At 40.9% G+C, this 72,089-nt stretch overlaps 2 protein-coding genes and 1 non-coding gene across 3 annotated transcripts in view; 1 reads left to right on the top strand and 2 right to left on the bottom strand.

Annotated features, from left to right (window-relative positions):
* Nucleotides 1-25,625, bottom strand: part of CERS3 (ceramide synthase 3) — an 88,778-nt gene extending 63,153 nt beyond the window's left edge. The window contains exons 1-4 of the mRNA XM_038747148.1: nucleotides 25,573-25,625; nucleotides 9,345-9,518; nucleotides 5,439-5,556; nucleotides 457-575 (exon numbers count right to left, since the gene is read on the bottom strand). Coding sequence (XP_038603076.1) covers nucleotides 457-575; nucleotides 5,439-5,556; nucleotides 9,345-9,517 — 410 coding nt within the window. The 5' untranslated portion in view covers nucleotide 9,518; nucleotides 25,573-25,625. The remainder of the gene's footprint in view (nucleotides 1-456; nucleotides 576-5,438; nucleotides 5,557-9,344; nucleotides 9,519-25,572) is intronic.
* Nucleotides 25,626-44,196: 18,571 nt separating this feature from the next.
* LOC119929282 lies at nucleotides 44,197-44,336 on the top strand. Its single transcript, XR_005451414.1, has one exon. It is a non-coding gene; the product is annotated as a small nucleolar RNA SNORA7 (small nucleolar RNA).
* Nucleotides 44,337-44,980: 644 nt separating this feature from the next.
* Nucleotides 44,981-63,317, bottom strand: LINS1 (lines homolog 1). The gene is given in 9 exon segments (XM_038746708.1): nucleotides 44,981-46,125; nucleotides 46,128-46,170; nucleotides 46,173-46,530; nucleotides 47,972-48,146; nucleotides 51,683-52,267; nucleotides 52,685-52,826; nucleotides 53,541-53,630; nucleotides 53,715-54,201; nucleotides 63,244-63,317. Coding segments are annotated over 8 exon segments (2,289 nt in total). The 5' UTR covers nucleotides 54,111-54,201; nucleotides 63,244-63,317; the 3' UTR covers nucleotides 44,981-45,625.
* Nucleotides 63,318-72,089: the final 8,772 nt, after the last annotated feature.

Below are 72,089 nucleotides of genomic sequence, written 5' to 3'. Positions count from 1 at the left end.
GGGTGGATCTAATCTAGATGAAGACAACAGTTTGTACTTCAAGTGAAGATTTCTTATTTACAGTTTACACTTACAATTGCAAATGAAATATGATCAACATTCTCTTATCTACTTAAGTATAGCCAGAACAGTGCCAAGCACTCCAGGCACTAGAGAAATACCTGGTGACTATCCAGTTTATGCTTTAAGGAGGCTGGGAAAACATGACAGGGCCAAGTCATACAATGATCAATCAATCATATTTATTGAGAGCTTACTGTGTGCAGAGCACTGTACTAAGCGCTTGGGAAGTACAAGTTGGCAACATATAGAGACAGTCCCTACCCAACAGTGGGCTCACAGTCTAAAATGATGGATAGAGTCATAACCTACCCAAGGAAGTGTGAATTCTGGCTGAAATAGTCCTTTGAATTTTCATGGTGCTTTAGATTTGAAAACACTGTGATGATTTCTTACCATGCTTCCTGGAATTTCTTCAGTCTACAAGGCCTCTCAAGATTACGCCGCCTCCTAAACCAATTTTCCACCTGTCGCATGGACCAGTTGCACTTCTTTGCCAAGCCATATAGATCGGTCTGAAACAAATATCAAAAAGAAACTTAGGTGGTGGTAGGGGTATCAGAGAGTCAATAGTACAGTCGTGGACTGAAACTCAGGATTCTAATTCTAAGCTCCTAGTGGATAGGGAATGTGTCAACCTCTTCTACTGTATTGTACTCTCACAAGCTCTTAGTGCAGTGCTCTACACAGAGTTAGTGTTCAATAAATGAGATTGAGTGAAGGCATATGCTCTCTAATATTTCCATCATGGACTCTGGTAAGTAGAAGCCCCACAAACTAAGAATCTTTAACAAAATTCACAAAGTCCTTGAAACTAAAAAAAAAAAGAGGACTTCATCAAAACCAGACATCCAAAAACTTGTACCCACATTTTAATGGTCCATACAATTGAGTTTTCAAAGTTTTTAAATCCATGAAACATACATCCACTAGTCACAGGGCTAGTGCAATTTTTTTTTAGCAATTTACAGTTTTCATGTTCCTGAAAATAGTCTAATGAAAAATAAAGGGCCCATGTCTCGCTACCAAGTGAACACCATTCTTGCTCTGTGTACCACGGGTCTTAGAGATCTCAGGAAATCAACATTTTTTTCCTTTGCCTCCATAAGTCAAAAAAAAAAAATGAGAGTGGAAATTGAAGGAATCGGAAAATTAAACAACATAATTGATATCCTGGAGCTCCCACAGTAACCATAACAATCAATAATAAATCTAGAAATAACCTCTCAACCAGAACAAGTGTTGCCCATCTCAAGTTTTTTCTCTAGTAATTTATCAATATATATTTATTCTACTATTTCCCCTAGGCTTAATCTAGTTTATTGTCTGTTTCCTCCTGTAAACTGTAGGTTCCTTGTAGGCAGGGATCTCATCTACCTACTCTATTGTATTGTATTCTCCCAAGTGCTTAGAACAGGGCTCTGCACACAGTAAGCTCTCAAAAATACCACTGTTGGATTAATTGATTGATTAAACAACTAAAATTTTTCCAACTGTGAAAATCAGCATGACCTCTCATTTTCCTTTTGGAAAAGTGAAGCAATGATTCTTACCATCTGGAGGACCAAGACATAAAAATCTGGAGCAACACGATAGCATCACCCATCATTCTGTTCTACTTACAAATGTGAATACTCGATAAACCAGAGATAAGAGGCTGTAAGGAGAGATCAACACTCTAAACATAAGATCCACTAAGGGTGAATCCTTGTTCCTAAGGCCTTACAGACTGAAGACCTGCTTTCTTAAAGATTTTGTCTTCTTAAAGAAAGCAAGTTACTCTTCTACTTTCACATGCCCTCACTCCAGGCTCAGAGTTGTAAACAGGTTCTCAATATCAAGGAAAGGTATAGTAGCGGGTGACGGGGAGAGCAGAAATCAAACTGCAACAGAATTAACTGCCCAAACCTTTGGCAATGAATATGAATAGCAGGCTGAAATGGATTGGCTGTAGGTGGCAGAGTGGACTTGATTTTTCAGAACATAAGAATATTTTAAACTACTATTACCAAATCTGGCGGAGACATCTTCAGCTCAGCCTTCTGTCTTGAACAGGGGCAACAGAATGCTTGGAAGAAATGTATGATAACTGCCCTCTTTACAAGCTGAGAGGGCATTAGCAGTGGATGGATAACTTGTCTTTAGAGTGTCTTATGTTGTCATATAAATACTTAAGATTTGAAGTATTTGTAATTTATTTATATTAATATCTGTATACCCCTCTAGACTGTAAACTGTTTATAGGTAGAGTACCTATCTACCACCTCTGTTACACTGTACTCCTCTAAGCACTTAATTCAGTGTTCTGCACACAGTAAGTGCTCACTATATACAAAGGATTGATTGACTATTTGAGGAAGCTGATATTATATGCTATTATTTATATCAATGGGCAAATGTATAATAAGGCCTTCATACATTGAGAGCAAGTAAATCACTTCAGGCTTCAGAGAATCGTAGTTGGGTATTCATCACAATCCTATAATGATGGCCTACTTATCTCAACAACAAACAGAAACTACTCACTACTGACTCTCTCTCCCCACTACTTATTTTCACTACTCTCCTATTACATTCCAGTTCTCACGCTTTACTACTCTCAAGCCAGCCTACTCAATGAACCTTGTTCTTGTCTCTAACACCACTGAACTGCTGTTCATACCCTCTTTCCTGCCTAGAGCTTCCTCCCACTTCACATGTAGCAGACCACTGCTGATCTCCATATTCTAAATCTTTTAAAAATATCACATTTCCTCCATGGGGTCTTCCTTAATAAAAATGATTGTATTTCTTAAGTGCTTACTAAGTGCCAGGCACTGTAGAACCCATGACTTTCTGATTCCCAGGCCCATACACTATCCACTACACCATTCCTTGATTAACTTCTCATTTCCCAAAACTGTTTACTGTCCTATTGCCACTCCAGAACTTCCCCATTATCTAATCAATCAATGGAATTTACTGAGTGCTTACTATGTGCAGAGAACTGTAAGCACTTGGGGGAGTACAATAAAACAGAATTAACCAACATGTTCCCTGCACAAGACAAGTTTACAAGCTAGAGGGGGAGACAGAGATAGAAATTAATATAAATAAATGTATAACATATTATATGAAGATATGTACTCAAGTGCTGTAGGGTTGAGGGTCAGGTGCATAGAGAAGCAGCATTGCCTAGTAGACACAGCAAAGGCCTGGGAGTGTCAGAAGGACCTGAATTCTAATCCCAGCTCCCCTACTTGTCTGCTATGTGATGTCGGGCAAGACACTTAACTTCTCTGTGCCTCAGTTACCTCATCTGTAAAATGGGGATGAAGACTGTGAGCCCCATGTGGAACAGGGACTATGTAGAACCTGATTAGCTTGTCTCTACCCCAGGACTTAGAAGAGTGCTTGGCACATAGTAAGAGTTCAACAAACATTACCACTATTATTGTATCAAAAACCTAAAGGTAAGCACTTGGATACTCATCCCACTCTCCTTCCATAGCACTTATGTACATATCTTTAAATTCTGTTGCTTTCCCCTACTTGTAATTTATTTTGATGTTTTGTCTCCCCGTTGAGGCTTTAAATTTAAACTGAGGGCACGGGTTGTGCCTATTAACTCTACAGTACTCTCCCAAGTACTAAATACAGTGCTAAGCACAGTTTAAGCACTTGACAAATACCACTGATTGACTGAAAGCAGTGACAACAGAATTCAGCATTTCACCCCTATTTTTAGATTCAGACTATCCTCTGGCTTTTTGAAAATCATGGACTAGGAGTTATACCTTTTTGCGATTATCATTATAACATCACCATTCTGAGAGATCTTCATGGTTTAATTATGTCACTTTTAGCCGAGGTAATTATGAAGTTTCGGAGTATGTTTTCTGAGTCTAACCAGTTCTATTTGACTAGTAACAGATTCAAAACTAACAACAAAATTTCATCAAGTGTTTAAACAGGCATTTACAAGTCAATAGGCATAATTTGCAGTTATATGAAATCCTTTCTGGGCTCTTGTTTAAGTAATAATCCCCTTTAAAAATTACAGCCATGCTTCTAAGAGCAGGACCAACTTCATGTGTTGGGAGTGCCAGGGCAAAACAAAAAGATGAGTACTTCTGCCTGCTAGGAAACCTATGTGTGCCCTAGCTGAGTCAGGGATGGGTATGAAGGCAGAATAGAAACTCTTCAAAGTCTGGCAGTGAGACTACTAGGCTGTTTCCATTCATTTATTCATTCAATCATATTTATTGAGCACTTACTGTGTGCAGAGCACTGTACTAAGCGTTTGGGAGAGTACAATACAACAATAAACAAACACATTCCTTGCTCACAGTGAGCTTACAGTCTAGTCTTTCTTTCACCTTAAGCAGATATAATATGTCTTGACTTCTGTGGCAGATAACACCCTGAACATTAATTTCTTGGTTTCTGCAGTAATTACTGGTAGTAATGAAAAGCAGCATGGCCTAGGGGATACAGCATGGGCCTGGGAGTATGAAGGACCTGGGTTCTGATCCCAGCTCCACCACTTGTCTACTGTGTGACCTTGGGCAAGTCATTTAACTTCTCTGAGCTTCATTTACCCCATCTGTAAAATGAGGATTAAGACTGTGAGCCCCATGTGGGACAGGAACTGTGTCCAATATAATTAGTTTGTATCTACTCCAGCGCTTAGTGCCGTACTTAGTATATTTGCTATTATAATAGTAGTAATAATTATGGTATTTATTAAGTGCTTACTATGTGCCAAACACTCTTCTAAGCTGTGGGGTAGATACAAGGTAAGTACTTAGTACATAGTAAGTGCTTAACAAATACCATTGAAAACAAATGATTTCCTTCCTCAAAGCTTAGTATGGTGCTTCTCACTAAATAAATGTTCAATAAATGTAGGAGTGATAGTAATAATAATTTGTGCCTTGTCTGCTGTGCAATGAGAAGCCACCTCAAATTTTAATTTTCTAGATCAGCTTTAAACTATACATAAATAATAATAATTATTATTATAGTACTTGTTAAGCACTTGTTTTGTGCCAAGCACTGTTCTAAGTGGTGGGGTAGATACAAGCTAATCAGGTTGGATATAGGCCCTGTACCCCATGGGCCTCACACGCTTAATACTCATTTGACAGATGAGCAAATTGAGGCCCAGAGAAGTTAAGTGACATAAACACTTTCATATGTATATTTTACATTACATTTTTGAAGGCAAATATCCTGTCACCAGTAAAGCAAAAAAGTCCAAATGAATGATAGCATTCACAGATCAACTGGAACAGTTGATCTCTTGAAAAGATGAGGTAACTATGTGTTACTGATTAAAACATTAAGGCTAAGGATTTCCAATCCAGATGCTATATGCAAATAATTAGTAGTCTTACTTGGGATGGTTGCCTTGAGCTTTGGATGAAAAAATTCTCTAGGATGGGATTGGGAGGAATCTTTTTGCGTACTACCGCCTGTATTCCGAAAGCCTTTGCTAGAGGAAATGCAACAAACCTGTAAAACATGAAAGAAAAGTAAATGAAGAGTCTGAGAATCAGTCCTCAAAGACACTGAAAGAGAGGATCAGAAGCTTTAGAAACCCATTACTGGCGTGGCCGGTGTCAAACATCTGTCTATCAGAAGTTCAGAGAAAGCGACTTTATAGGCCTGTACAAATGCAGTAGCTCAAAAAGATCTTCAAACAACAACAAAAACTTACTATCAGAAAAATCACTAACAACAGTTTTGAAATTAAATAAATGAAAATTGAAATAGGATTATGTACAGCTACAAAATTGGAATAGATGGTTCAGTTCCATCCTTCAATCAGTTCTCTCCCTCCTACTTTTCCTTTCTGGTCTACTACCACAACCCAAACTGCACACTCTGCTCCTCTAACATCAACCTACTCCCTGTACCTCAATCTCATCTATCTCGCTGCCTTTGCTTGGAATTTCCTCACCCTTCAGACCCAGTAGATTACCACTCTCTCTACTCTCAAAGCCTTCCTAAAAGCACATCTCCTCTAAGATAATTTCCCTGATTAAGTCCTTATTTCCCCTAGTAGCACATCCCTCTGTATTTACTCTGTACTTAGCTGCGTATCCTCTAAGCACTTTGATACTCACCTCAGCTCCACAGCACTTAGGTACACATCTTTATGCTCTACTATTTCCCTTATCTATAATTTAATGTCTGTCTCCTTCTAGAGACCTTAAGCTCATGCCTACCAACTCTGCTGTATTTTACTTTCCCAAGCACTTAGTACAGTGCTCTGCACACAGTAAGCATTGAATAAAACCAATGACTGAAAGACCATTGGCTGATTTCCATTTCAGTAATTCCAATGATTAAAGTGCATAGAACTTATTTTCCTAGAAAATAATACCTTACATTGCAATGAATGCAGAGTATGGTATGCTACTGTCTTAAATAGGGTATGAATGTGGCCTAGAGAAAATGAGGCTACTGATCACTAATCCAAATTCTGAATGTCAACATCCAGATCAGGGTAATTACAACTGCTTTTTGGTTTTAAGAAGAGTTTACCTGTTTGGTTGAAGGTTTGGAAATATGATAATAATACAATTTGGTCACTCTAATAATAATATTTGGTTATTCTGTTTAGAAACTTGAATCTATGCCTCTGGGACCTGCCAAACAATTTTGAAACTAGAAATCCCTTGTGAGAGGCTTCCACATTTCTACTGAGGATTTATATTTGTAGTTAGAAGGAGGAAATGTAGCAGTAAATGAAAACAGAGCAGAACACACTTGAAGCTTACTAACCTCAGAGGAAGATTTGGTGAGAGTTTGGGGCAAAGGTTTAAGTTGGTTCTTCTAAACTTGATTCATTCATCCAGTCTCAGTAGGAAAAAAAATTATTTAGGGTTGTGAAATAGGCATCTTATAGAATTCTGGACTCTACCAGTATAGTGATAAGCTGTACTGATGTACAGAACAGACCCACTGCTCTCCTTTATCCAAACAGGAGCAGTTCAGAGCAAAAGTGTCATTAATAGGTACCTTTCAGAGAGTTAGATTCAATGAGAAGTAATGCTTGGTGTATTAAAACCAAAGGCATTTGAACCTGCTCCTATATAAAGTGGTATTTGAAAAGGTAGTCCAGCTTAGTTCTGAATTACTGATACAAGACAACAATTTAAGGAAGGGATCACTGGAAAGAATAAAATTTACACTATGTTCTTTTGTTGGTGTTTTCAACATTAAGCAAAATTCACATCGTATGAGAAAAATTCTAAAAAATACTTCTCTACTTCAATCATCTGCCTATAAAATTAGTATATTTAGAATATCATAAACTTCATTTTGAAATTTACCTTCTTATCTGGAGAATTAGCTGTATAATAATGTGTGTGTGCATGGCATAGCGTAATTCAAGAAGGAATAGGTTTGAAATAAAAATTTATCTATACTCCATAATTTATTTGGGGTAATATTGAAGAAAGTAGGGGTAGTGGTTGGGGTAATAGAAAGTGCTATGTAAGTACAGAACAGAAGAAAAAGTCTCCACTATAATGTTATATTTGGGGTAATAGAAAGTGCTATGTAAGTACAGAACAGAAAAAAAAATCTCCTCTATAATGTTATAGGTAACACAAGTAAAAGTCATTTTAGATTGGTTTAAGCAAATGAGCACCGATTAAAAATAGAAAATATGCTACCTATCTTATACATTAGAATACTTTATGATGTACTTCAATATCTACCTCTGGAAAACAGATATGAGATTAGTGATAGTAACAAATGGCTTTATGGAATATCACAGCTGAAGAGAGTTGAATATGAGTTATTGCACACCATAGTGTCTGAATTAGGAAAGAGAGAGTGTAAAGGGGATATATACTATCTGAAATCTCTTGAGAAAATACAAGAATGTTACTTGAAGTTAAAAGAAATTTAGAACCACTTCTGTCTGTTGCTGAAGAGTTCCTGAGAAAGACTTAAGGTGTTGACCCTTCATCATTGGACTGATTTAGCAATTACATATAAAGTAGCTATCCTACTTCTAAGAAACAATATTGTGAAATATGGGTAATGTAGCCACACAGCACTCATGGAATCCAGACACCCCTTTGCCACTCCTCTCCTCTCCCCAATTCCCCACACAATCATAATATAGGGGACAGAGATAAACTGACAACTGGACTACCCAGTATAAAACCACACGAATGGCCCCTCCACCATAAACATGGATTATCATTCAAACGAGGAGATACATGGACTTAGGTTTCAGGTGGTAAGGAGACTACTTTTAAATCACTTCTCTACTTGAAAAGAAATAAAAACAATAACATAGTTTTCTACCTCTGACAATAACTGGTTCGGCTGAAAACAGAAACAGGAGAAAAGAAAGGGTGTATTTTGAAACTGATGTCCTCCTCTCAGGATTAAGCAAAACATTGGGGTAAGGGACCATTTTTTCTTCTAAAGGGCATTTATGGCCAAATAAGGCTGATTGGATGTAATTTTCATAAGGAAAATTTAGAGTATCTAAAAATTCAGTTAGGCAAATAATCAGAAAATCAGGACACCACAAATGGTTATATACATATGATCTGCATTATTTTACATCTTGGATTTTTTTAATGGTATGATGTTAAGTGCTTATTATGTGCCAAGCACTCTTTCAAGCACTGAGGTAGATACAGGCTAATCAGGTTGGACACACTCTCTGACCCACATGGGGCACACAGTCTTAATCTCCACTTTATAGATGAGGAAACAGAGGTTCAGAGAAGTTAAATGTCTTGCCCAAGGTCACTTAGCAGACAAGTGGTGAAACTAGCAGTAGAATGCAGTTTGTTTGACTCCCAGGCCAGTATTCTATCCACTAAGCCACGCTGAATATGATCGTAGAGTTTTCTTTAAAATTTTTCCAACTCCAAATATCCTCAAAAAAAAGATTACAATTGAACTTTAATCTCATTACCATAAAAATGTTGTTTACAAAGTCAGGTAAAATACCGATTTCACTTTCAAGAACAGTGTGAGTTACCAATTATACATTATTTTATATATTTCTCCTGATTTTCTTATAATGAGGAAAAATCATATTATTAAAAATAGCAAGACTACACTGGGCTTTTAGTAAATATTTTGACATGAATCTTGCAAAATTGCATATCAATTTCTCTTTGATTTATTTTTTGCCATGTTTGGAAATTCTATTAGATTTTGACCCATTTTTCCTCAAACATTTGCTTCAAGGTTTATCAAAAGCATATATCTCTGAGTCTGTGAGAACCAAGTAGAAAGAGATGAAGGATGGATATACTTACTTTTCAAAAAAGTATCTTATTATCAGCAAGCCAAAAGCATAGGGTATCATGGCATATAAATGAGAAGGTTTTACAAAAACTAGTCCATCATGATCTTCAAGGTCTGACCATTTTATAGTGGTAGGAAGCCAAAATTTTTCTGACCAGAAGCAGTCTTTAACTGTTTGAAACATTCTAAAATGGAAAAAGAAAGATGAGTTAATGCCATTTAAGAAAGAAGCTCATGTCAAGCAAAACAATGAATATTGAACAAAAAACATAAAACTCCAAGACCCTTGGAAAAAATGTGTAGAAAAAGCTGAATAAACTTAATAATCCAAAATAACAATAGAGTTGAGAGCTTATTATACTTGGAACTCAGAAATTTCCAGCCTGGGATACATCAGATTGCACTTGCAAATCACTGCATCCTTGTTCAGAAGCAGGACTCTTTCTCCCATGGAAAACATGATGAATTGCTTTACTATGAGCTTTTACTAGACAATTACACATTTCGTAATGCTAATCTCCGACTTGCTCCAAGTACCACAGAGCTATCTAATTTATCCTCCCAGATACTTTATTAAAGGATGGATAGGAATAACACGTTCAAAATGTATATAATACAGTATATTTTAAAAGGAAAAAAATGTGTCTGTACATCTCCCATATACACTAAGTTGTTCACTTATATTCAAATATTTCATTTGAATAAATAGCAGTCTATCCAAAGATCAAACTGTTCATTCACCCTCAATTATGCATTTCCTTTTTTTACTATTTCTATCCAGTTTTGAACTACTCCATATTTCTTCCATCCCACAGTTCTAATAACAATTGCATTTATCGCTTGCAGACTTTCACTACCCTATAAAATTTACACAACCATTCCTTATTGCCTTAGCTCCCCTGTGTTTGGACTACCCACTTGATGGGCCAGTTACGCCCAACATATTTTGGCTACTGGGCAATCCATAATGAAGTAGTGCTCCTATGTGTTTTCATTATTTCTGAATGCTGCTTTGAATTTTATATTACCTTAAACAAGGAACCTCTCATGCTTCAACACCCATATAATGCATTTACCCTTACAAGGCTTTTTTTTTAAAGGGTTTTTTAAACGGCTTCTCCTTTTACCCTCCTAGAAATCATTTTCTGTTTGTATCTAAACTTTAAAAATCAAAATCATATAAATTCTTCAAGATGTTTAGCTCTAAATCTTTTCCTCACTCTCTATTTGGTAAATCTTCAAAATTCTTCTTTCTTGCAAGTGGAGTCTGTCCATGCTCTTATCCTCTTTATTTTTAGGGAGTAAGATCTTCAACCTTATTTTAAACAACACAAGGAGCTGGTTTCAGAAGTTAAGTGACTTGATCAAGTTCCCTCAGTGAATCTGTGGCACAGACAGTGACTGAATCCTGGACCACTTATATGAGGTTCTGTCCCTTCATTGGACCATCTAGACAGTAATACATTGTGGGAGTACTGTGCATGTTGAATGATATAAATCAATCATGAAAAAGAAAGGAGACAGATGTCCAGGGCTAATGCTGTCAGCAGCTGGTTTCCCCCTGCCCTTATATTCCTTATGCTGACACTATCAATCTGACAGGAAGAATAAGTTGCAGTTTCCTCACTGCTCCCTTACAGTCTATTTAATTGTCTTACAGTACGGCCAATGGACACAAAGGGTTGCCTCAGTTCTCCTCTGCAGAAATGCCAGCACAACCCCAAGAGTATGAGTATATGCTGGAGTACAACCAGGAACTAGATTGGGTCCAAATCATTCCCTTCTCTCTGATCTCCCATCCTCGTGTTACTGCATCAGCCTTCTCTCTGATCTCCCATCCTAGTGTCTCTCCCCACTTCAATCCATACTTCATGCTGCTGCCTGGATTGTCTTTGTCCAGAAACGCTCTGGGCATGCTACTCCCCTCCTCAAAAATCTCCAGTGGCTACCAATCAATCTACGCATCAGGCAGAAACTCCTCACCCTCGGCTTCAAGGCTGTCCATCACCTCGCCCCCTCCTACCTCCCTTCTCTCCTTCTATAGCCCAGCCCACACCCTCTGCTCCTCTGCCGCTAATCTCCTCACCGTGACTTGTTCTCGCCTATCCCGCCGTCAACCCCCGGCCCATGTCATCCCCCTGGCCTGGAACGCCCTCCCTCCCAACATCCGCCAAGCTAGCTCTCTTCCTCCCTTCAAGGCCCTACTGAGAGCTCACCTCCTCCAGGAGGCCTTCCCAGACTGAGCCCCCTCCTTCCTCTCCCCCTCGTCCCCCTCTCCATCCCATCTTACCTCCTTCCCTTCCCCACAGCACCTGTATATATGCATATATGTTTGTACATATTTATTACTCTATTTATGTATTTATTTTACTTGTACATATCTATTCTATTTATTTTATTTTGTTAATATGTTTGGTTTTGTTCTCTGTCTCCCCCTTCTAGACTATGAGCCCACTGTTGGGTAGGAACTGTATATGTTGCCAACTTGTACTTCCCAAGTGCTTAGTACAGTGCTCTGCACACAGTAAGCGCTCAATAAATATGATTGATTGATTGATTGATTCCCAGTGCAGATGATCTCCAGCAGAACAGTCATTTTCTGGGGCTGATGTGCATGTTTGGCTAAATCCCCCTTGGCTAAATCTGGACATCCTTGGGACTGGAAAAGAGTGGGCTTCTAGTCTTAATTGGTCACTTGCCTTTTTTCAAGGAAAAGAGGAGTGCTTAATTATTTCCTGGATACATTCTCCTCTGCTTCCAATTTTAAGGCCATGATGATCAATCAATCAATCATATTTCTTGAGTGCCTACTGGGTGCAGAGCGCTGTACTAAGCACTTGGGAGAATATAACACAATTGGCAGACATGTCCCCTACCCACAAGAAGCTTAAATTCTAGAGGTGGAGGCAGACATTAAAATTATGGATATGTATATAAGTAGTGTGGGGATGGGGGTGGTTGTGAAAAATAAGTGCTAAAAGGATTCAAATCCAGATGCATGGGTGACAGAGAAGGGAGAGCAAGTAGGGGAAATGAAGCTTTAGTTGGGGAAGGCCTCTTGGATGAGATATGATTTTAATAAGGCTGTCAAGGTAGGGATAGTGATGGTATGTTCGATATGAAGGGGGAGAGAGTTCCAGGCCAGAGACAGAATGTGGGCAAAGGGTCATTGGAGAGATAGACAAGATAGAGGTACAGTGAGTGGGTTGACGTTAGTGGAATGAAGGGAGCATGCTGTGTTGTAGGATGAGTGAATGAATGGGAGGAGTAAGGAGCTTTTAATTTTTTTAAGTTATATACACTAATATAATCAACATGCAAACATAAATGACTTTCTTCCTAAAGCCCAACTTTTGGTAAGGAAGAACATGCCAACTCAACATTGGCCACCCAGATGTTTCTTACAAGGATTTGCAGGGGAATCAGTAAGCCAGATCTTTTATATCATTGATGGGTTCTTAAGAATTCTCTCCGCATGTGTTGCTGATGTTAATGATTCCCTGAACACATATACACAGCAGTCACAATCTACAGTAGTTGGATGAAATGTCTACACAGCCATTTTATTTTTTTAATGCCAAGAAGGCAGCATTAAAAAATATAAACTAGTTTTCTCCTGGAAATGTATAAAGGAACAATTATTCCTGTTCTGAGTCATTTTACATCAAATTTCTGCCTAAAGCAAAATTTTACGGTGAGTCATAAACTCCTGGAAGCCCATGTTTACAATGGAGCTGCTCACAGACCACGAGTACAGTAGCAATAGCAGGCGCCATTATAATGAACTTTTAAATATTACAGTTTGGGCCCAATACAAAGTATTGCTTATAATTCAGCCTACAAAGGCAAGTGCTTAGTCTATTGCCCTGATTTGGTTGTTTGCTTTTTCTACCCTACCAGTGAGTGAAATGTGTAGAAATGCAAAGGATTTTTAATAAATGACAACAAAAGTTGCAGTTAACAGTACTACCAAATGAAAAGAAATTGGACATTCAGAATGGCTTCTCTGATGAATGTAATTCAAATCCCCATTCCCCATTAACACCTCAAATGTTAAATCAGAAGATTGGAAGGACATTCATCAACAGTATCGCCTTGAAACTTACCCTTTCTCAGTACTACATGGCTGTTATTTTCCCCCAAGAGATTGCACAGTGTTTCTTTCCCTCTTTGGAAGGTCCTTTCCTTTCTCTCATCACTGCTATGTTTCACCTAATACAATTTTCCATGATAACTGCTCAAGTGGGAGAGGTTCATGTCCACAGTCCCAGAATCATGCTGGCAAAAAATGAAGAGAGCCTCCTATTCCTGACCCAGCTGCAGTCTACATTCATACAATGAAGTATAAGGGATTTCCGGCCAGTCCTTGTTATCAACTGTCCAAGAATATAAAGTTTGGGTGTTGGGTGGTGTCCTAAAAGAGAATTTTCCCTGAAATTATCAAAACATACTAAAATCAAGAGGGTTTAATAAATGAATAAGAAGAATTCCAAAGTCAGAACTGCATTCCAGTGAATTGTAGAGAAGCTATGAGTTTAATTATTCTAAGCCACCCTCCTCTAGAACCTTCTTTTGCCTCTCCTGACCACTTTTTCTCCCTTCCTTCAATATCTTCTTCTGTCAAAATAAGATTTGGTAGCTCCATTTCCCCAAAAAACAGAGGAGCAGTCCTGGAATCTTTAATGTTTCTGCTCCTCTGCTCTCTTCCGCTTCAATGCTTTCAGTGAGAGGATGGTCACCACAACTTTCTACTTTTGGCATTAATCACAATCTTTAACTTGTCATCTCTCAGTGGCTTTATCACATCTCCTCCACCCTCAGGACCACAACAAATGGTTGGACATAAGCAATTTGAATCTTTAAATTTGTTCACTGCCAGGGTAAGCAGCTCTCTCCAGGTTTTTCAAGCAAATAGGCCACTGAAAAAGTGACTTCAAAGTGTGCCCTAAAAAAACACAAAGCAAATGACAAAATCCCTTTGTATTACTAATACGGGAAGAAGCATGACAAATTGACATCATTTAGAGGAAACTGTATGAAGTCAAAATGGACATTTTACATAATCTTTCAATGCTGCAATGGTGAAAGGCTTTAACACTATCTGGATGGAAAGATGAACAGCTAAGAAATATCTAGTTGGATAGATACTGCTTTTACAAATATTTCTAAGATGAGAATTCACTAAAAGTAATGGCTTCAGCTGTTCTATCCACCTGGTGCCATAAACCATTCACTTCCTGTAACATTGTCCCCACAAGCCCATTACAATTCCAATGTAATCTAGTCACTACTCTCCTATTATGTGCAGGTACAATTTTGAAGCTTTTTGGCTGTAAACTCCATAACCAACCATGACCTTCTTTTTACTTTATTTTTTGGATTCAGACACATTTGATTTTCTCCCCAGTCATCAGGTGCCAGCCTTTTCTCTCCAGCTATTTAAGATTTCTCTGGTGGTACATTCTGCTAAGTTCTACACACTAACTGCAGCTGCTCTTTAAATAGAAACAAGTCAGTCTAATGGCTTATCTTCAGATAATTTATGTTTCCTTTGGGGAAAATTGCAATAGTGGTGGTGGCATCAAATGCACAGCTGTGTTTGCCCAACTGCTAACTCAGCTGAATTTCTAAGTCTCATTTTCTCAAGTACCAACTGCCATTAGCTTGCAGGAAGAAATAACTAATACCTAACTAATGTGAATTTTTTCTTGCTCATGGCTTTACGACTTAATAGGAGCAGAACTCAGAATTGTTGGTAAAGGACCTACCATTTAGGTCCTTAGAGCCACTTCTTAATGCAAATGAAGTCCTATTTGATTGTAAGAAATGAATAAGTCATCTGGGATGGAAGCTTAGCAACCATTAAAAATCAACACCTTTGGAAAAGAATTTGTTTCTGCACAAAAACAAGGAAAGAAGGAACCGCCACCTCACTGGGAACCTAAATCAGGCGGTACCTGGGAAGTCAGTTTAATTGTGCATTTGTATAGGAGTGGGGTGTACCTAGCCACCAGTAGCATGATATCCACATGTAATCTTCTCAGGAAATACCTTTAAAGGAGTAGGTATTTTGCTACAGAATTCTTGAGGGGCCTAATGGGACAATTGAAATGATCTAGGTGTTGGAGTAGGTTCAGAGAAGCCTAACTGGCAGAAGTGAAAAGCAAAACAGCAGCATGTTTTAGTGGAAAGAGCCCGGATTTGGGAGTCAGAGGTCTTGGGTTCAAATCCTGGCTCTTCCACTTATGAGCTGTGTGACTTTGGGCAGGTCACTTAACTTCTCTGTGCCTCAGTTACCTCATCTGTAAAATGGGGATTAAGGCTGTGAGCCCCATGTGGGACAACCTGATTACCTTGTATCTACCCCAGCACTTAGAACAGTGCTTGGTCCATAGTAGGTGCTTAACAAATACCATCATCATCATCAAGAATGTCTTGAGTTGGCTGGAGGTTCATTTCTTGTTTGAGGACCAGTTCAGAGGGCAGTTCATATAGGACGGTTTGTTGGTAGTAAGTCTCCCATTCTCTGGTTCGGTAATTGGAGAGTTGCTTACATGACTATCAAGAAAATGATCTCTGCTTATAAAGCCACCACCTCCAGTGCTGGTCTCGGTAACAAAAATATTAATTAATTGAAGATAAGTTGCATGGCGTGACCTCTAGACTGTAAGCTCATTATGGGCAGGGAATGTGTCTGCTATATTATATTGTACACTTCCAAGCATAATACAGTGTTCTGCACACAGTAAGCACTCAATAAATATGACTGTCTGACTGACTAGTGGATAGAGCACAGGTCTGGGAGTCAGAAGGACCTGGGTTCTAACCCCAACTCCACCGCTTGTTTGCTGTACGAACTTGGACAAGTCACTTACCTTGTAGGTGCCTCAGTTACTTTATCTGTAAAATGCAAATTAAGACTGATAGCCCCATGTGCGGCATGAATTGTATCCAATCTATCTATATCTATGCCAGCACTTTGTACAGTGCTTGGTACATAGTAAGTGCCTAACAAATATCACTAAATACAAAAATAAAAAAAAACAAATTATGGCATAGCACTTGGTGTGGAAACTGGCTAGCCAGATGAGATTTTGCCTATTAAAAAAAAGTCATGACCTCTAGCAGCCTAACAAAAATATAAACTCAGACTCCTACTCTCAGACTCTAACTTCCACATACAGAAAAGTACTTCCACAGGTCCTGACCAGATGCCTCTATCAAATCCTGGGAATACAGCAAACAAAGCCTATATGTGAGACTTCATCGATCGAACAGTGGTATTTATTAAGCACTTACTTGGTGCAGAGCATTGCATTAAACACTTGAGTACAATATAACAGACACATTCCCAGCCCAAAACAAGCTTACAGTCTAGAGGGGGAGACAGACATGACTACAAATAAAGTACAGATATGTACATAAATTCTGTACATAAGTTCTTTGGGGCTGGGAGCAGGGATGAATAAAGGGAGTTAGGGTGACACAGAAGGAAGTTGAAGAAAAGGAAAAAAGGATTTGGTCAGGAAAGCCCTCTTGGAGGAGTTGTGCCTTTGGTAAAGCTTTAAAGGTGTGGGAGAGTAACTGTCTGTTCGATATGAGGACAGAGGGCGTTCCAGGCCAGAGGCAGGACACGGGCGAGAGGTCGGCAATGAGATAGATGAGATTAAGGTACAGTTCTTGGGAGAGTACAATATAACAGAGTTGGTAGACACATTCCCTGCCTACAAAGAGCTAGGGGCTAGAGTACTGTGCACATTGTGCACAGCCTGAAATCTCCTAATGAAGTTGCCCCCCAGGTCCCACCACCCTAGCCAAGGTGCCCAGGTGATTAAAAGGGACTGATTTTAGTCACTGCTGAGGTAGCACATGACCTAATACTCATAGGAGTCATTTTAATACAACAGAAGAATAATTTCCATTGTTTCCCTCCTCTTGAAACAGCCCCAAGAAAACCTTCATCATCATCATCATCAATTGTATTTATTGAGCGCTTACTGTGTGCAGAGCATTGTACTAAGCGCTTGGGAAGTACAAGTTGGCAACATACAGAGACAGTCCCTACCCAACAGTGGGCTTCATTGCAACACTGCCTAGGATACTGTGACCCAGTGGCAGGAGCTGAAAACAATACCTATGGGAAGGTGGCAATGGAGGGTGGGGTGATTTGCAGATAAATTTCCTCACTGGGAGTGTGATACTAGCACGGATGCCACAGAAAAATGGAAACACCCTTGTGAAGTTTTGTAAGTCACAACTGGGTCTTGATGCTGAAGATAAAAAGAATAATTCTACCTTGCATACAGGTGGCAACTGCTTCATCTATCTTCACAATGTCCATGTGAGGTTAGTAAAGTTATTTTTCTTATTCTCACGGGATAGTGGAAGCCCAGAAAGGTGAAGTCACTTAACCAAGGTCACTTAGCTAGTTCATAGACAGTTGCAAGATTATGACGGAGCTACCTTACCCTGAAAGATTCTTGTACTTCTTCCTTAACCATTACCTCTAGACTGTGACCTCGGTGTGGCTTTCCCAGGTACTTAGTACAGTGCTTTGCACACAGCATTCATATGATTGATTGATTACCTTTCACTCTTGCCCCCAGTGTATTATTAAGATATGCAAAATTTAGGCAATATCTCTTACACTGATTCTTCCATAACCTTGGAGGTCTTAAGTGCCAGTGTTGGTGACTTCCTTATCAAATTGCCCACACCCTGTAGACCCTGAGTTCTGAAGAGAAAAGGTGTTGATGTGACCAAACAGAAAAGGCCAAAGGGGTCCTTGTCCAGAAAAACTCATCTCTTGGATTCATAAAAGAGGCTTCCAATTTTTCTCTTTCAGAACCAACTTCTGGCCTCTGGCCTTCTGTGCAACATATCCTTAGCTGTGCCACAGTAGGTTTTCTCTCCTTTCCTGTCCTGTCACCTATGTCTACAGAAAGCTCCTGTGCCATGACACCTATCATGAGTCACCATCTCAGGGTTTTAGGCTGAAAAGCCAAAGTCAGTTTGATTGATCTTCAAATGTTTAGTGTATATACTGACCTATTCCAGGTATCTTTTTAGCTATCTTATGTTGCTGTTAAACACATTTTACCAAAAAATGCTGACCTATCATTTGGCATCTGAAAGTATTCTTTCTTTCAAACATATTTTTTGAGTGCTTACCATGTGCAAAGCAATGTACCAAGCACTTGGGAGAATACAATACAAAAACACACAGACACATTCCCTGAGGCAGTCAAAACCACAAAAATGGTACAGGCTCTTCATAGCTTATTCAAGGGAGATTGTCCCTGGATGCTTCTTTTTCCAAGCTAGACTGTCTTCTGGTGTTTTGTTTAGTCTTTTTTTTTCTTGAAAGAAACTTGCACAATAAGCCCTGATATGGGCTGCCATCCAACCTGCCTTTTCCTGAAACAAATGTTGAGCTAATGAACTTCAGTTCCTAGAAGCATACAGGGCAAAGTTATGTTTCATTTCTGTTTGCCTTAAACTGCTGTACAAAGAGAAGCAGCCCTGACTGAGTGGATGGAGCATTGGGAGCATTGGGGATGGAGCATTGGGAAGGACTTGGGTTCTAATCCCAGTTCCACCACTTGCGTGAACTAGGGCAAGTCACTTTTCTCTGTGTTTGTTACCTCACCTGTAAAATGGGGATTAAAGCTGCGAGTTTCATGTGGGAGAGGGACTGTATCCAACCTGATTAGCTTGGAATCTACCCCAGTGCTTAGTATAGTGCCTGGCATATAGTAAGTGCTTAGTGAATACATTTAAAAAAAGATGATTCTCCTGAACATTACTGTCCAAAGTCTTTCCAAGCCTGCTCAGACTTTCCCACCAAACACCCTTCCTTAGGACTTGTCCTAGTGGAGAGCAGCACACCAAAACTTTATCACTTTGCCTACAAAATCTTCTGCTTGCTCAACTTAACTTTCAGCTATATCAAGTTCTGATGTTTTAAGCCAAGTGAGCAGTTGTCAGATTCATATTTCAGTCACATTAAAACCTCTTAACCTTGTCTCAGATTCACAAGGCTTTCCTGCCAGCTTATCAAGGTCCATGTAGTTTCCCACCGAAACATGTTTTGGAGGAAAGAAGAGGTATTGAAAATTGAATTTCATATCCCTAATCACAAAAATAATGTGGTAAAAATCCACCTGTCCACAGTCATATTTTCTGCAGTAAATTTTCTCACTTTTCCCAATCCTGATGCAAAAGTCTTCTTAAAAAATTGAAAACACAGAATCTACTCTCCGTAGACAATTTTACTATTATTGATTTTCTTTATAATGATGAAAGCAGGGCTAAGTCTACAAAAATAAAGTTTACTTCAAACCTATCCTTGTGGATCAGCATGAAAACTAATTTTTCTTTGTAACATCCAATCATTCTTTGGAACATGCACTGAAATAGAAAAATTATTTTTAGCAGGTACCATTTCTGTTCCTGACTCTTTGTAAAGGAAAACAGAATATCATCTATGTAGTGTAGTGCTCTGCACACAGTAAGCAATCAATAAATACATTTGAATGAATGAATTGCATGGTACCCTGGGTAAGCCCACTACTTTAATGAAAACTAGGGAATTCAACACATTACAACTACCAGTATACCTTTTTTGAACAGTGAGTCTTAAGAAGACTGCAGTTCCTCTCTCCCTTCTATGTCACCCTTGCACTTGGATTTATACCTTCTATGCACTTAATATTCACCCCATTCCCTGTTCCGCAGAACTTTTATACATAACTGTAATTTATTTTAATGCCCGTCTCCCCCTCTAGACTTAAGCTCCTTGCAAGCAGGGATCATGTCTACCAACTCTGTAATATTGTACTTTCCAAAATGTTTAGTACAGTGCTCTGCACACAGTAAACAGTCAATAAATATAATTGATTGATTAATTGATTTAAGAGGCAGGAACAATATTGAGGTGCAATACCTGATCTGGGATAATGACGATCCTTTCACTGAATTCTGTTACTACTTGTTTTGTTGTCTGTCTCCCCTTTCTAAACTGTAAGCCTGGTGTGGGCAGGGATTGTCTCTCTTTATTGCTGAATTGTACTTTCCAAGTGCTTAGTACAGTGCCCTGCACACAGTAACTGCTCAATAAATACAATTGAATGAGTGAATAACAGTGTTCAATGGCCAAAAATAGACAAAGAAATAGAATACTAAATTAAGAAAGCCTACATATTCTGACTGTGACATTGTGTGGTACTAAATTGAAGGTCAAAGAATTGTTGCAGGATCCAAACTTCTATAGGTCTGTGAGACTGTGACTGTCCTCAGATTTCACACCTGACTTCTTGAGCAATTCTACCACTATGATCTTCATGCTAGCTTAATTGCAAGACAGGATCACAAATGATAGGATTCCAGAATGCAGTCTACCTACATCAGAGCAACATTGGCCTTATCAAATTCCACTGGGTGGGACTTGTGGGATGGATGGCAGCAATAGAAATGGATATGTGGAGAATTAAATGGGAAAACAAAAAATTAAGAGATGTTAAGGAAAAAGTGGTATAACTATGGCCAGGTGGAAAACTAAAGTTGCCGACAGACCAACCTGGGCTCAAAAATCAGGAATGGGATTGCTCTTTACAGCAGAAGCTTTTGGAAGATCATCAAATCAGAGAACTGAAAATAAAGCTACATATTGCTAGTAGCAATGCCACACTAAAAAATGTGATTGGACACTGGATAGCACATACCACTGATGTTGGCATCATCTTTGAGTTTGAAGGACCACTTTCCGTGTGTGTGTGTGTGTGTGTGTATGTGTGTTTAAGAGATAAGATTGGCCAGTGTGCTATCCCACTCATTAAGGTATCACTTTTTAATCTATTGCACCATAATTTAATCCTGAAACTAACAAACCAATAGGGGTATAAGAAATATGGTAGAGAACTAGGAAAATCAATTAATGTAGAAAAGAGGTCAAAACTGATACCGACTGGAAAAAAAAAGATTGTGTAAGAGATAAATCTCTAAAGTAGTGATAATTTCAGAAATCTGTGAGAAGGAGGTAAGGAAAATTAGGAAAAAATGGTCAGTAGTAGATACAACAAACAAATTTTAACCCTACCTAGAGGAGTGCCTATAATGATAATGATGGCATTTGTTAGAGCTTACTATGTGTCAAGCACTGTTCCAAGCACTGGGGTAGATACAAGGTAATCAGGTTGGACACAGTCCTGATCCCTCTTGGGGCTCAGACTCTTAATCCCCATTTTACAGATGAGGTAACTGAGGCACAGAGAAGTGACTTGCCCAAGGTCACACAGCAGATACATGGTGGAGTTGGGATTAGAAACCAGGTCCTTCTGTCTCCCAGGCCTGTGCTCTACCTACTTGGCCATACTGAGTGCTAAAATTGTTCTCTCCATTAAAAGAAGCAATATTTTTCTTGTGGTCTGAAGTTTAAGTATGGATAATAATCCATGATGAGGCCCTCTAGATAGGGATCTGGCAACTACACAGTATTAGGAAATTCTAACCCAATTAACATCAGGCATTCAATTTTCTTTAAAATGGGTGTGAAACACTTGGCTCAATGGGAACACTGCAATCTATCCTCCTGGTGAGTAGCTTTTACTTGCTTCACAAACTGTCTTCTTTTTATGCTAATCAGACTCAGGCTCAGTGGCCACAACACAGGGCTGGGATTCAGAAACTCATTCAGTCACTGACACATTGCATGGAGGTGGCCAAGTCTCTTAGAGCTTCAGGCCCCTGAAGCCTTCTAGATTTTTTCTCTAATAGCTCACTGTAGCTATCTCATCCAATTTTTGCTTGAACTTATTGCTGAGCTCTGCTTCCACAGCTTTCTGCGGTAACATTCCACATACACCTTGTTCTTCTATTACACTGGAGTTGCTCACCTCCCTCCCTACTTCAGCTCCCTCATCTGTCTAGCACCTCTCTCGAAAGGAGATCTCCAATCTCCTTTCAAAGCCGGCAATCTGTGCCTCCAACCCCATCCCATCTGTTAGCTTGGTGTGGGCAGGGAACATGTCTCTCTTGTAGTCTACTCTCCCAAGAGCTTAGTGCTTTGCACACAGTTAAATGCTCAATAAATCTCTTCTAAGGACCTTTGCATCCACTCTTCTTCTCTCCAACTGCCATCTTTAACTGCTCACTTTCTGATGGCTCCTTCTCTATCTTCAAACTACCCATCAGTCAACGATATATGTTCACAGCCTTGTACTAAGCACTTAGGAGAGTACAATACAGCAGAGTTGGTAGATATACTCCCTGCCCACGATGGGCTAACAATCTAGAGGAGGAGACAGACATTAAAATTAATTACAGATATGTACATAAGTGAATACCAAGTGCTTAAAGGGAACAGATCCAAGTGAATAGGTGATGCAGAAGGCAGAAGGAGTAGGGGAATTAAGGGCTGAGGGGAGGTCTCTTAGAGATGTGATTTTAATTAATCAATCAATTGTATTTGTTGAGTCCTTACTGTGCTCAGAACACTGTTCTAAGTGCTTGGGAGAGTACTCTATACCAGAGTTGGTAGACAGGTTCTCTGCCCACAATGCTTTTGGGAAGTGTAGTGGTCTGCCAGATAAGGGGAAAGGAGTTCCAGATCAAAGGGAGGACAGGGAGGCCTCCTCACTGACCTTCCTGCCTTTTGTCTCCACTCTACTCCATACTTCAATCTGCTGTCCAGATAATTTTTCTATGAAAAAGCATTGAGTCCATGTATCCCCACTTCTCAAGAACCTCCAGCATTTACCCATCCACCCCCGCATCAAACAGAAACTCCTTACCATCAGCCTTAAAGAATTCAATCACTTTGCCCCCTCCTACCTTACCTCACTCCTTTCCTACTACAACCCAGCCCACATACTTCGCTCCTCTGTTATCAACCTACTCTCTGAACTTCAGTCTCGTCTATTTTGCCTCCAACCTCGAGCAAACATTCTGCCTCTGCCCTGGAAAACCCTCCTTCTTCATATTCAACAGATGACCTCTTTCCCTCCTTCAAAACCTTATTGAAATCATACCTCCTTCAAGAGGCCTTCTCTAAGTCCTCCGTTCCTCTTCTCGCATTCCCTTCTGCATCCCTGTTGCATTTGTATTTACAGCCTTTCCTTACCTCTCCCTCAGCCCCACAGCACTTCTTTATTTATCCATAATTTATTAATTTATATGATTGTCTGTCTCCCCACCTAGACTCTAAGCTCATTGTGGGCAGGGAACATGTTAACCGACTCCGTTAAATTGTACTCTCCCAAGTGCTCTGCACACAATAATGCTCAATAAATAGGATGGGTGCTGCTGATGATGATGATAGTGGGAAAAGTGGTCGGTGGCAAGGGAGTAGATTGAGGTACAATGAGTAGACTGGCATTAGAATGAAGTGTACGAGCTAAGTTAAAGTAGATCAAGGTGAGGTAGGTGGGGAGAGCTGACTGAGTGCCTTAAAGCCATTAGAAAGGAGTTTTTGTTTGATGCAGCAGTGATTGGGCAATCACTGGAGATTCTTAAGGAGGGGGGAGACATGGACAAAAGAGTTTTTAGAAAAACGATCTGGGCAGCAGAGTAAACTGTGGGCTGGAGTGAGGAGAGACAGAAGGCAGAGAGGTCAGCAAGGAGGCTGTTAGAGTGGTTGAGGCAGGATATGATAAGTTCTCAGATCAGTCTTGTAACAGTTTGGATGGAGAGGAAAGGGAGAATTCCAGAGATGTTGGGATGGTAAAAACAAACAGATTTGGTGACAGATTGAATATTTGGGTGAAATGTCAAAGTTGAGGCAAGGTTAATGCCAAAGTTATGGGTTTCTGAGAAACGGAAGAGAGTGGTGTTGTTTACAATGATGGAAAAGACAGGGAGCACACAGGATTTAGGTGGAAAGATGATGCTGAGTTCTCCAGCAAGTTAAATTTGAAGTGTTAATGGGCTATCCAAGTAGAAATGCCCTGAAGGCAGGAGGGAGGGAGTAGGGAGGTCAGCAATAGAGAAGTAGACTTGGGAATCATCTCTGTAAAGATGGGATTTGAAGCCAAGGGAGCAAATTCATCATTCATTCATTCATTCCATCATATTTATTGAGCGCTTACTGTGTGTAGAGCACAGTACTAAGTGCTTGGGGAGTACAAGTTGGCAACATATAGAGACGGTCCCTACCCAACAGTGGGCTCACAGTCTAGAAGGGGGAGACAGACAACAAAACAAAACATATTAACAAAATAAATAGAATAGTAAATATGTACAAGGAAAATAATGAGTTCTCCAAGGGAGTGGGTGTAGATGGAGTACAGCCGGGGGCCCAGAACAGAGCCTTGATGAACTCCCACAGTTAGAAGGTGAGAGGCAGAACAGGAGCCCCTGCAAAACACTGCAAAGGAGTGCTCAGAGAGATTAATCAATCAATCGTTTACTAACTGATTAATGTGTTCAGAGCACTGTATTAAGCTTTTGGGAGCATACAGTACAATAGAATTGGTAGACTCGTTAGAAGAGGGGAACCAGGAGAGGATAGTGTCACAGACTGAGCCCCCTTTTTCCTCTCCTCCCCATCCCCACTGCCCTACCTCCTTCCCCTCCCCACAGCACTTGTATATGTTTGAACAGATTTATTACTCTATTTATTTTACTTGTACATATTTACTATTCTATTTATTTTGTTAATGATGTGTATCTAGCTTTATTTTTATTTATTCTGGTGACTTGACACCTGTACACATGTTTTGTTTTGTTGTCTGTCTCCCCCTTCTAGACTGTGAGCCTGCTGTTGGGTAAGGACCGTCTCCATATGTTGTCAACTTGTACTTCCCAAGCACTTAGTACAGTGCTCTGCACACAGTAAGTGCTCAATAAATATGATTGAATGAATGAAACCAAGGTAGTAGGGAATGTGAAGTGTTGATGATTAAGGTCACGGAGGGAAGATGGGAGAGGGTAAGTGTTTTGATATTGTGTGAAGCAATGGGGTCAGAGGCATTAGCAACATGGCCTAGTGAATAGAGCACACACACACAATTGAGGTCAGTGTATTTTGAGACCTGCATTATCAGGGTAATTAGCTAATGTAAAACTAGTCATGCAGTAACATGGAGTCACTGAAATGCACATGACAAATTACATTCAATGAGAATCTTAAAATACGGATGTTAAAGATAACTCAAAAAATGATAGTTATTCTTGAGGTAAGTGTTGGCAAAAATCTCAGTTAGGGTTAAAAAATGACAATTATAATAATAAAATAATAATCACCTTCAGTTTATGTACACCTGTCAACCAAGGAACTCTAAGAACTTCACATATGCAACATTTATTGTCTTATGGATCCATTTATCTTCCCAGCATTCCTGTGAAGTAGGAAATAGAAGGCGATTATTAAGCCATATTGCTAAATCTCTTACTGGATTAGTTCTTAAATATTATAATAATTATACTGCTTTATGACTGCAGTGCATTGCTTTTCAATATATGAAACAGAATACTGAAGAAAATTAACTTAGAGTTATATTTAGTAACACATTTAAAATTATCAGTATATATCATCTGGGCTTTTGTTCTAAATTTTACATTACAAATACCATTAAAAAGCTAATGTGAAATTCCATGAAAGAAATTGAAAAGAGAGAGACAAATCATTTTAAATAGTCCTCTCTGCTTTAAAAGATGCTTCTAGAATTTTTGACTAAGGTTTTGAATGTTTTTGAACCTCATCTTGATGTTTAAATGTTTCTTATAGTATTTGTTAAGCGCTTACTATATGTCAAACACTGTTCTAAGAGCTGAGGTAGATAGAAGTTAATCAGGTTGGACATAGTCCCTGTCCCACATGGGGCTCATGGCCCAAATGGGAGAGAGAACAGGTATTTCATTCCCATTTTACAGTTGAGGAAACTAAGACACAGAGAAGTTAAGTGACTTTAAGATCACACAGCAGACATAGTGGAACTGGTATTAGAACCCAGGCTCAAGCACTTTCTGCTAGGTCACGCTGCTTCCCTATTAATGAAAATACATGAATTTTTAGAAAGAACTTTATGATTAATTAGTAAGGATTACTGCTCATTGAAAAAATTAGCTTAGGATAATATGAGAAAATATAATTATACCAATAAGAGATAAGTAATATAAATGGATAAAAATAGTTTCTCCTCTGTCTCCCACCCTCTAACTGTAGGAGTACCACATGACTCAGTTCTTGGTCCCCTTCTATCCTCCAGATACAGCCACTCCCTTGGCTCATTTGCTCCCATTGCTTCAAATACCACCTCCACATGGATGATTCCCAAATCTACCTCTCCAGCCCTGACCTCTCTCCTCTGCAGCCTCACATTTTCTCCTGCCTCTAAATTATCTCTACCACCTCAAATTTACCATCTCTAAAACTAAACTCCTAATCTCCCACCCAAATGATATCACTATGACTTTCTTAACCCCGGGAAGCAGTGTGGTCTAGTGGAAAGTGCACAGGCCAGGCAGTCAGAGGACCTGGGTTCTAATCCCGTTTCTACTACTTGTCTGCTGTGTGACTTTGGGCAAGTCACTCAACTTCTCTGTTCCTCAATTAACTCATCTGTAAAATGGGGATTAAGACTGTGAGCCCCAAGTGGAACAGAAACTGTCCAACATGATTAACTTGTATATACACCAGCACTTTATACAGTGCCTGCTACATAGTAAGCACTATGTTAAGCACAATTACCATTCTTTAAAAACCCAAAGAAACATTTTTAACCTCACAAAACCCACAATCTTGGCATTTTCCCTCATTTATCTCTTTCATTTAACCAATGAATTAAATGTCACAAAATCTTGCCTGTTCTATCTTCCCAACATCTCTGCTTTGTTCTCCATCTAAACTGCTGCCACGCCGATCTATTCACTCATTTTCTGCCCTGACTACTGCATCAGACTCCTCACAAAATCCCCAGCTTCCCATTTCTCCCCACTCCAGTCCACATTTCACTCTGCTGCCTGGATTATGTTTTCTGGAAACACCTTTAAGTCCAAATCTCCCCACTCCTCAAAAACCTACAACAGTTGCCCATCCACCTCCACATCAAACAGAAAATCTTTACTGTCATACCACGTGGGACAAGGGAGTGTGTCCAGCTGAATTACCTGGCATCTACCCCAGCTCTTAATACAGTGAGTGCTTGGTAAATAAGCTATTAACAAATACATTAATTATTAGTAATAGTAATAGCAAACATAGGATGCTTTCACACTAGAGATGAAATATTGCTTGGAAACCAATTGATCTTCATTCATTCGATCATATTTATTGAGGGCTTATGTTCCTAACACATGTTCTTACCTGAAGTAAATTAAACTTCTTTTGAGGGGCAGGCCATATCTCACACTGCTTGAATCAAATTATGAGGCCCTGTGGATAATGTTATGGTTTCAGTAAAATATAATATTAAGAAATCCATTATCTACTACTAATAAGCTAAGTTACTTTGTCTCCCAAGTTCCACTATGACCTCTGGTGTGTTGTGATAGATAACTCGAATTAACCCAACCACATTTGGGCATTAGCTTTTAGGCTAGATCTGCATCCCAGGCTTAGAAAACATTTGTGGGGCGTTCTTTTTTTGTTTTTTGTTTTTGGGTTAGTTGTTGTTTTTGTTTGGGTTAGTGTAAAGTTATGTACAGTAGTCATAATGACTGCTGATAGTTGTCAATATCAATACTGTATTAGCTGCCAGACTACACTGCACTTGGGAGAAATTCTTTGGGTCAGGTTTACACTCATTTCAACCCATAGGTTGAGAGGTGTAGAACCTTGCCAGCTCCACAGGGCCATCATTTGGCTGTGTCAGGTCACCAGCCTGGATCACTCATTGAGTGACTCAGAACCAGCTCCACCCAATGCTGTCCCTTGTTTCACTAGAACTTGGGAAGAAGAGGTTTTCTGGAGCCATCTCAGCTCTCCCCAGGTGTTCTCAAAATGAAGGAAAATATGTCCAACACAAGTAGAAAGGTTGCCCAGTGGCTGATTTGCTCTCAACTGCCAGGGATCCATACAGTTGTATCCTATTTCAGCAGGTCATCGTGCTCCCGTTGAAAGGTGGTGGAATTTGCTTAGCCATGGTGGAAGATGGTTTCTGGCCATCAAATAAAGCTCCCATCATCAAAGGCTGTAACTTGGTCCTTTAAAGCAAGAAGATGCTTATTGCAGCAGACACCTGGGGTTTAGGTCAGGTCTGAGGCTCTAGGATACTACCTGCATAAAACCCAAGAGCTGAACATAGTGGGCTTCACAGATGGGAGGACTAGGTCTCATGAGATTCCAATTTTCATTAGGTGGATGACTCGGATATTATTTCGAATATAAGGATTATTGAACTTGGGCTCATTCAAAACTTTTATTGAATTACACTATTAGATGAAGAGAAAACTGGGGATTCAGTGCCAATGAATGACCCCATTGGTCAAGAGGAAAATGACTGTGGCTATAAGTAATGTTCCAGAGTAATCTAGGTCACACCTCTTAATGATTAGGTTAATAAGCAAAGTTCTAACCAGGCAGGACCTTCTGGCTGCACTAGTCTGAATTGAGTTTAATTGTTCATCAAATCAGTCGATAGTATTTTTGTGCTTATTGTTCTAGTAAACACAACCTTGTGTCAAAGCCATGATCCCTGCTGTGAGCACAGTGGGGCAGCAGATGTCAATCAAGTAGGTATGGCAGGAGTTAGAATGAGAATGCAGTGGTTAGTAACATCAGTATATTGGGGTGAGGTGACCAAATGAATAACTGAAAATATGTATACGTTAACGCTGAAAGTGGATGGCAAGAGCACGGGCCTTGGAGTCAAGGATATGGGTTCTAATCCCGGCTCTGTCACTTAAATAATAATAATAATAATAATGGCATTTATTAAGCACTTACTATGTGCAAAGCACTTTTCTGCTGTGTGACCTTGGGCAAGTCACTTCACTTCTCTGCACCTCAGTTCCCTCATCTGTAAAATGGGGATCAAGAGTGCGAGCCCCACACTGTCCACCCTGATTACCTTATATCTACCCCAGCACTTAGAAGTGCTTGGCACATAGTATGTGCTTAAATATCATTATTATTTTTATTATCATTATAGCTTTCTACACACAGTAAGTGCTAAATAAATACCATTGATTGATTGAGAGAATAGCTTATTTTGTTTAATGATCCTGAGTGCAATGTCAGTTTTTCAGTGTTAAGGGTATCTTGTAAATAAGAGCCTTAGCATTAAATCTAAATGAAATAAATTTGCCATAATTACTGAGGTCTTTTTTGGTTATTTAGTAAATATTCAGAGTAAATGTGATTTTTTGGGAAGTGTAAATTCCTTAGATTGGGGAATTCTTTTTTTTAATCAAGTCTCTGAAATAATCTCTCTTTGGCTTGATGAATTTCAATCACTGTAAAAATCAAGAGAAAACTTTCCACTGGCCAATTAACTGTCATTAAACATATGCTCAGATGTCAGTTATACCTCCAGGTGATTTAGGGTAAGCCTTGCCAGAGGACTTTTACCTAGTTGTGAGTTGGACAAATGAGCTGAGAAAAAAGGATTGTGTTATAGTTCAATATCTTTTAAAAGCACACACCCACTCATATATATAGAAAAACACAAATCTGTGAATTTTGGGAAAGGACACATTGTATGTAATGCCTCTAAACAAAGTCTCCTTCCAACATAGTTTTCCATTTTCTCTGCCTTAAAAATTTATGTGTTTCACTGAGGAACCTTGAAAAAAATTTAATAGTCTTGGAAATATTGTGTCATACATCACCCAACATGAATACAAATTTGCATAGAGAATTTGGTTTCTTCAAGTTATTCTTTAAGATGCAGAATCTAACCACACTCCTGCCACTTATGATTTTAAATACAACTCCTGCTTTGTTTTAGTTTGGTTTTCAGCTTAACGTATGACCATGTTTTAGCACCATTTTGAAATAACCAATTGAAAAATCATATATAGGTGGAAATATACTATGGGAGAGCTGAGTTCTCTAGGCTCCAGGTTTAAAATCTTCTCATCTACCCAGTGCAAGCACCCAAATAAATAGGTGAGCTTGAAAAACCACGAACTCATCTTCTGAGAAAACAACAAGAATACACGGGTGGGGGAGATGGTTTGTTTCTAGACTGAGGAGCCCCTCATTTCCCTACCTCACAATACTCCCTCCTCACAGATAGAAGTAGAGATGAAGAGCAGAACCACCATTCCTTATACTAACTGCTCCAATGATATCTGTTCCCCCCTCATTTCATTTAGAATCAAACTCACGCTAGTGACTTAGCAGTGGCTAAGTGGCTCCATCTCCACTGAGGCATTTTCTGCACACCAAATCATTTCTTTCAGAGAAACACCATGGCCTAGAAGAAAGAGCATGGGTCTGGGAATCAGACGACCTGGGTTCTAATCCCAGATCCGCCAGATGCTTGCTGTGTGACCTTGGTCAAGTCACCTAACTTCTCTGTGCCTCAGTTCTCCTGTTCTTCCTCCTACCTAGCCTGTGAGCCCCATGCGGGACCGGGACTGTGACCAACCTAATTAACTTGTATCTACCCCAGTGCATTTGACATCTAGCAAGTACTTAAATACCATAGGGAAAAAAAGGAAAAAAGTTAAGCCATGGCAACTACAGGAAGCAAAGGTATCCTACAGGGACTTCACAATGATGGCAACAAAATCTCATTAAAATGCTATCCATGCTTCTAGCCCCTTCAAGGGTATAAGAAGCTCCACGTCTGCTAACACAATATTTACTAGCAAAATAGTTTCCACTCCATAATTTCCCCACCCCGTTTTTGTGGAGGAATTTGTACCTCATAATTGTAAGCAACATGTGCTGGGGTAGGAAGAGGAGAAGGGGCAGTACCTGATAATACAAAGGAGGCAGGCTCTCACTAAAGGGAGGGGAGTTTGTTCAGAACTGAGACCATGAACTCCCGGGGTAGGATGAAGAAAAGGGAGGGAGGATCTATTTTATGCAGCGATTGGGAGACTGAAATAAAAGTTAAAAAACAAAACAAAACAAAAAAATCTCAAGAGCCTCCTTGCCTCCTCTTCCTCTCTCCCGTCCCCCCACCCCCACTAGTTTCTTCTCTTTTTTTCTCCTACTCTTCTTACTGCTAGACTTAATTCTTATAGGATCCAGCATGATAGCCCCACTGCTATGCAAAACAGTGGGGCAATTATATGAATAATTTGGTATAGGCCAGTCATGCAACACAGTTGTGATTCAATTTTTCCTTTTTCTATGGCTTGAGCCCTTTAACTTGACTCTCAAGAAAAGCTCATGTAGATAATAGCAGTACTGGAGACTTCACTTTTATTATGGTGTTTGTTAAGTGCTTACTATGTGTCAAATACTGCCCTAAGGCATGAGGTATGTACAAATTTATTAGGTTGGAAACAGCCCACTCCTCCATGGGAGGTCACAGTCTAAGTAGGAGAGGAGAACAGGTATCCCCATTTTACAGTTGAGGAAACTGAGGCACAGAGAAGTTAAGTGAGATGCCCAAGGTCACACAGCAACAATTGGCAGATCTGGGATTAGGACTCAGGTCCTTCTGACTCCCAGGCCCTTGTGTTCTCCACTAGGCCATGCTGCTTTTTTTTTTCTACATAACTCTAAATTGAAAGGGATAGCAAAATCACATTATTGTACCAGCTTCTTATTTAGCTCTTGCGCTACTAGAGAATGCATCTAGTATGGAACATCCCTATGAACTTCAAGAGCAATGACAAATTGGACCATCTTCATCACTGTGAAGGTACAAATCTGACCCATTATATTTTATTATAAAAACACGTTCCAAGAGATCACACCTGCTTTTATTATGTTATATAAGCGTGTTTGAAGGAGGCAGACCTGGCTTATCAGATGTGTGCCCCGAGGATAGCGACTGTACAAAATGCTGGATATACTTTATCAGGATATGATAAAATTTAAATACTATAATAAGTGTTTTGCAAAATGGTGAAGACTATCATAAAACTTCTGAGCACAAAAGGAGTGCCCGGAAATCTGTCAGAATTTGAAAGAATGGGCTAGTCATATAGATCCAGCACAGAGAATTTAGGTCAATCAGTCAATCCATGATATTTATTGAGTGCTTACTATGTGCTGAGCACTGTTCTAAGTGCCTGGGAGAGTTAATACAAGAAATTAGCAGACAGTTTTCCTGCCCATAATGAGCTCACAGTCAATATTCCCTCCAAATTATACATGTGCATACACAAAAATAAAAGGCTGTAATAAATAAATGTAACTTTTACTTTGAAGGAAAGAGGCAGAAACCTAGCTAGAGGAATATAGGGGGAATTTTCTAACGGTGAATTTTTCCTTCAAGAGTCTCAACTGTTTTATTGTCCCACCTCACTCTACCCATAGCAAGCTGAAAGATCATTTCCACAAAGACAGATGACACTGGAAGATTCTTTTATACGAAGCCAGGGGCAATAAATCATGTTTAAAACCAGACTTATAAAACTATACTAATCCCTCTATGATGGCTGAAAATTACACTAGCTATTTTTATTTGGCAAATACCTTTGCAAAATGAAAAAGTCAAAAGGTTTATTTTTGTCCTGCCGGTGTACAGAATAAGTACAATATTTGAGACTATAGAAGGGCTCTTTCTAATTCAATATTTGCTAAGGTGTAAGGAAAGACAATCCTCTGAAAGAATCTTATTTGCAAACTGGTTAAGTGAGAATCACGGCCTGCATCTCTTAAATGGCACAATGGGTTTTTTTCTAAATGATCAGAAACGTTTGCTCTAGTGACACAAGCAAGCCTGGCCCTGCTCTCACTTCAATTCTCAAATGCTTTTAAATGATCTTTCCCACACAGCTCTGAAACTGGCAACCACCATTTTCACATTACTGAAATTATAAATGAGACTGTTCCTATCAGTGTATTCATAGGAATGCACTGCCAAAAGCAGGGCCTCCAATTCTTTTAGAAAACCAACGTCAGTCCCCAAGTTTCAGTCTAACTTCAGTCACCCAAAAAGTACAGTAACAAGCAAAAGGCAAAACAGATAAGAAGCAAGAACTCGGACTCTAATCTTTACATTTAAATTGTGAAAAAAGTCTTACAAATATGAGCGCTATTACAAAGAAAACGTGTGGCAAATACATAAAAAGGTTTAAATCTCCCTGCCTCCATCATGTATCTCCACTCTGTATCCACATTTGTTGTTTCATATTGGGTTGGAACTGCTGATGGTTGTTCTCAGGTGAAAAACAGGCAAGCCTGAACGAGGCTTAAAAGTTCTTCAGCTACAACCACTCAATTTATAATGCAAAAGAAAGCGAGCCCCTACCTTTCTGAAACGCGCTGTCTCTCAAGGTGTGCCTCGGTAATGAAGAGCAGTCAGAGACATGGATTCTGACAATTCATCCTGGCTTCGTTCTCATGAGAGATCAACACGCCCCATCTCTGTCCAACGCCTTGAAATTCTTCCGAGACCCACCCTGTAAAGTTGCAAGTCAAGATTTCCGACTGAGGCAGATCAGTGATGTGATGTAGAAATACTGGATGAAATTTTGGACTATTACTGAAGAGGAGCTTCAAGATATCTAGTTTCACCACCCTGAAACCACAAAATCTGTACAGTGACTTTTCACAGTGGGTTTTAAATGTGTTCTTTGTTGCATTTTTATATGCATAATCATCCCTGGGACTAGAGAACAGGATGGGTTGGTTGCTTACATGAAAAGATAAATAGGGAAAATTGAAACACACAGTAGCGCAGAGCTGTGGACAACAAGCTGGTCTGATGACTCTAGCTCTCTTTATACTCCTTGGAATATTTTCAAAACGCTGCTATCTGGAACCTCCCCCCCAAAACTTGTTCCCAACAAAAACGCAAACTGAGCAGTATAAAATGCCTAATAATTAAGCCTCTTTTCATCTAATGTTCAGTTTCATGTGTCTTGCTTAAATATCCATTTTAAACTAACAAAGTTTAGAGAGAACTGTTACTAATAAATCTACATTTGATGGGCAAAATGCATATTTAGAACTTCTTTGCCCTTTCCCATTCCAAAGAAAAGTCACAGAACTAGAAAGGCACACCTAATAAAATCTTGAATCTTTTGTTCATGTTTGATTCAGGAGAAATAAAAGAGTAACTATCAATTTTGCAGGGTTTCTATTGAAAGTTCCACTTCTTTGTGCATACCATTTCTTTCTCATGCCTAGAGCTGAAATACAACCCTGGGATCAGACAATTTTAAAGGTGCTTTCACAAGAACAAAAAGCTCTGGCAAGTTGATTCATGCATCCCTTGCTTGACTAACACGATACATCTCCACCAACAATGTTGTTGGCCAAAACGCCTACATCCTCAGGCTTGAATCAAGCTCTACTTGTTAGTTGGATGTCCCTGCCAAAAACCCTCTTTCCTCATGCGTCAGCTAATGAAGAAAATTAAAGGTATGCTAAGAGGGAGAGAGAGTGGAAGACACTAGTTTTAAATGACTTTGAACTACACAAGCATAATAAAATCTTTCAATATTTTTCAAAGAATCCAGTTCAAAGAACCCTTTCTAGCCAAGAATGCCTTGTTTTTTAGGCAGAAATTGCTAGGCGATTATAAGCTTAGCCAGAATATCTCCATCTTGAGGACTGGAGATTTTTTAAACTTTGTTCTCTGGAAAAAATTTGAATTTTCATAACCATTTCTAACCAACAATATTGGCTTTTTGGGCAAGGATCCTAAGCACCCAATGCTCTTATTGTAGTTTTCACATTTTTCCATTTGAGTAAAAGGGTATTTTCTCCAATGCCCTAAAAATCATAAAGAATTTGAACATCAGTTCTGTCAGGAGGCAGCATGGCGATAGAGCATGGGCCTGGGAGTCAGAAGGTCATGGGTTCTAATCTCCGCTCCGCCACTTGTCTGCTGTGTAGCCTTGGGCTAGTCACTTCATTTCTCTATGCCTCAGTTACCTCATCTGTAAAAGGGGAATTGAGACTGTGAGCCCCATGTGGGACAGGAACTGTGTCTAACCCAAGTAGCTGGTATCCACCCCAGAGCTTAATACAGTACCTGGCACATAGTAAGTGCTCAACAAATACTACAATTATTATTATTATTCTTTTCCTCAACAGAAATACTCAGACTTGGGGATGGATTCTGAAATCTTTTCCCTGTCCTAAAAGCAAAGAATTTAAAAATTTTTAAAATTGTAGGCTATTCTTCCAGAGAAGTGAATTTTTTCTGCTCTCAGAAGGCACAGAGAGGTGAACCTTTTGTCATATAAAATATGAGTAGGACAAGCAATGCCATGGATGTACTGGAAGAAATTGTAAGGTAACAACACATTTCCCCAAAATGATGCAAATTCCCATTATCCACTTTGGGGATTTACCAAGGATAAGGGAAATGCTGAATCACTGAAATTGATTTTCTACAAGCCCAACTCCCACATCTGGGTTGGAAGTACAGGCTAAAGCATTGCAAACTTCCTTGAACCATATTGCCTGGGGGCTGCACAGCCTTCTTCAGCTCCTCAGCTGCTAAAAAGAAATCAGATTGAGCAAGAAATTACACCCTAAACCACAGGTGCTCAAAATGTCTATCGCACTATCCCTTTTCAGTACATCGATAAAACAATTCAGATAATAATTCAGAAAGTTATAACAGAATGATATTACAAATTGATTTTCCTTGGATAACCAGTCCTAAATACAGCAGGCTAAACTGAATCCATCTAGTTTTGGTTTCTATGGGTTTTCTTTTAACTAAGGAGAGACCCAAGCTCATTGTAGTTAGAGAATGGGTCTGTTATATTGTACTCTCCCAAGTGCTTAGTCCAGTGCTCTGCACTCAGTAAGTGCTCAATAAATACAATTGATTGACTCAACCCTGCCCCATAATGATTTCCATTCAAATTCTGCTCTTCCCATCCCTTGGTCCAGGAAGTCTGAGGTTTTTGGCCCTGTCTGGTCTCAAGAAGCATATCAAGCCACCCAACTACACATTACCTGGCACAATTTTTTTTTAAATGCTATTTGTTACTATGTTCCAGTCAATGTACTAAAGCGCTGGAGTAGAACAAGCTAGTTGAGTTCGACACAGTCCCTGTGCCACATGGGGCTCACAGTCTTAATCCCCATTTTACAAAGGAGGTGAGCACAGAGAAGTGAAGTGACTTTCCCAAGGTCACACAGCAGACAAGTAGTGGAACTGGGATTAAAACCCAGGTCCTTCTGACTCACAGGCTTGTATTCTATCCACTAGTCCATGTTGCTTGTCAATATGATTTTCCATCAACCATATCACCAAGCTCAGCTACCCTCACCAGTAACCCTGGCTGCTAAATTTCAGCCACACAAAGGGGATGGAGATTGAGAAGCAACATGGCTTAGTGGATAGAACACGGGCTTGGAGTCAGAAGGACCTGGGATCTAATCCTGGCTCTGCCACATGTCTGCTGTGTGACCTTGGGCAAGTCACTTAACTTCTCTGGTCCTCAATTCCCTCATCTGTAAAATGGGGATTAAGAGTGTGAGCCCCATGTGGAATAGGGACTGTGTCCATCCTGATTAACTTGGATCTACCCTGGTGCTTAGAACAGTGCTTGGCATATAGTAAGTGCTTAATGAGTACCATAATTAGTATTAAGGAGTTAGCACTTAGCAGGGAAAGTAAACAGATGTTCCTGCTGTTCAACAAAGTGACTACAATGGGGATGCCTAAATTCTACCAGAATGGACATATATAATAATAATGTTGGTATTTGTTAAGCACTTACTATGTGCCAAGCAGTGTTCTAAGCGCTGGGTCAGATACAAAGTAATCAGGTTGTCCCACATGGGGCTCACAGTCTCAATCCCCATTTTACAGATGAGGTAACTGAGGCACAGTGAAGTTAAGTGACTTGCCCAAGGTCAAACAGCTGACAAGGGGCGGAGCCAGAATTAGAATACTTGACCTCTGACTTCCTGATATATGAAAGTACAAACACATGCAGAGGTACACCTACGGATTGACTAAAGCATGGAGGTGTATACAATATACCCAACTTGCATTCGGTGAGGGTGGTGGTATCCAAATGAGTCTGACAAAATCAGGCACATGTGCAGAACTGCATCCCATACAAGGACTCAGTGAGAACTTGTGATCACCTTATTTCAATACTAGAGGCTGTGTGCTGACAAGGAGAGGGAAGAATAAAGGTAAGAAAAAATATTTCCTATATCAAAACAGACTGCAGTCTACCACTGTGAGCTTTCTGGACTGAATTTACAGTTCTGAAACTAACCTATAAGTCATTCAGAATAGTGCACTGGCACTAGGATTCATGGATCTGTAAAGTGTAGATGCTTGAGTGATCTGCTCTCTCAATCTGCCATTTACTGAACATAAAACTTGCTCACATGAATATGTATGTATCCAAATATATGTCACTCTACTGCTGAAAGCCATCAGGCAGGGAACATGACTACACTCTGCGATGTTGTACTCTCCCAAGTGCTTAGTACAGTGCTCTGCACTCGGGAAGAGCTTAGCACTTTGGGAATGTATCAAGTCAAAGCAATTACTTTCCCAATTCTGCATTTGAACATGTAATCGCTCTGGGTTGTGGAAATATTTTAATGTAGCCATCACTGTACTTCAGCTACCAACTCTCGTTACAGGACTTCCATGATGTAAAACAGCTAAGTAATGATAACTGTGATATTTTTTAAGTGCTTATTGTGTGCCAGGCACTGTACTAAGCGCTGGGGTGGATACAAGCAAATTGGGCTGGACACAATCCCTGTCCCATGTGGCATTCACAGTCTCAATCACCATTTGACAGATGAGGTCATTGAGGCCCAGATAATTCATTCATTCAATCGTATTTAGTGAGCGCTTACTGTGTGCAGAACACTGTACTGTTTGGAAAGTACAATTCTGTGACAGAGATAATCCCTACCCAACAACAGGCTCTCAGTCTAAAATAGGGAGATGGACAATAAAAAAAAAAAGTAGATAGACATCAATAGCATCAAAACAGATAAGTAGAATTATAGATGCATGCACATCAATAAAAGAAATAGAATATGTACAAATATACACAAGTGCTGTGGGGTGGAGAAGGGGGTAGAATAGAGGGAGAGAGTAGGGGCTATGGGGAGGGGAGGAGAAGCAGAGGAAAAGTGGGGGCTCAGTCTGGGAAGGCCTCTCGGAGGAAGTGAGCTTTCAATAGGGCTTAGAGAAGTGAAGTGACTTGCCCAAGGTCACACAGCAGGCAAGTGGCACAGCCAGAATAAGAACTTTATTCACTACGCCATGCTGCTTTTCTAATACAATGATCTGCAAGGTAAGCGCTCAGTACATATGATCAATTGACTGATTTTACCATATTCTAGTGTCTGTAATTCTAATACGTTTTAAGGTCTAACACTTTCTAATTAGGTTACTAAAAGATGCCGATGTGCCACAGCTCCATATGCGGGCATTTTTATCATGATCACCATTTTACAAAAGTGTTAATAGGGAATGTGGGTCTTGCTTCCCTTGTCCTCTCCAAGTACTGAGTATGGTGCTTTGCATTGAGAAAGCACTCAATAAATTCCACTGATTGATGGGAAAGAGCAAGGTAGTGCTTTCATGGGGCTCCCAATTTGTTTAGCATCGTCCCCTCTCTGCAGAGGAAGAGAAGGTTGTGAAGGTGGGGGTAGGAGAGGTGGGAGGCCAACTGTCCTGCCAAGCGCTGGACCCACGAACTGGGCTGGGACACGGTACCCAGGCTGGTTTACATGGGGCCAGCTCCACCAACACGGCACCAGGCACAGAATAATAATAATGATAATGATGATAATAATGGTATTTGTTAAATGCTTACTATGTTCCTGGTACTGTACTGAGTGCTGGGATGGATAAAATCAAATTGGATTGGACACAGTCCCTTGTCCCATGTGGGGCTCATGATCTCAATCCCCATTTTAGAGATGAGGTGACTGAGGCCCAGAGAAGTAAAATGTCTTGCCCAAGGTCACACACAGACAAGTGACGGAGCCAGATTTAGAACCCATGACATTCTGACTTCCAGGCCCTTGCTTTATCCACAACGTAACAGAAAACAGCAGGGCTGGTCTACACTCGACTGTCCTAGCCTGGGCCTCCCAGGACTGACTGCTTGGCAGATGCAGTAGAGGAACAGGTGAGTAATAGCAGTTATCCTATTTATCAAGCATCTGCTGGGTAAATATGCTAAGCACAGCAGTAAGCACTTGGGAAAGTACAACAAAAAGGGGTAGTCTCCCTCAATGCTCTCTTGAACTTCCCTTCTTCTGGTTTCCTTCCCTTTTCCTCCTTTGCTCTGCATTCACTCCCCCTCCCGCCCCTTGCCCAACCCCGACACTGTACTAAAGCACTGGGATAGATACAAGCTAATCAAGTTGGACCACAGTCCCTATCCCACATGGGGCTCCTAGTCTTAAATTCCCATTTTATAAAAGATGAGGGAACTGAGGTACAGAGAAGGTTAAGTGACCTGCCTAAGGGTCACACAGGTAGTGACGAGTGGTTGAAGCCGGGAACAGAACCCAGGTTTTCTGACTCCCCAGGCCCTGTCCTCTTTCCACTAGGCCATGCTGCTTCTCAGAAACAGTGTTGAGCAAAAGACAGAAGTGCCTAGGGGAGAAGGCAAGACAATGGGCCAGACGATTTCTAATTCCTTTCCTCTTGGGAACATCTGGGGTCCTGCCCATCACTCTTCCCGGGACACCCATGTTCCCTCAGTCCCTGACCAAGAGCCAAGTATGAGAAGCAAGGGTCTCACCTCATGACGTCAAAAGTTCTCTCTTCCCAGGGATGGGCTTGCTTCCCTTGGCTGAGAGGCGAGATGCTAACAGAAACTCCTTCACATAGAAGTTATTGTATCCATCCATCAATCACTTATAAATGATATTTATTGAGCAATTCCTGTGTTCAAAGAACTGAACTAAGCACCTGGGAAAGTACAGTACACTAGAATTCATAAAAGCGATCTCTGCCCACAAAGAGCTCTCCTTTGACCCTACGGTTCCCTCCAGTTATCACCCCATCTCTTTCCTACCATTCCTCTCCAAACTCCTTGAGCGAGGAGTTCACCTGCTGCCTCAAGTTCCTCTCCTCCAATTCTCTCCTGGACCCCCTCCAATCTGGCTTATGTCCCCTTTACTGCACAGAAAATGCCCTCTCAAATGTCACCAATGACCTTCTTCATGCCAAATCAAACAGCCTAGTTAGTACTCCATCCTAATCCTCCTTAACCTCTCAACTGCCTTCAACACTGTCAACTACCCCCTTCTTCTGGAAACATTATCCAGCCTCGGCTTCACTGACACTGTCCTATCTTGGTTCTCCTCCTATCTCCCTGACCACTCCACCACAGTCTCTTTTGCAGGTTCCTCCTCTGCCTCCCACCCCCAAACTGTGGGTGTCCCTCAAGGTTCAGTTCTAGGTCCCCTTCTTTTCTCCATCTAACGCCCCCCTCCCTTGAAGAACTCATTTGTCTCCCATGTGCTTTTGACTACCACCTGATTGTGTGGGGGTGATACCCACAAACTACATCTCCAGCCCTGATCCCTCTTCCTTTCTGCAATCTCTCATTTGTATTCAGCCTCCTGTCTCCCCCCGACCTACAGCACATATACTTTACTCTGCTGCCTGGATCATTTTTCTACAAAAACATTCAGGTCATCGTTTCACCACTCCTCAGGAACCTTCAGTGGTTGCCCATCTCCCTCCCCATATCCAGCAAGCTAGCCTCTCTTCTCCTTCAAGGCCCTACTGAGAGCTCACCTCCTCCAGGAGGGGCCTTCCCAGACTGATCCCCCCCTTCCTCTTCCCCTCCTCCCCCTCTCTATCCCCCCCCCGCCGTTACCTCCTTCCCTTCCCCACAGCACCTGTATATATGTTTGTACGTATTTATTACTCTATTTATTTTACTTGTACATATATATTCTATTTATTTTATCTGTTAATATGTTTTGTTTTGTTCTCTGTCTCCCCCTTCTAGACTGTGAGCCCACTGTTGGGTAGGGACCGTCCCTATTTGTTAGCCAACTTGTACTTCCCAGCGCTTAGTAACAGTGCTCTGCACACAGTAAATTGCTCATAAATACGATTGAATGAATGAATGAATCTACCTACGAACCAAACAGAAACACCTGGCCATCAGCTTTAAAGCACTCAATCACCTTGTCCCCTCCTATCTCACCTCGCTACTCTCCTACTATAAACCAAGCACCATACCGTTTACTCCTCTAATACTAATCTTTTCACTGTACCTCAATCTTGTGTGTCTTACTGCTGACCTCCCACACACGTCCTGCCTCTGGACCTCGTAACAGTTCTCTCCAGTCTTTCAGAGCCTTACTGAAGGCACAACTTTTCCAAGAGACCTTTCCTGACTAAGCCCTCTTTTTCTTTTTTTCAACTCCATTCTGCATTGCCCTGACGCGCCTCCCCCTGATTCATCCCCCCTCTCAGCCCCACAGCACTTCACGTCCTATATCCGTAATTTATTTATTATATTAATGTCTGTCTCCCCCTCACTGTGGGCAGGGAGTGTCTGTTATATTGATATATTACACTCTCCTAAGCACTTAGTATTGTGCTCTGCACACAATAAGCACTCAATAAATACAATTGACTGACTAGGAGAAATGAGGGCTTTGTTGAGGAAGGGCTCTTGGACAAGACGTGATTTTAGGAGGGTTTTGAAGATGGGGAGAGTGGTGATCTGTCAGCAATAAATGGTGACAGAGATTCCAAGCTAGGAGAAGGATCTGGGCATGGGGTCAGCAGCGAGACAGATGATACAGAAGTACAGAAATTGGGTTGCTGCTAGAGGAATGAAGTTTTCAGTTTGGGCTGTAGTAGATGAGGGAAGTTAGGTAGAAAGGGGAGAATTGATTTAATGCCTTAAAAGCTGATGATAGAGAGCTGTACACTGCACACAATAAGCACTCAATAAATACACCTGACTACCTACCCCAGCACTTAGTTTAGTGCCTGGTACATACAAGTGCTTAATAAATGCCCCCAACCCCCAAAATACAAAAAACAAAAAAACAACCAATCCCAGAAGTATGTGCAGTGGTCAGTGGAGAGCCTTCAAATGTGGGAACAGAGATTGCATCCAGAGGGACTACAGAGTCTGTGCTTAGAACAGTGCTTGGCACAGTAAGCACTTAGCAAACACCATGTTATTAAACTGGCTCTGTGGAAGGAGCAAGCTGCAGCCACCCAAGTGGGTATCTGGGGGTTGGAAGAGAGGGGGAGGGTAGGTCAGTGTGGGGGGGCAGCTGCTGTGATCAGAGCTCAGGTGCTAACACCTGGAGGGTAGTAGGTCAGAGCCAGAGAGTAATGATGTCATTTGTGAAGTGCTTACTACTGTGCAAAGCACTGTTCTAAAGCGCTGGGGAGAATCCAAGGTGACCAGGTTGTCCCACGGGAGGCTCAAATCTTAATCCCCATTTTATAGATGAGGGAATTGAGGCACAAAGAAGAGAAGTGACTTGCCCAAGGTCACCCAGCAGACGAGTATTATCTTGCATCTACGCTAGTCCTTAGAACAGTGCTTGGCACTTGGTGAGTGCTTAAAAAAAATGGCAGATCCAGGATTAGAACCCAGGTCCATCAGACTCCCAGGCCCGTGCTCTATCTGCTAGGACACAGAGCTCTACTGTAGAAAAAGTGGCATGGCTCAGTTGTAAAGAGCACTGGCTTGGGAGTCAGAGGTCATGGGTTCTTAATCCCAGCTCCACCGCTTATCGGGCTGTGTTACTTTGGGAAAGTATCACAACTTCTCTGTGCCTCAGTTACCGCAACTGTAAAAGGGGATTAAGATTGTGAGCCCCATGTGGACAAACTGATTACCTTGTATCCTCCCAGAGATTAGAACAGTGCTTTGCACATAGTAAGCGCTTAACAAATACCATCATTATTATTATCTTTATATTATAACAAAGGCTGGTTCCAGCCCAGAACCTAAATAACTGCATCCAAATCTACAGTTAGATGTAGTCCATGCCACTACTAAACCTTTTTGAAAACATAGGCTCAATATTGGGGTATGCCTCTCCTGCATTTTCAAAATTTTCAAAAAGTTTAATTATGCTATTGACACAGGATTCCCTATGATATTGAAATAGTCAACACTGGTATGCCTACAAGACATCAAGAAGCAGCATGGCCTAGTAGATAAGAGCACACACATGGGAAATAGAAAAACTGGGTTTCTAATCCTGGCTCCGCCACTTGTCTGCTGTGTGACTTTGGGCAAGGTCACTTCACTTTCTGTGACTCAGTCCCTCATCTGTAAATAGAGATGAAAACTCATCCTCATCTGGGATAGGATTCATGTCCAACCTATCTTGTACCTACGCCAGTGCTGAGTACAGTAACTGACACATAGTAAGTGATTAACAAATACCATCATAAAAAAAGTACACCAAAAAAGCCTAATATAATTTAATGGTAGAATAAAAATTAGAATTCAGAATTCCTAGCTTTTTACCCTTGTAATTGATTCTCTGCACCATATTGTTTCTCATATGATATGGGGGAGAACACAGGACACTTATTTAACATCACAGTATTTTAGATGCATTCTTCCCCTCCCAAATAAAAACTGTCCAAGCTTTTAAAGAACCAGCTCCTCTTCACTATAATTTATTCTGCAATGAATATCAATGGGTATTTACTAGGATCCACCATGTACAGAGCATGGTACTAAGTACTTGGGAGGGTATAATAAAATGAGTAGACCTGATCCCTGCCCTCAGGGAGTTTGCAATCTAGCTACAATCTTGCCACTCAGTCAAGGGAAGGAAGCCTGTCCCCAGGATGCTCTTCCAATTTTCAGTGTGGTACTAGTAGTCACCTCTCAGGGTCACACCTGGAGAGTTTCCAGTACTGCTACCAGTCTTGACTATGGGAGGGAGAATCAAGGCAGAGGCATAGCCATTCCATTCCTAGCTTGAGCAGTGGCTAGCAAGTGGAAGGCAACCTGCTACAAGGTCAAAACTTACCTGTGCTGGGCAGCAGCGGCATGGGAGGGTAGACTCAGGTTTACTGCGTGGAAGGAGGCAGTGGTAAACCGCTTCCGTATTTTTACCAAGGAAAACTCTATAGATACACTACCAGAGCAATTGCAGATGGAGGTGGAGCGTTCTGGGAGAGATGTGTCCATGGCATCACAAAGGGTCGGATACGACTCGACAGCATAAGACAACAACTATTAGAGTGGCAAAACAAGACACCAGGCATTAACCCTGCTCAAATTGATTCCCTTACCGTAGACTGCAGCAAGTATAACAAGATCAGATTTATAAGAGTTGCTTCTAAGCACTCAATAATCAAGCCTCTGATTGATTAGATTAAGGTGGTTCTTCCTCCATTTATCTAAACCTTGGGTCAGGTGTATTTCGGATCACTCTCCTTTTGTCAGATCACTGTTTACACTACTTACAGTTGCTTGGCCAATGAATACTTCCACTTTGCTTCTGGGAGGCAATCTAAAATGAAGTATGATGATGTGAAAATTCTAGCAAAAGATCCCAAAGCCAAAGCATAAGGCTATTTAATTGGTTGCTGTTGAAACTAAATGAAGTTGGTTCCTCAGAAGATTAACAATATGCATCAACTGTACTCCTATGTAATCATATTAATTTTTATTAATTGCAGTCAAAGCACATGTATTCCTTGAGGAAAAGGAAGTGTATTTTAAAAACAGCGGAAAGCCAACATTTAACTTACAATTTTTATGGGAAACCATTTAATTTACAACTTTTATAAGAAACTAATATATGAAAACCTGGACTTTCATAACCTTTACAATCATGTGTAGACTTAGAGATGTTAGGCCATTTATTTAAACTTATCAAGTGACATGTCATTCTGAAGAGTCTTCTGGCAGAAAGTCAAGCTGGCTCCACAGAACGCATCTTTGCCTGAGAGTTTCACACTTTTATCTTGTGAAGACAAATTCTTCCCCAAAACAGAGAAACAGAGTGGCTTAGTGGGTAGAGCATGGGCCTGGGAGTTAGAAGGACCTGGGTTCTAGTCCCAACTCTGCCATTTGTCTGTTGTGTGACCTTGGGCAAGTCACTTAACTTCTATGTGCCTCAATTCCCTCATCTGCAAAATGGGGACTACTATTGCGAGCCCCATGTGAGACATGGTCTGTAGCCATGCTGATTAAATGAATCTTCCCAGCACTTAATACAGTGCACAGCCCATAGTAAGCGCTTAACAAATGGCATTGAAAACCCCCAACAATGCCTTAAAATTCACAGTCTATTGTTTCTTCATAATGTGTTCAAACTTTTAGTGATTACCTCAATGCCTTTTAATAATTTCAGAAGTGCCATTGGGTTGTATGGGAAGAGATGTCTCCGCTGCAGTCTATAAATTGCCTTATGTAGTGTTTCTAAACATTTAACTGCCTTGAGACACATTCCTACTTCAGAGGCGAACCTACTTGGGGCTGCCTCACAACCAAAGAATGATGAGGTATTACAATCTTTCGGATCCAGATATCCTGCTTTCGGCTCAAGGCTATTCTGTTCTTTATCTATATTCATACAAACTGTTTCCCTTATCTTGGTGCTAGCTTCATGGCTTAAAGGTGTCTGTTTAATGTTTGTTAAACACTCCTTTACTTGGGATTCTCCATCAGATTCTTCTGAGCTGCCATAATCTACAAGACTTTGAAGAATTTCTGGTGAAGATGAGTTATCAGCTAATGTCAATAAGTCAGACTGTCTGAGCATTGTAGCCTGACCTCCACTCTGTTCTTTGCCAGCTCAGAAGAACAAGAGACAGAAGGGGAAGAAAGCAAACTACATTCTTTTTACCAACAGGAGAAGCAAAATGAAGATGCAGCTCAGTTTGGTTGCTGCTTCCTTCTTGCATGAGTGAGGTGATAAAAGTACAATCACATAGGCCTTCTTCAGAGTCAACAGCATCAAAAGATTTGCAGATGATTAAAAAATGGGACCAGTCTTTCTGAAGCAGCTTTAAATATTTTACAAAGTATTCAAGAAAACAAGTTTCTGAAGAAATTAAAAAGTCAAGAAGAACTGTGGCATCAAATCCAATGTTTTTTAAGAGGAATAAAAATATACAATGAGGATTACAGCCATTTTCATGTGTCTGAAGATTCCATATTTCTCTTTCTTGGATCAACTCAATAGTATCGTCACGCCATAACCTGCAAACAGTATTTATATAAGCACACTGACTTCCATTTCATGTAGCAATTACTTTCAACAGCAAATCTATTGAAAATCTCTTTTTTAAAATCATTTGATCCAAAGAAATTAGCTGAAAGGAACAAGATACTTACTACAAACTGAATTTTTGATTTTCAACTGGCCAAAAGAGTACAGCCAACTTGAAATTTGTGAAGTGAGCCTCATTTAGTTTTATATTATTATTATTATTACTATTTTAAGCCAAAAAGAGGCAAAATTTTAGTTATAACAACTTTATATTTTAAATGTCCTGCTCAATTTAAAACTGGATTTGCATTTGACTTTTTCCAGCCGAGACTCACACACAGAAATTTATATTCCTCATTTAAACCTCTTGAAAATTTGGGCCTAAACATTTACAGCCTTACAGTAAGCCCTGCCTATTGATGGTCATAATTCAAGCAAGTACTGGAAGCAAAAATGCTTCCATCTATGATCATTAATAAAAAACTCCCTTTCAGCCAAGAACAGTGGAAATTAAGCCAATGAGTTTTGGCTTTAAATAAAGCAGAGGTAGGACTGGATGTAAGAGGGTCATCAGCAATGCAACTTCTTAGCCAGTTATCAATACTGCTTAGAACAGAGCTCAGCACTGTACGGTGTTTGGGCACATAGTAAGCGCTTAACAAATGTCATTATTATTATCTGCATAATCAGAAGTTGTTCGGGCAAACTCATTCACAGAATAAATAGAACTAACATTTTTGTAAGACCTCACCTGAACTACTGACAGTAGCTATAGATCTGAGAACTGTGATGAACACGTATTTACTACTCAATGCTTACTACAGTGCTTGGTACATAGTAAGTACTCAAAATACCAAAATTATTTGTTATATTATTGGGGGGGGCCCAAAAATTGCAAAGGCAAAAGATGTCTTATTTTGTACTAGTATATGTGTCATACGTAAAAACTGATGAATCAAATGGAGCCACCCTTTTACTACATGGAAAGACACATATACAAACATATCCCTCCCCGTAACTCCACCCCTTCAGTCAGGAAAATACATGAAGAAAAATGGTAATTGACCAGATGAAACTATTAGAAATACTTCTCCACTTTTTTCTGGAATTTACTTCCATTACAATAATTAAACAGAGAAGCAGTGTGGCTTAGTGGAAAGAGCACGGGCTTGGGAGTTAGAGGACGTGGGTTCTAATCCCCGGCTCTGCTACTTTATCTGCTGTGTGACCTTGGGCAAGTCACTTCACTTCTCTAGTGTCTCAGTTGCCTTATCTGTAAAATGGGGATTAAAACTGTGAGCCCCAAGTGGGACAACCTGATTACCCTGTATCTACCCCAGTGCTTAGAACAGTGCTTGGCACATAGTAAGCGCTTAACAAACACCATCATTATTATTGTTATAATGTCAAACAGTTAAATATTATACCAACCTAGTAAACTTTAAATAAATGCTTAGTAGTGCTTTAGCAGCCTCCAGCATGTCATCATCTTGTTCTATAAAGACCCTGGACACCCATTCACAGGGATGGAAAGAAAACTGCAGGGAACATTGTTGATGATCCTTTAAGAAAGTCAGTAACTCCGACATGAATCTCTGTAAATCAACTTAAAGAAAACTAAAAACCCAAATGTAATCCAAGGCAACACAGACACATGTAAATGTACTGTTGAGAAAAAGTTCCTTACTATTGTTTCTTCATACACAACTGTTACAAAACATACATTACTCAAATAGAAATATAAAGACAAGTCTCTCTCCTTTAGTAACTCACTATATTAAGATTGTAAGGCTAAGTCCTTTACAGAATAATATTAGAACTGTGTTGAGCATTGGAAAAGGAAGTTCTGTAGTTTTAAAAACAACACAAACTCCTGACAACTGAATTCTACAAATTACAACTTTCTTGTAAATTGTGAAAGGGCTTCAGTGACCAAATAATACATAAAGTTCTTATTTTTAAAACAATGTAAACTGGCAGAAAAATTCACAGTTTTCTGCTCTTAAAATATATTCATTTTAAGAGTTTGAATAGATTTGATTAAAAAAAACATTCAGGGCAAAAATGTACATCTTCAATACATAGTCAATCTAACTTTCATTTATACTTAAAAACGATTAAAAAAAAAATGGATGTAAAGGTAGCCATCTAGTGATACTGAGGAAGTCAAATAACAGTAAAGGTAGAGAATTTAACTAGAAAACTTTTTCATAGTCATTTCACAAAAAGAACAGACTACTATGTCAACTTCAAGGGACTGCACCCACAAAACAGGGAAATGAGTTATGAAACATTTAAGATAGGAAGAACCATTTGCAACTTGGAAAATTTCTGATCCGCTCATATTTAAATTACACATTATCTGCCACCTACTGTTGTAAATTAGTAATTGCACCTACAGTTTTCCAGTTAGATTTTACTCATGTTCCACAATCTGAAATAATACGGATTTTTAATTCAGATTTAAAATTTGAAAAATCCTTGATTACAGAATTCTAATACTTCTTGTTGAATATTCCAGGGTTTTTTGTTGGGTTTGTTTTTCAATCAGCAACGAAAATATAGGTCATTTAAACATTGCTATTTATTGAACTGGTTATTCTAACAGTATAATTTAATAATTCATACTAGAAAAATGTAAATGAATTTCTAGATCCCCACATAATATCCACTTTGCTTCCAGAGGCAATAGAGTAAGATGACCCAGGTGTTTGTCCAAGTATTCATTCATTCAATCATATTATTGAGTGCTTACTGTGCACTGAGCACTGTTATGCACTTGGGGAAAGTGCATATGTCCCTCCAGGAGGCCTTCCCAGACTGAGCCCCTTCCTTTCCTCTCCCCCTCCTTCTTCCCCCTCTCCATCCCCCCCATCTTACCTCCTTCCCTTCCCCACAGCACCTGTATATATGTATATATGTTTGTACATATTTGTTACTCTATTTATTTTACTTGTACATATCTATTCTATTTATTTCATTTTGTTAGTATGCTTGGTTTTGTTCTCTGTCTCCCCCTTTTAGACTGTGAACCCACTGTTGGGTAGGGACTGTTTCTATATGTTGCCAACTTGTACTTCCCAAGCGCTTAGTACAGTGCTCTGCACACAGTAAGCGCTCAATAAATACAATTGATGATGATGATGATGACTTGGGAAGTACAAGTTGGCCACATATAGAGACGGTCCCTACCCAACAACGGGCTCACAGTCTAGAAGAGGCGTCAGAGTAGCAGTAGTATTTATGAAGCGCTTTCTTGTGTGTGGAGTACTGGCAAAACGCTGGGAAAGAATTTGCAGTTGGGAAGTAGACACAGTATCTGTCCCTCATGGAGATCATGATGAGTCCAGCTAAAACCGTTAGTATCAGTTGTTGCAAAGGTTTTTCCAAGAGGATGTGAATGGCAAAAAAATGTTCCTAAAGAAAACTGGGTGTCCTGGCAAAGGTGTAGTTAGGGTTAGCCAAAGGGATGTTCATTTATTATCTTCATTACAATTTAACAGTAAAGGATGACAATGCTTACGATGATTACGATTTGCTTTCTACTTAATGTATTCAAGAATTATTTATGGAGTTTCCAAATATTTCACAGTAGTTTCTGTGCTTTGAGTAAATTTTTATAGACTTCATAGATTCACTTAGGCAAGTGGATCTGGCAGATGGAAGCTTCCCAAGCAGCCCAAAATACCTAATTCCTGTCACACAGAAATTTCCATCATACACAGCCCAGAACAACTGCAGTGGCAATGGATGCCACTGAAGAAGAGGAATCTTTGGACAGGGAACGTCTCTGCTAACTCTGTTGTATTGTACTCTCCCAAGTGCTTTGTACAGTGTTCTGCACACAGTAAGCACTCTATGAATAACATTGATTAATCTTTCTCCACCCTCTCAGGATCGCACCTGGAGAGTTTCCTGTCTCAGCTATGGGAGGGAGACTCAAGCAAAGGCATACCCACTCCATTCCTAGCTTGAGCAGTGGCTAGTGAGTGGAAGGAAATCTGCTACAAGTTAAAACTCATTCGTGTTGGGCAGCTGCAGCATGGGAGAGAGTTGAGGGCGAAGATTCAAGTTTACTGCACAGAAAAAGGCAATAGTAAACCACTTCCATACTTTTAACCATGAAAACTCTACGGATACACCACCGAACAACTGCAGATGAAGGGTGGGATGTTCTGGGAGAGATGTGTTCATGGAATCTATATGGGTCAGAGACAACTGGACAGCAAAAGATAAGACAGCCTTTCTCCATCTCTTTGCTGGTGCCCCCATGCCATCACCAGTGAGACTTTGGGCCTGAGAGGTCACCTACCCCAAAATTCATTGTCATCCGACCAATTTCGGGAAGTCTGATACATTAGTGGGTTGAAGATTTGTTCCTGTTTCCTGTCCTTTCTTATTAAATTGTCAATGCAAAGTTAGGGTTTCTTTTTTCACTCCTTACAATCCCCAGAAAGGACTATCCCCAAGAGGCAGCTCAATAGATGTTGACTGATGAACAGATCTAAATCTTTGGACAACGTTTCTCTAAGACCCATATAAAAAAAAATTTTTTTGAAGCAGTTTATCTTAACCGAAGCTAACTTACCAAATAATAATAATATAATAAATAGTACTTGTTAAGTGCTTACTATGTGTCAAGCACTGTTCTAAGCACTGTAGTGGATACAAGCAAATCATGTTGGACACAGTCTCTGTCCCACATGTTCACAAAGCAGACATGTCGTGGATCCTGGATTAGAACCCAGGTCCTTCCAACTCCCGGAGAGATAACAACATGGTTGTGCCTGAGAAACTCTATTAAATGGTCAAAACCTTAGCAGAATACCAAGCTCTCCACAAACACTTTGACCAGACTAACCCAGTAAGCTGCAGTAAATCGATTTCAATAGACACACCAACATGACAACTAACACCAATGTGGTAACAGCACACTGTGCAGCAAAAATGCAACGACGGGTTTTATTTCCGATGAAAAAAACTTAGGTCGTTCCAAAACACATTTTCAAATCAATAAATTACATGATAAAATTCTGAAATTGGTTCCCATTAGAAAACCACTGCACAAGTTTTAGGGACTCCGCAACATATTCCATTAACTAAAAACTGCTCTATTTGAAACACCAAAGTTTGCAAAATTACCTTTCATTTCCTTTGCTGATGAACAATTCTGGATCTTGAGTTCTAAAGACTTGAGTACGGCTAAACTTGAAGCTCTTAGAATTCCTTGATCTGGTCCAACAGGGCTATTATTTTCAGTGCCACCTTCACTTCCTCCAAAATGACTAGGTTTTCCACTAAAAGGCAATTGCTTCAGCCATCCTACAGTCACAGCTTGCAAAATGGCATTAGCCAGAGCTAACATGTCCATATCTAAATGAGGATCTTGTTCAAATGGTTTGGAAGGTAATCTCTTTATCAGATCTTCACCCACTTTTTGAAGAAGACACTTTTTAAGGAATACAATGACCTTTCTTTTCAGTAAACCATGAATAGGCCAGGTAATAATGCCCAAAGTGTGAGAAGGCTGAGAAAAAAAAATTCGCTGACATGTAGAATGTAACTTTAGGTGGATTCTGGAAGCTATGAGAACTTCAAGCAAATCCATGAAACTAAGCAATCTGTTTAATGAAGTATCTTGGCTATTCTCAAAATGCTCTGACAAAATTGAACTGTAAAACTTTTCAAAAATGGGGTCAAAGGGGGTGATGACTTGCTTCAGTACTTCTGGAAAAAAACAAGGTATTGATCATCAGAAAGTAAACACACTTTTTCAATTCAAGTAATCAGTTCTTATGAATACTTAAATAATGCTTTTTAGTTTCCTAGAGGTTTCTAATTATGATCCCATCATATATGAAAAGCATATGGAATTGTAGCCCACCTGCCCTACTTTCAACAGGATCTTTGTGAACAAATACAATTAGGCTCAGACCTGGCCCAAGTAATTGTTGGTGAGTTTTCCAATTTTTATTTTTTTTAACAGAAATCCTTCTATGGTACTTTGGTGGAGGAGTGGAAGGGAGCTCCTTTTTTAATTCAAAGGCCAAATGACAATTGTGAGACAGGGACTACTAACTATAAATAAGCTTTTGCTTTCCCTGGGTAGGGTATTGGTGGCTAATTTTATCAAAGAATTCCCACCTGCTTTATTCAGACAGGTATCTTTCAAGACTTCTTTTATCACTGCTGTAAGGGACCAGAGACAGTTTGCTACTTGATCACTCTTAGGGTATTCAGAAAGAGTTTTAAGACAATAAATCAGCCAGGTGTCACTTAATTTTGTCTACAAAGAAAAGGGGGTGGGGGGGAAAAAAGAGTCAAATGTGCATCTGTGCATACTACCACAAATTTCATTCAATAATTTACAATGCATTACTCCATAAATCACTCAAATGTTATATTTAGCTGTTAACCTCATTAAAATGTTACAATTAAAAAATGGTCATTAGTAAGGACTGAAAAGAAGGAGCAGAAGTAAGAAAAGCTGGTTATGGTAATTTTTGATGCATGTTTCAGGGGGTGGGAGGTAAAGTAACTTGCTTGGAAGATAAGACTTACGATTTTTTCAAGTCAAAACACATACTAATGATGCCTGAAAGGAGTGCTAGATGTTCAGACTTGTTTATAAGTGAATTAGGACATAAGACATAAAACAGAAGCTGAACTTGTCACAAATGTCTGATACTCAAAGCCCATTCTAAGACCTTTGTGTAAGGCAAACTATACGGTACAAAACTTGTTAGTACAGAATCATGATCTTCACACAGAATATACTCAAAGGTTTCCAGATCCTAATTCTTATTTGTTGGATTACTACACCACTACCAAAATGCTGACAATATACACATGGAGAGTACTTGGACAAATCTGAGATGTTGTTAACAACTTTTGTAAAAACCTTTTAAAGGTAAAATGAATGGTGAAAGATTCTGAAAATATTTCATGTTTTGGAAATATTTACTTTACGAACCAAAATTATTCATATTATTTTACTTACTTTTTCTCGTAGCTGGAAATATAAAAGCAAGGCAAGGCAATGTGCAGCCATGTGAGATAACAGTTTATCAGAACTTCCAAATAAGCAGATCTGTAAAAAAAAAAAAGTCACTTTTTTTGTTTTAGTTTAGAAAAGAATTGAAAATCACTTTTTTTAAAGATCAAAAAAGCTTACTAATTTGTGGTCAATTTCAGTTGGCTTAAGGAGAGTTTCAATGATTTGAATGTACTTTTTTTTCACGCTCAAGTCTGTTTCTGGGCTCAGTATTTTTTTGATCATCATCTTAATCAGTGTAAATTGCAGTAATGTTATTTCTCTGGGACTGCATATTTGAGGGTTCACATTCGCATTAACTGATGCTGCAGGAGTAATATCCAAAATAGATTTTGGATGGCTCCAAATTAATTCCTTAGGGGCACAGGACCAATTCTGCTGATGTGAGGAGCACAAATCTTGAGCTGAAAGAGGTGGGTTGAGATAAAAAACATAATCATGGCTGCTACTGTTCAATGGTGCACCAACAAGCACCTCCCTGTATAACTGTTGCAAGGCTTGATATTGAGCCTCCATTTTTCTTCACGTCACTTATAACATACAAAAATTTTTCCTTGGGAAGTCCTGAAAATACTACTCCTTTGGAATACAATGTTTCTTCAGACACCTAAAATGAGAAAACATAAAAATGGGTAAATTTAGGTTCATCACACAGATAATTTAAAAAAAACCTTCTTATTTAAACATTAAATATTTTCATTGAGATTTACCACTGCCATCTGTTGCCTTGTACACAGGAATCACACCTATCAACTCTATTAAATGATACCTTCCCAAGCATGCACTTAGTACAACATTCTGTACACAGTAAATACTCAATAAATAACACTCATTGATTGATTAGCATGGGATCTAGTTCCACCCCAAAAATGTATCATCGAAATGTTTACTTATGCCATACTGAGGAAAAGTTTCTAGGAAAAAAAAATTCATGTTTGATACTTAATCTCTCCTTTTTCTCCAGTCCACCTCTCATCCTGCCCCTTCTTCAACTCTCCAGTCTTTCCCAGCAGCATTTCAAGAGATCTCCCATCTCCTCCCCAAATCCACTCCCTCCACCTGCACCTCTGACCCCATCCCTTCACACCTTATCGAACCAATTGCCCCCTCCCAGCTATCCTCCCTGACCACTATCTTCAACGGTTAACTCTTCAAAGGCTTCTTCCCCACTGCTTTCAAACATACTCATGACTTCCCTCTCTTTAAAAAAAACCCAAAAAACAAAAACCCAGACCAAACCCCATGGCTCCTTCCAGTTATCACCCATCTCCCTCCTACCATTCCTCTCCAAACATCTTGAGCTAGTTGTCTATACCCTCATCTCCATTTCCTTTCCTCTATTCCTCTCCTTGACCGCCCCCTCCAATCCTGCTTCTGTCCCCTTCATTCCACAGAAACTGTTCTTTCAAAAGTTATGCACTTCAGTTTCCTCACCTGTACAAACAGGGCTAATACTGGCTCTCCTTACCTCTTAGACTGTGAACTCCAAAGTGTCACAGGGCCCTCTAGGACAGTATATTCTAAAACAGACTCCAAAGAAAAACATGCATTCCCTTCTGATGACGAAGCAAAGTTAGAAAGAGTTTACGAATAAAAAGCTATTTTTTTTCGTGTGCAAGAGTAGATGACGTGAGGTATGTTCAAAGTAATTTGAGAAGCAGTGTGGCTCAGTGGAAAGAGCCTGGGCTTGGGAGTCCGAGGTCGTGGGTTTGAATCCCGGCTCCACCACTTGTCAGCTGTGTGACTTCGAGCAAGTCACTTCACTTCTCTGTGCCTCAGTTCCTTCATCTGTAAAATGGGGATTAAGACTGTGAGCCCCACGTGGGACAACCTGATTACCTTGTATCTCCTCCAGTGCTTAGAACCGTGCTTGGCACATAGCAAGTACTTAACAAATACCATCATCATTATTATTATTAATTTCTACAATACCTACATTTGGAAAGGTGGTTTGAGGCATTTGCACTTTTCAAAGAAACTATTGCCCTAGAGTAGTAACTGAAGAGAGGCCTGCACCTTCTATGTTACACCTCAATACCATTATCTCATTCTTGTCAATTTACCAATGTCCTTAATGATTACAGTAATTCTTTCCTCACGAGTGGTTTCAGGGGTTTTTTTGGTATATTTTGAGTGCCTACTGTGTGCAGTGCACTGACCTTGGGAAGTCAATCATATTTATTGAGTGCTTACAATGTGCAAAGCACTGTACCAAGTGCTTGGGAGAGTACAATAGAACAGAGTTGTTAGGCACATTCCCTGCCCAGAGAACTAACAGTTTAAACAGAAAGTACAACAGAATTGGGAGACACGTTCCCTGCCCATGGAGCTTAAAAAGTCTACACTCTACTTTGACAAAACATTTTGAGTACTTGGAGAGAGAAACCTTTGTATATTTTATCAATCTAGTTTTGAAACAGCAATAGAAACGTCTGACCTTAATGGTCAACATATACTACCATGAAGGTTGTTAATAATCACACGTACTTTTCATTTAACCTCCCCAGCGCTCCGAACAGTGCTTTGCACATAGTAAGCGTTTAGCAAATACCACTATTATTATTATTATTATTTACCTAGTTATCCTCACTCCTCTCCCACCTCACCCCAGACTGCATGCATTCATTCACGCACTCATTCATTCATTCAATTGTATTTATTGAGAACTTACTGTGTGCTGAGCACTGTTCTAAGCTCTTGGGATTGCCTGGCACATAGTAAGCACTTAAATACCAAAATTATTATTACAATATAACAATAAGCAGTCATGTTCCTTGCCCAAACCACGCTTACAGTCTAGAGAGACAGACATTAATATAAATAAATAAATTAAAGATATGTAGTTAAGTGCTATGAAGCTAGGAGGGGCGATGAATAAAGGGAGCACGTCAGGGACACAGAAGGGAAAGGGAGAAGAGGAAAGGAGGGCTGAGTCAGCGAAGGCCTCCTGGAGGAGATGTACCAGCCTGCACACTTCACTCTGCTAATACCACCCTATTCACTGGGCCTCGCTCTCATCTGTCTCACTGCCAACACTTTGCTCATGCCCTCCACCCTCCTCTGGACCTCCCACCCCCTTCTGGCAGAATGCTACTCTCTGCTTTTTCAAAGTCCTGCTCAAATAACATTTCTTCCAGGAAGTCTTTCCCCAGTTAAGCTCTCATCTCTCCACCCTGTATCCCTCTCTACTGCATTAATTATGCACTTGAGTCTTTACTCCCTAGGCACTAAGATACTCACCCCCTTCTCACCCCCTCCCCAACCCCATAGTACTATGCACATATCTTTATACTTGATTGCTTCCCCCTACCTGTAATTTATTTTAATGTCTATCTGCCCGGCTATACTGTATGCTCCTTGAGGGCAGCGATCATATATACTTATTCCACTGTACTCTGCTAAATGCTCGGTACAGAGTAACTGCTCAATGAATACTACTGTCTGATTTAACCCAGCATGAAGTAGCAAACTGGAAGAATTCATCCAGGAGGAATTACTGGCAAACACTGACAATGATTTTTGCCTACTGCGCTACTTCTGGTGATGAGGCTGGAGAAAGTATGGATGTTAAGGAAAGCAACCATCACAATGCCCTTCCAAATATCCCCCTGTCATGTAGATTCAATCATATTCAGGGATTATTGTGTGCAGATCCCTGCCTGCACACTCTGCTCCTCTAGAGCCAGTTTACTCACTCTGCCCCAGTCTCATCTATCTCACCGCTGACCCTTTTCCCACATCCTCCTTCTGGCCTGGAACTCTCTCCCCCTCCATATATGCCAGGCTACCACTCTGCCCACCTTCAAGGCATTATCACATCTCCCCCAGGAAGTCTTCCCCGATTAAGCCCTCTTTTCCTCGACTCACTCTTCCTTCTGCACTGTCTATGCACTTAGATTTGTGAGCTTTGGGCATTTGATATTCATCCCACCCCCAACCCCATAGCGCTTATATGCATACCTTTAAAATATATACTGTACATTACTTATTTATATTCATATCTGTCTACTCTAGACCATGAGCTCCTTCTGGGCAGAGAACTTATCTGCTAATTCTGTTGCAATGTACTTACTACAGTGCTCTGCACATAGTAAGCTGTCAATAAATACCACTGATTGACTGGCTGATACTAAGCACTTGGAAGAATACAGTACAACAGAGTTGGTAGACGTGTTCCCTGCCCACAGCGAGCTTACAGTTTAGAGGGATTTTCAGTAGGTCTATTAGCATGCACACTAGAAGGGACACCACTCTGCTAGGCAGACCACTGGTCAGACTCAGTAATGACTTTTGAGTGTCCTTGAGTTCTACTGTCCCAAAGAGGAGGTGGGTCACAAGTGGCCTCTAAAATGACAGCTTCAAGTAAACTGAATATTATGTGTACCTACGCAACAAAACAGCTGCCATACTGTCACAATCTGTGAGCCCCCCTATAAGGGACAGGCACCATGTCCAATTTTTATCTGTATATTATTTCCCAGCACTTAATGCAGTGATCTACACAGAATAAGTACTTTATACTATTATTATGGGAACAATTTCTATTTCTCTTAGGGCAAGTACTATGGAATGTTATTATGGACCACTATGGCTGTTGTTGTACTCTAGACTTTTAGCTCGTTGTGGGAAGGGAATGTGTCAAGCAGTCAAATTTATTTATTGAGTACTTACTGTGTGTAGAACACAGAATAAGTACTTTATACTATTATTATGGGAACAATTTCTATTTCTCTTAGGGCAAGTACTATGGAATGTTATTATGGACCACTATGGCTGTTGTTGTACTCTAGACTCTTAGCTCGTTGTGGGCAGGGAATGTGTCAAGCAGTCAATTTTATTTATTGAGCACTTACTGTGTGTAGAACACTCTACTAAGCACTTGGGGGAGTGAATCATAACAATAAACAGACATATTTCCTGCGCACAACAAGTTTACAGTCTAGAAGGGGAGACAGACATTAATATAAATTACAGATATGTACATAAGTGCTGTGGGGCTGGGAGGGGGGATGAATAAAGGGAGCGAGTCAGGGTGACACAGAAGGGAGCAGGCGAAGAGGAAAGGAGCGTTTAATTAGGGCAGGCCTCTTGGAGGAGGTGTGCCTTCAGTAAGTCTTTGAAGGGAGGGAGAGTACCTGTCAGGTACGAGGAAGGAGGGCAACCCAGGTCAGAGACAGGATGTGGGTGAGAGGTCAGGGTCAAGATAGACAAGATCGAGGTACAGTGAGAAGAATGTGTCCATTTACTGCTAGATTTGTATTCTCCCAAGAACTCAGTACAGTGCTCTGCACACAATAAGTGCTCAATAAAAAAATTATGGATGATGATGCAATTTCATCAAGGGATTTCAGGTGACAAACTCCAGAAACAAAAATGAAGTAATTTGTCCAATGACATCAGAACTGAGATATAATTATGCATACACCTTGGAAATGATTTATCAAACGTACTTCCTACATGAATTCATAGAATCGATGAAATATAGCCAAACCTGTCAAAATATTGGGGTGCAACTGAAAAACATTTCATTTCCAAACCTCGTCCTTCCGTTTTGTGCTATTTCAATTCTGACATGTATACTTAGGTGCCATGTTAGTTTTACTAAATTGTAAACTACATATATGCTTGGCTGGCAAAAAATGAGGCTTCTGCAAACTGTAGTTATTCCAGGAAGGATAAGAAAAAATTAAAATGCATGAAAAAACAAGGTTAAGTTGTTTATTAATTCAGTGAAGTGTGAGCATTTGCTATTCTATGTATATGTTTAGTGAGCGGTATATTTTGCAAGCTGATTGCCAATTTCTTCACAAGCTAATATATATATTTATGTAATAATATATTGTAAAATGGCATATGGTCACACTCTCAGAATACTAGCACGTGAAAAAATGTAATCAGTTTTTGAAATGCACAACACATCATATACACAAGAAAAAATTGAAACTAGGAATCAATCATATCTCTAGCACTCATTTCTAACATATTCTAACAATTGTATGCACTGAGCACTTGCTGGGTGCAGAGTACTTTACTAAGTGCTTGGGAGAGTACAATATAATAATAAACAGACCCATTCCCCACCCTCAATGAGCTTACAGTCTATAGGGGAAGAAAGACATTATGGAAGTTGAGAAGAGATGAGCCCCCATGTCTGCCGCCACTCACCTCCTCAATGGGCCTCGTTCTTGCCTGTCCCGCCATCAACCGCGTCCTACCTCTGGCCTGGAATGCCCTCCCTCCTCACATCCACCAAACTAGTTCTCTTCCCCCCTTCAAAACCTTACTGAAAGCTCACCTCCTCCAGGAGGCCTTCCCAGACTGAGCCCCCCATTTCCTCTGCTCCTCCTTCCCCCCCATCTCCCCTACTCCCTCCCTCTGCTCTAGCCTCTTCTCCATCCCACTTGTGTATATTTGTACATATTTAATATTCTATTTATGTTATTAATGATGTGTTATCTATAATTCTGTTTATTTTGATGCTACTGATGCCTAAGTGTTTTGTTGTCTGTCTCCCCCCTTCTAGACTGTGAGCCCACTGCTGGGTAGGGATTATCTCTATCTGTTGCCGAACTGTACTTTCCAAGCACTTAGTACAGTGCTCTGCACACAGTAAGCGCTCAATAAATACGACAATGAATGAATGAATGTCACAGGCCCAGCTAATAGCACCCACCAGACCTTTTGGCTGCTCTTCTCTGTGTTCACCAGCCAACTGGGCAACAGCTGTGCGTGAGGGCACTTCTGCCTCCTCCCTTCTTCCAAGCTTGCACCCTCCCCTCCGCCTCCCTACCCTCTAGGCTGTAAGCTTGTTGCGGGCAGGGAAGGTGTCTACCAACTCTGTTGTATTGTACTCGCCCTCTAGACAGCAAGCTTGTTTGGGCAGGGAATGTGTCTGTCATATTGTTATACTGTACTCTCCCAAGTGCTCAGTACAGTGCTCTGCACACAGTAAGTGCTCAATAAATGCAACCGGCTATAGGGGAAAGATAAGTAGTGGGATGAGAGCTGATTGAATGTCAAAGCTGAAATGGGTCATATTTATCGAGCACTTACTGCGTGATGAGCAATGTACCAAATGCTTGGGAGAGTATAACAGAACAATATAAAAGACATATTTGCTGTGCACACTGAGCTTACAGTCAAAAGAGGGAGACAGACATTAATATACATAAATTACAGGTATGCACATAAGTACTATGGAGCTGGGAGGAGGTTCATGGCCTAGTGGATAGAGCACAGGCCTTGGAGTCAGAAGGACTTGGGTTCTATTCCTGCCTCCACTATTTCTCAGCTGTGTGACTCAGGGCAAGTCACTTCATTTCTCTGTGTCTCAGTTACCTCATCTGTAAAATGGGGTTTAAGACTATGAGCCCCATGTGGGACAGGGACTGTGTCCAACCTGATGAGTTTGTATCCACCCCAGCACTTAAACACCAGAATAATTATTATTATGAATGAAGTGAACAAGTCAGGGTGACGCAGAAGGGAGTGGGAGAAGAGGAAAGGAGAGCTTAGTCAGGGAAGGCCTCTTGGAAATGTGCATTCAATAAGGCTTTGAAGGGCAGAGGAGAGAGTAATTGTCAGATTTGAGGAAGGAGGGTAACTTAGGACAGAAACAGAACGTGAGAGGTCATCAAGAGATAGACAAGATTGAGGTACAGTGAGAATGTTGGCATTAGAGGACTGATGAGTGTGGGCTGGGTTGTAGGAGAGTAGTAGCAGGATGAGATTTGAGGAGGCAAGGTGATTTAAAGTCAGTGGTGAGGAGTTTCTGCTTGATACTGAGGTGGATGGCAGACCGCTAGAGTTTCTTGAGTGGGGAAACACGTCCTGAACGTTTTTGTAGAAAAATGATCCGGGCAGCAGAGTGAAGTATAGACTGGAATGGGGTGAGACAGGAGGCAGGAGGTCAGCAAGGAGGCTGATAGAGTAATCAAGGAAGGTTAGGATAAGTGAACAGATAAGTGAGCAGTTAGGATGAAGAGGAAAGGGCGGACTTTAGGCTTCTTCCCCTCCATGTCTCCCGTATCTGAAAAAAACCCTCCCTTGATCCCACGATTCCCTCCAGGTATCACCCCGTGTCCCTCCTACCATTCATTGCTTCAGTCAGCCGTATTGATTGAGCAGTTACTGTGTGCACAACGCTGTGCTAAGCGCTTGGGAGTACAATACAACAATTAAAAACAAGAACAACAGTAATAACAATGAGAAGCAGCGTGGTTTAGTGGAAAGAACTTGGGCTTGAGAGTCAGAGGACATGGGTTCGAATGCCGACTCCGCCACTTGTCTGCTGTGCTTCCTTGGGCAAGCCACTTAAATTCTCTGTGCCTCAGCTACCTCATCTGGAAAATTTCACCATCCCTCCCGCCTCACAGTCCCGTACCCTTGGCATCATCCTTGACTCCTCTCTCTCATTCAACCCTAAAGTCAGAAGTCATGGGTTATAATCCCGGCTGAGCCACTTGTCAGCTGTGAGACCTTGGGCAAGTCACTTAACTTCTCTGTGCCTCAGTTCCCTCATCTGTAAAATGGGGATTAAGACTGTGAGCCCCCAGTGGGACAACCTGATGACCTTGTATTCCCCCCCACCCAGTGCTTAGAACAGTGCTCTGCAAACAGTAAGCGCTCAATAAATACAAGTGAATGAATGCTTGGCACATAGTAAGCACTTAACAAATACCATCATTATTATTATTATCATCCCAGCTCCGCCACTTGTCAGCTGAGTGACTTTGGACAAGTCACTTAACTTCTCTGTGCCTCAGTTCCCTCATCTGTAATATGGGGGTTAAGACTGTGAGCCCCACATGGGACAATCTGATGACCTTGTATTCCCCCCTACCCCCAACACTCAGAACAGTGCTTGGCACATAGTAAGCGCTTAACAAATACCATCATTATTATTATTATCCCGGCTCCACCACTTGTCAGCTGTGTGACTTTGGACAAGTCACTTCATTGCTATGTGCCTCAGTTCCCTCATTTGTAAAACGGGGATTAAGACTGTAAGCCCCAAGTGGGACAACCTGATGACCTCAGTGCTTAGAATACTAATAATAATGATGATGGCATTTGCTAAGCACTTACTATATGCCAAGCACTGTTCTAAGCACTGGAGGGGATACAGGGTGATCAGGTTGTCCCACGTGGGCCTCACGGTCTTAATCCTCATTTTACAGATGAGGTAACATGCCCAAGCAGTGTGGCTCAATGGAAAGAGCCCGGGATTTGGAGTCAGAGGTCACAGGTTCGAACCCCATCTCTGCCAATTGTCAGCTGTGTGACTTTACGCAAGTCACTTAACTTCTCTGTGCCTCAGTTCCCTCATCTGTAAAATGGGGATTAAGACTGTGAGCCCCCTGTGGAACAACCTGATCACCTTATAACCTCCCCAGCGCTTAGAACAGTGCTTTGGACATAGTAAGCACTTAGTAAATGCCATTATTATTATTATTATTAAGTGACTTGGCCAAAGTCACACAGCTGAAAATTGGCAGAGCCGGAATTTGAACTCATGACCTCTGACTCCAAAGCCCGGGCTCTTTCCACTGAGTCATGCTGCTTCTCTAGAACACTGCTTGGCACATAGTAAGCGTTTAACAAATACCATCATTACTATTAACGGCGGCTTTAAACGTGCAAAACTGACCTGGTGCCGGTGGCCCCGCGCTAGCTGCCCTCGATCCCTCTTAGAGAAGCAGCATGGCTCAGTGGGAAGAGCACGGGCTTTGGAGTCAGAGCTCATGGGTTCGAATCCCGGCTTCGCCACATGTCTGCTGTGTGACCTTGGGCAGGTCACTTCACTTCTCTGAGCCTCAGTTCCCTCATCTGTAAAATGGGGATGAAGACTGTGAGCCCCACGTCGGACAACCTGATCACCTTGTATCCCCCCAGTGCTTAGAACAGTGCTTTGCACATAGTAAGCGCTTCACAAATGCTATCATTATTATTATTATTATTATTATTATTATTATTACTACTGCTGGGCCCAGCTCCCCCCAACCTCCCGCAAGGCCTTCTCCCGCCCTGACCCGCAAGTGCTCCCCAGGGTGGGATGCCGTTACCTTCCAATGCACCCCGAACCTGGAGCCCGTTGTTGGGTAGGGACCGTCTCTCCCCGTTGCCGACTTGTACTTCCCGAGCGCTTAGTACAGAGCTCTGTGCACAGGCAGCGCTCAATAAATACGACTGAATGAATGAATGAATATCGTTACCTTCCAATGCACCCCGAACCTGGAGCCTGTTGTCAGGCAGGGACCATCTCTCTATGCTGCCGACCTGTTCTCGCCCCAGTGCTAAGTCCAGTGCTTTGCACACAGTCATCATCATCATCAATCGTATTTATTGAGCGCTTACTATGTGCAGAGCACTGTACTAAGCGCTTGGGAAGTACAAATTGGCAACATATAGAGACAGTCCCTACCCAGCGTTCAATAAAGCTGCGTGGCTCAGTGGAAAGAGCCTGGGCTTTGGAGTCGGAGGTCGTGGGTTCGAATCCCGGCTTCACCACATGCCTGCTGTGTGACCTTGGGCAAGTCACTTCTCTGAGCCTCAGTTCCCTCATCTGTAAAATGGGGATGAAGACTGTGAGCCCCACGTGGGACAACCTGATCACCTGGTATCCCCCCAGCGCTTAGAACAGTGCTTTGCACATAGTAAGTGCTTCACAAATGCTATTATTATTATTATTATTATTATTATTATTAATTATTATTATTACTGCTGGGCCCAGCTCCCCCCAACCTCCCACAAGGCCTTCTCCCGCCCTGACCCGCGAGTGCTCCCCAGGGTGGGATGCCATTACCTTCCAATGCACCCCGAACCTGGAGCCCGTTGTCGGGCAGGGACCGTCTCTCCCTGTTGCCGACTTGTACTTCCCGAGCGCTTAGTACAGAGCTCTGCGCACAGTCAGCGCTCAATAAATGCGACTGAATGAATGAATATTGTTACCTTCCAATGCACCCCGAACCTGGAGCCCGTTGTCGGGCAGGGACCGTCTATGTTGCCGACCTGTACTCGCCCCAGCGCTTAGTCCAGTGCTCTGCACACAGTCAGCGTTCAATAAAGCTGCGTGGCGCTGGGTTTTGGAGTCGGAGGTCGTGGGTTCAAATCCCGGCTCTGCCACTTGTCAGCTGTGTGACTTTGGGCAAGTCACTTCACTTCTCTGGGCCTCAGTTCCCTCATCTGTAAAATGGGGATTAAGACTGTGAGCCCCCCGTGGGACAACCTGATCACCTTGTAACCTCCCCAGCGTTTATGTATGTATATATGTGTGTACATATTTATTACTCTATTTATTTATTTATTTTACTTGTACATATCTATTCTATTTTATTTTGTTACTATGTTTGGTTTTGTTCTCTGCCTCCCCCTTTTAGACTGTGAGCCCACTGTTGGGTAGGGACTGTCTCTATACGTTGCCAATTTGTACTTCCCAAGCGCTCAGTACAGTGCTCTGCACATAGTAAGCGCTCAATAAATACGATTGATGATGCTTTGCACACAGTAATAATAATACACATAGTACACAGTAAGCACATAGTAAGCGCTTAATAAATGCCATCATTATATATTATAAATAAATACGACGGAAGGAATGAATAAATACCGTTACCTTCCAATGCACCCCGAACCTGGAGCCCGTTGTCGTTGCGGGGACCGTCTCTCCCTGTTGCCGACTTGTACTTCCCGAGCGCTTAGTACAGGGCTCTGCGCGCAGTCGGCGCTCGATCAATACGATAGAATGAATGAATGAATGAATGAATGGAGCCGCGGGCCGAGTGGGCCGCATGCGCACTGGCGCCTCCCCTCGGCGTTGCTCGGCAACCACCCCGAGTCCCCCCCCCCCGGCTGGGGGCGGGGCCCGAGGAGCGGAGCCCGGAACGGCCGGCCTGCCTCCGACTGTCGCGAACGCGCCGGCGGGCTTTACGGCGGGGGCGGGGAAACCCAGCGGCCAACCAACCAGGCCCGCCCCCCCCGCCCCGCCCCCCGCGACTTGGTTTACGGCTCCGGGCTCGGTCCCCAGCGAGGCCGCTGATTGGCTGGCCGGGGGTCGGGCCCTTCCCCGTGACCCCAAAGTGCTGGAGGGGGGCGGCCCTGGCCAAAGTGGCCCCACGGAGCCCCCGGCCCTGCGGCCCCCCATGGTGGGCTCCCCTCCGCCTCGCAGCCTCCCCCCAGCCTCTCCTTCCCACCCCCGGGACTCCCCGGGACCCTCCCCCCCGGCCCCCCCTGCTCCCTGAGCCCCGGGGTGGGAGTTGGGGGGCGGCAAAAAGGGGGGGACCCCTCCTCTCCTCCTCCCCCTGCTCCCCCTGCTCCCCCCTCTCCTTCGCCTCGATGCCCCCCGGGCCGGAGACCCCCACCCCCCCGGGAGGATTCCGCCCCCAAGGGTCTCGGCCCTGAGGGGCTTTCAATGGAGAAGTTGGGGAGCTCCCCAGGGCCCGAGAGGAGGAGGAGGAGGAGGAGAAACAGCTGAAAGAGACAGGTAAAGTCCAGCCACTCTTCCAGAGAGGGGGAAGGGACAGGGTCATGTCGCTTTTCTTCTCCCCCTTTAGTCCTCCTCCCCCCAGCACCTCTCTCAGTCTCCCCTCTTGGCTCTCGTTCATTCAGTCGTGTTTATTCATCATCAGTCGTATTTATTGAGCGCTTACTATGTGCAGAGCGCTGTACTGAGCGCTTACTGTGTGCGGAGCACTGTGCCAAGCGCAAGCCCCTAGGTACCCCCCAACCCAGATCTCGATAGATCCGATTAACATGAAGACAACTGCTTGTTTTCCAGGTTTAGGCCGACTCGAAGAGAGCCCGAAGGGTTCTGTCATCCGCCAGACGCGGGGCAGAGAAAGTGGGATCAGTAGCCGCTGCAAAGGTAATCATCGCACATCCTTCTCTCCCCATTGTTTATTCTGACCTCCTTTTCTCCTAGGATTTTCATTTCCAGGCCGGAGACCCCCCCCCCCCCCCCCCCAACACACACTCTTCTCCGACCCCCATGGGTCAGCCAAACGAAAACATTCCTGTCCATCATCATCATCATCAATCGTATTTATGGAGCGCTTACTGTGTGCAGAGCACTGTACTAAGCGCTTGGGAAGTACAAATTGGCAACATATAGAGACAGTCCCTACCCAACAGTGGGCTCACAGTCTAAAAATAATTCCATAATTCTGAATGTGCTGTAACTTATCCGCCCCAGGGAATGCATTTTCTCCTTCCCCGTGAACCGCTTTACAGCGATTTGCATTATCATCCCTCCGTCTACCTTGCACTGCAGCTTTGAGACCTTTGTGAAGCTTTTCCTTATCCCCGTAGGAATTTCCCAGATTGCTCGCTCTTGTTAATTCTCAAGAACTCATCTTTTAATCCATCGTTGGTATAGGCTCTGTTTTTCGCTTCTCCTTCCTGGTCTTGCCCTCCAACTTTCTGCCAAGTTGCCACCATACAGAACCTTGAATTTAGGTGTGGGGTGAGGAGAGGGACAAGAAAAGGGAGACTTCTGTGGATTTTTGGGGTAGGAGTTTTTGAAACCCAGTTATTACTCGTGTGAGAGCTTATCTATATATCTCAAGTTAGATGAAGCTGTGGGTTTATGAAAGTGAAAACCAAGTGGTTGCTCTTCAGATGTTGTTATACACATAGCATCAGAGCTCTGAAAATGTAAACAGAGCAAAATGTACTTCACTGATTGGAAAAGGACAGAAAATGTTTGTTTCCAAATGCTGTGCCGGCCAACAACTGACAGAAAGGACACAAAGAGATGGGTAACACGCCTGTTAATGAAAGTTACCTAAGGCTAGAGGCTTTTATGACAATTTGAACACTTCTGCTTGTTTTGCATTGTAAACATCCTGCAGCAAATTTGCTGCTTATACCTCAAAAATTATGCACCAAATTAAAACAGCTGTTATGCGATGTTTTGGTTACACTGTTGAATGTATTGGAAAGGTAAATTTTGCTATCCCCTCAATGCGTGGAGAGTAGGAGGATGTAAGGAGCGCGATTAGTAAGACTTGCAAACTTGGGCCTATCAACAGCTCTTTGAATTTATCAAGATATCGCTATTAACTATTTATGGAAATTCTCCTTAGCTCTTGTCAGGGTATGTACTCATTAGATATTTTAAAGCCATGGTTGCAAGCTAGAACTTGAGAGCAAACTGAGTTAACTGGAGGGTTCTGATTTACCTGCCCACCTAGTCTTACACATGAGAAAATTCCTGTCCATCAGTAATCTTTCCCTTTGTTGTACCATATCTAAAGGTAGTTTAAAGTGATCCTCTCCTGATGAGTAGCATATGTATTCATTCAATCGTATTTATTGAGCGTTTACTGTGTGCAGAGCACTGTACTAAGCGCTTGGGAAGTACAAGTTGGCAACATATAGAGACGGTCCCTACCCAGCTGCAGGCACACAGTCTAGAAGACTGCATTCCTCAACTGCATTCCTCAGTCGTCCCATAGAAGGTGTATTTCACTGGAAATTCTAGGCAGAAACTGTTAACTCAGCTAAATTAATGCAGAGATTTGAAATCTGCATCAGTGTTGACTAGGCCTTTCCACTTGTGGCTTGTACTAAACTCAGTGCTTAATGCACTCCTATTAACCTTACTATGTGCTCTGCTTCTAAGAGTAACTACTCTGTTGAACATATATTAAAATCAGTACGCACCAGTTACCTTTCTCCAGTGAAAATTTAGTGTGGTCTCTGTGTATTTATATGCAGTCTAAGATAATTGACATTATACTTTAGTTAAAGCTGAGCAGGGCAGTCTAGAAGGTTAGAGAGTAAGATTCCACATTTCAAATGACAATGGCTATTACCCGTCATGTATGAATAAGAAAATTACTTTCTGAATTAGGGAGTTTTTGAGGTGTGCTTTGAAATGAAAATGAAATGTCAATTTGTTACGCAGGGTCTCCCTGTTTAGCACTTTACCAGCTGAAATTTGCTTATAGGATGTATTCATTTTAAAGAATATTTTCAAGGTGAAATTGGAAAACAGAGGCTTAAAGCTGTATCTGAACTACAGTTGTAGAGTACTGGGGCAGACCATGAACACTGCTTTATCTTGAAACTGTCCCATTTGTTTTAATTGCTTTGGCTTTTTAAAAATTTTTATTTCCTTTTTTCCTTATTTCCTTTTTTCTCTTGCCGTTTTGGTGTACTACTAAATGAGATCGCAAGTAAACGTAAATTGTTAATATTATTCTTCTGGTTTCTAATGTGAGCTTCCTCACCAAACGAATGGTCTGGGTTATCCCAAGGACACTATTTCTCTTAATAGACTTTCAGTGCCATAGGTTTATAGAAAAAATGTTGCTCTGAATATATCATGTAGTATCAGCATGAAAAGCAGTAGCCTAATGGAAACAGAATAGGCCTGGGAGTTGAGGACCTGAGTTCTAATTCCCATTCCGCCAGTTACCTGCTGTGTGATCTTGGGCAAACCACTTAACTTCCCTGTGCCTCAGTTCCCCTCATCGGCAAAATGGGGGTTCTATACCTCTTCTCTCTCCTACTTTTTCTGTGAGCCCCCTGTGAGACCCCATTATCCTGCATCTTGTTTAACATTTAGTTCAGTGCTTGGCAGAGAGTAAGTGCTTAAATGCCACGGTTATTATTATTGTTAATATCTAAAGTCTTTGGAAAGCAGTGTGGCCTAGTAGATGAAGCACAGGCCTGGGATCCAGAGGACCTGGGTTCTAATTCTGCTCTGCCACTTGCCTACTGTGTGTCTTGGGCAAGTCACTTAACTTCTCTGTGCCTCAGTTTCAGCTGCAAAATGTGGATTCATACCTGTTCTCCCTCTTATTTAGATCGTGAGCCCCATGTAGGACAGGGACTTTGTATGACCTGATTAGCTTGTATCTACCCCAGTGCTTAGAACAATGCCTGACGCATAGTAAGTGCTTAACAAATACCATAAAAAAATTGAATCTCACTGTTACATAATCTGAATTAGTGTTCTCCCTTAATATGTATATTTGTGATTTAAGAGTATTTGGAATTGTTTTGCTTCTAATAATATTTTGCTACAATGCATATGAATTATGTGCAAACACTTGTATATATAAAATTTAAAAGCCTTACATTAAAGTCATAACCTTTATAGTTTTGTTCTCCATTTTGGTTTAATACACATTTCTCTTTGGTGCTTACAGGAGTGGTTTCAGATCCAGTTAGTCTAAAGTAAGGCATGATGCATGTGAACAGCCTCCAATCATACCTAATTCCTGACTTCAAACACTTTCTTCCACCTAACATCAGAATTCTATTTAATTCTAACTGTCCAGTGATATATGTTTAAAAACTGCATTCCTCGGTCATCCCATAGAAGGTGTATTTCACTGGAAATTCTAGGCAGAAACTGTTAACTCAGCTAAATTAATGCAGAGATTTGAAATCTGCATCAGTGTTGACTAGGCCTTTCCACTTGTGGCTTGTACTAAACTCAGTGCTTAAATCTGTAGAAATCAAATGCCAGCCCAGTAGCCTTCTGCCTTTTTTTAAAAAATCTAATTTCTGTTTTTAAAGACCGGAAACTTAGATACAGGTTTTTAAGTACTTTGAAAAATGCTCTGTTTGGTCAAGGACATTCCTTAGGCCGCATAGTTATGTAATTTGAAGAGTATTTAAATAAAATTGTATTCCTAGAAATCATAAACTATATGCTGGCCATTATGAAAACTTCATATAGTTGGGCTGTAAAAGTATTTAAAACTACAACTTGTTTATGTCAATTGATGTAAATTTAACTATCTTTTGCCCGCTTTGTCTGGACCATACATTCATTTCTCCTATAATGCGAGGATTGTCTTCTTGTAAAACCCCAATCATTTAAGGGTATTCATTGAGCATTTACTCTGTGCACTGTACTAAGTGCTTGGTAAAGCTTAGTACAATAGAGTTGGTGGTTACGATCCCTGCCCATAAGGAGCTTACTGCCTACAGGAAGAGGCAGAAATTAAAATAGAGTAGGGATAGAGGAAATTGTAGAGTATAAGAATATATTCATAAATGATGTGGGGCTGGGTGAGTATTAAAATGCTTACCTTCTCAGTGAGAACACTCTCACCCTAGTACTCTGTTCTATGCATGCATATAAGAAACTTCTAAAACCATGTGCCACCCCAACCTTAAGCACATTTTGGTAGAGTGTTCTGTAATTCCCAAATCCCTATGCAGCCAAAACACTTTGAAAATACGCGTTATGATAGAACCAAATGTATAATGATATAAGCTCTTCCTCTCTTCAAAACCCTACTGAGAACTCACCTCCTCCAGGAGGCCTTCCAGGACTGAGCCCCCTCCTTCCTCTTCCCCTCCTCCCCCTCTCCATCCCCCCAACCTTACCTCCTTCCCCTCCCCACAGCACCTGTATATATGTATATATGTTTGTACATATTTATTACTCTTTATTTTCTTGTACATATTTATTCTATTTTATTTTGTTAATATGTTTTGTTCAGTTGTCTGTCTTCCCCTTCTAGAATGTGAACCCGCTGTTGGGTAGGGACCGTCTCTATATGTTGCCAACTTGTACTTCCCAAGTGCTTAGTACAGTGCTCTGCACACAGTAAGCGCTCAATAAATACCATTGAATGAATGAATGAATGAAAAGCTTACTAATCCTTCCCCTACCATTTTTCTAGCCTCTGGCAAATGATTTCCTCTGAGAGAGCCCACATAATTAAAATTGCTGAGTATCTTCATCTTTCCCCCTTTGTACTAAGCTCTTCCGACCCTCTTGTACTAAGCTCATCCGACCCTCTCCCTGAACCTTTCTTACTCTGGGAAGAAGTGCTTTTTTTTTTTTCATTTTTTTCAGAACAAGCTGTTGTCTTTTCTCCAGTTTATCTGAAATTAGAAAGCACAATTCTCATTTATGCATCTAACCCAAAAAAGGGTGGATTAATTTTTTTTAGGGAAAAGCATGCAAAATAGCACATTAATTGGCCATGCCAATTAAATATGAACTGGTTGCAACAATACTTTATAACAATTATGGGCAGGCAAAAACACTTTTTGTTGCCAGACAATGCGTTTCATACAAGGACCATAAAATTTGTTTTTCTCACAAATCTTCAAATTCCACAGTGTCAACCAAATTCTATTGTTTCCCATTTACTTCTTGCATTTTCTGAAATGAAGTTGTTCACATGGTATACAGCATGAAGGCTGAAAGATCAGATGGTTCTCTTTTTGATGTAGAAAGAAGGGAACGTGAATATTTATAACGAGCTTGCAACATTTTATCATTCTCTGAAAATGGGCAAAAGAACCTTTTAGTTTGGCTGCATCAGACCAATAATTATTGTACACTTCAGAGTGTAAGTTCAAACCAAAGGACTAGGTTTGGTAACATTAAATAATCTTATAATCTTTATAGTCTTTCAGGAAATATATTTTCATGTCCTGATTTTTTTTTTCTTGTAGAATGCCATTCATGCTGGTAGTATATTGGAAGCTCCAGTATTCTGTGAGGCTCAGAGGCTTCATTTT

The sequence above is a fragment of the Tachyglossus aculeatus genome, chromosome 5 (assembly GCF_015852505.1).
Source record: "Tachyglossus aculeatus isolate mTacAcu1 chromosome 5, mTacAcu1.pri, whole genome shotgun sequence".
NCBI lineage: Eukaryota > Metazoa > Chordata > Mammalia > Monotremata > Tachyglossidae > Tachyglossus > Tachyglossus aculeatus.
The sequence above is the reverse complement of the archived record's forward strand: the minus strand, read 5'-3'. Positions and strand labels throughout refer to the sequence as shown.